At 44.1% G+C, this 72,089-nt stretch overlaps 1 pseudogene; it reads left to right on the forward strand.

Annotated features, from left to right (window-relative positions):
* Nucleotides 1-29,781: 29,781 nt before the first annotated feature.
* Nucleotides 29,782-29,932, forward strand: LOC140548483 (U2 spliceosomal RNA; annotated as a pseudogene).
* Nucleotides 29,933-72,089: the final 42,157 nt, after the last annotated feature.

A 72,089-nucleotide genomic window follows, 5' to 3' on the forward strand; every position in this document is an offset into this window, starting at 1 on the left:
TACTCCGAACAGTACTTGTTTGTCGTCCCAGTAACTGTCCTTGCTCCATTAAAGCTCTCTAAACATCTTCCGGGTCTACCGTGTGCATGTTAGGGGAGGTATTCTGTCAGGTGCCAATCAGGGTCAGATGCTTGCAGGGGTAAAATGTACAGGAGTTTAAGACAATTTATTACTTTCTTCAATGTCAAAGGCTTAAATACACTAAGATTACTAAGCCTTTAAACAATTTGGGACAGCCCAAATGATGATGTCATGTCTTTACCAATTTCAGCCAGCATCTTCACAAGGTCTTTTGCTTTTGTTCTTAGGTTAATATGCACTTTTCAGACCAAAGCACGTTCATCTCTGGGTGAGCGGTATGATGGCTGGACATTCCCCTTGTTTATACTTGCATAGATGAACGATGCACTTTCGGGCATCTGGACATTACACCCAAGGATGAGCCAGACTTGTGCAAGTCCACAATTCTCTTTCTGATATCTTGGCTGATTTCTTTCAATTTTGCCATGATGTCACACAAAGAAGCAGTGTTTTTCATGTTTGCCTTAAAATACATCCACAGGCGTGTCTCTAATTAACTTAAATGTTGCCAATAAACCCATCAGAAGCTTCCAAGAGTGTGTCATTATCCACAGTGAAATGAGTACTGTATCAACATGAGCTGAAAGGCCAGGAAGAAGCAATTACTCCAAAAGAAACAAAGCCAGATTAATGTTTGGAGACATGGCCTGTGGTCCTGTGGAAACTAAAATTAAACTGACCATTGTTACATTTTGAGGAAAAAAGGTATGTAAACTTCTGGTTTAAACTGTATGATCGACATCTAACCACAATGTTAACCAGAACTTAAACTGCACAGCACAGTTGGCTTTCCTGTCAGAACATCTAAACAACGCCATTTATGGTTTTTAAGGTTTTTAGTCCAATCATTCATTCATTATTTAACTTTACTTGTGCCCCTGCCTCGCTACATGCTTCTCCTCTATTTGAACTTGTTTCGGTCAACTGACAAAATGACACTGATGCTGCCATATTAACAATGAACCAAAGCACTCTTTGCTTTGTTGATTACACTTATTACCATTCTTGTTGACTCTACACATTAGCAATTAAGAAGAGCTTTGGCGCTTTTTAAAACCACATCCTCTTAGCAAGAAATTGCAATGCCAATCATGTTAGCGACATGGGTTAGTAAAAACTGGACTCGTCCTAGAGAAGGCATCAAAAGTAATGCTATGAACAAAACGGTAGTCGCTGGATATTGGTAGGAATGTGTCCCTACCATTCCTACCCAATTTTATCCATATACAAAGCACAGGCCGCTGTGAGTTTGCCAGGCAAGTCTAGTCCTCTGAGCCATTAATCCTGATCTGCTCCAGTGGAGATTACAAACAAACCATTGGCGGACGCCAGGGTGAACTCTGATCATCTTTGTGAGGTGCCCATTTAAAAGAATTTTACTGCCTATATCTTGATATGTCTGTGTTCTTCCTTCCTGAAATGGTGCAAGCTTGATCTGGGTGAATCACATCCTTCAGAACTGTTGACATTTGTCTGGATAGGGTTCAGGTTTAAACGGGTTATTGGTCTGTTCAGTCACATTTTTTTGTGATGAAACTATACCTAATCTAAAACGGTGTGGAAGTCTGTCAAACTTTTCAAATGATTTAAAATTGCCTGCTGCCTAATGTCACCCTCAATTCAAATAATCTGTAGGTAAAATGTCCCAAAGGGTCAAATAAAATTCCATGGGAGTTCATCCTCCCTCATGGACTTACCTTTCATAATCCTAGAGAGAGAGAGAGAGATAGGGGGCATTTTATCAAACTAGTTTTGACAGGTCCTCTTGACCAATCAGATCGTGCCACATCAAGCCACGCCCCATGGACGGCCCTCCCTCGACCAATCAAAAGCGTGCATTTTCACCGGAAGTCCCGCCTAGTGTATTTTCCCGCCCTCTGTTATCCATTCTCACATCCCAACGCTGTGCCACGTGTAACTGCATGTGTATATATAAACATTGTATGTAATGGGAAGCCTAGTCGGGGTCAAAAGGTCCTGACCTAGTCCCCAGACCTTCAGTCAGACCCTGATTCAGCAAAATATAGATGTCCCTTTCGACATCTGTTACTCATTTTCTCCCCCCAAAACTGTGCCATATGTATTTGTGTAAACAAGGATCTCATTTCATGTTGTGTATGTGGAGAAAGAGAGAGAGAGAGAGAGAGAGACTTGATCAGAGATTTTTAGACTTTTATTTACGATTCAATCACTTATTACATGCAATGATTCAGTAACATCTTTTAAAAAAGGCGACCAATCAGGTGACCGAGATACATACGATCGAGCAAATCAGAGTATGCAACGTCATAAGTCTCCACCCATTCATTCAACAGGCCCTGTAGGCCGACGGATTTAAAGGATCAGTGTTTGTGCGGTGGTTAGGGTTAGAAGATTGCCATAATAATCATGGCGTCCGATCCTCCCAAAAAGATGAAACTGACTCTGGCTAAAAGACGATTGCGCTTGAAAGACACAGGCACGCGTTTGTCTAAACAGCTGCTATTTCGGGTTCTATTATCATGAAGAAAATGATTTCATGAAATCATTTACAGCGAGCCGGCGTTGAGTTTTGCGGATGCCTCTGAACAGCATACTTTCAAAAAACATTTTGATTGTATGTATACTTATATTAAATTTAGATATTGGGATTGCAAAGAAGAATACGACGAGATTTTTAATCTAACGCGGAAACCTTGCTAATTGCTGCAAACATTCAGTCTGTCTGAAAAATGTCTCACCGTAATTTACATTATCAGATGTTGTGCGATTGAGGAAGAATCTGCTGAAAAAGATTGTCAGATCGTCTTTAAATTGAAAGATTTTCAAAAGATGATTCTCGAATATTTAGCATAAATTGACTGCATTTAAGCAACTGCTTGGTCGAATTGGAAGTTAATTTTGAAAGAGTCTCTTTTTTGGAGAAATCCCTAGCAAAATGGAATACTCTCAAGGTAAGAAAACTGTGTTTTACTACATTTATTAGAAAATAGGTAAAGTATAGCGTTAGAAATGAAGTCAATGCGTGTTTATCTATCTTTTAATACACTTTTGATCGTAAGTAATGTAAGAAATATTCTTATAAGTCTTATGTAGCGCATGCTTCCTGGTGATCTACAAATATATATATATATATATATATATATATATATATATATATATATATATATATATATATTTATTTATTTATTTTTAATTTATTTATTTTATTTTATTTTATTTTTTTAATAATTTATATCTGGCAACAATTTATATAAGTTTAAACGAAACTTTGGATCATCTCTATGACTTCCGATATCTGTCAAGAGCCGTGGAAATATGACTACGGACGGATCAAGTAACAATATCGCATCCGCTTTTTCCACTTTTAAAACCCGTGTGAATCTGCTCAACAGTGATGCTAAGAAGCCTCATTTGTAACAGATGCGAACGAGCTTAACCGAAGATTGCCTCAACCCTGTGAACACAATCCCGATATAGACGTTGTATCATCTCCCGACATTAGGTCAAGAAATCCTGAGGTGTTTTATTTGCTACATTAAACGATACGTGCACGGCTCTGAAACCTTTCCTGTTAGAAGCTGTGAATAATCTTAATCAAAGTTTATCTTTATCTCAGTAACATAACCCAATTACACAGCTATCACGCTCAGTCATTAACTCAGAAAACCAATCAGAAGTTCAACACGACATCTTCAACGAACTAAACCAAAATCTATCAAGATTGCAAAATGAGCTGAACAAACAAGATCCGGTTACCGCAATAAACCCCTTCCTGTTAGAAGCGGTGAATCAACTCAATGAATCTTGGCGCACCCCTGCGATCACAATTCTCATATAGATTCTGTATCATCTCCCGACAATAGCGAAGTGTATGACACAACTCGAGATTTTTTCTCTGATCTGATTGAAGGTCTATCGAGATTAAATGATAAACTGGGAAATTTAAGTCAGGCTTCGCACATTATGTCAAGCAGTTCTGTTCACGATAATAAAACAAGTAACCCAAATCATTTCCCTTTGGATGATTCTATTAACCTTTCGTCCGACAGTGACGATCAAATGGGGTGTGGCATAGATCCGAATATCGTTATCAATCGTCTTGAAAGATTCAATACCACAAAAATTAGAAGGCGGGTAAACTTTGCGTCGTTAGGAAATGTTGACAGTTTTGCAGAGTTTTACAATTATGTACTAGAACTCAAATCAAATGCTCAATGTCGCTAATGAGGAAGTGGGCCTGCATGACGTTGTTCACGTCGAAATTCAAGGTAATACTCTAAATGTTTCATCCCCCATTCAGGTAAGGAACGGGGTTGTAGATTTAGAATCAATTCTAAGGATGATTGAAAATGGTGTTCAGAGTAAATTTGAAATACTTTCCGACGAAACTTTGCAACCATACACACGCCCGTGGTGGAGGACGTAATAAGCTATCTCACTTGTTCAACTCTGACATTGTTCAGAAAAAGATGAAACACCTGTATGTTTTTCAAAACAAATAACCTCTGTTTTGCCTTATGCGTTTCCCGATTATTGAACAAAAATTATTTTGAAATCAAACAATTCGCGAGACAATTGCAACACAATGCGGGATTATCTGTAAATGATGCGGTCAGTCTGGCTGACATAGCATGTTTTAAACAGTCGCTGAACAGCAAGATATCGCATGACACAACCTTGTTCTTGTTCCTACATGAAAATCATTATTACGGAGTGAAAAAAAATTCCTATGTATGCCCTTACTGCTACGCAGGATTTAACGATATGAAACACCATAAATATGATTTCCACTGCAACGTGTGTCTTGACCGTAAAGAATCTGTACAATGTAGAGATTGCCTAAGGATTTGTAGATCGGCATGACGGAATGACGTTCGTATTCTGAGGATGGGGTGTCTGGCATTCAGGAGTGAAATACTAAACAGCACGGGGGTAGACCCCTTCAAGTGTATTACCATCGCGAGAGTTTGTTTGAACATTTTTTTCAGAAACAACTTCCTACCTATAGCTAGCTACCTGCACTAGCTATCCCGCCTTTAGATAATTACATCAACAGACAGAAATCATTTCACACCCGCCCTTTAATGGTTAGAGTACATCTCTGAAAGAGACAAGATTCCCATTCGACACGCCCTTAACTAAGACGAAGTCAATTTCGGAAACTACCATGTAGACAGATGCTTTGAAGACTGTAGCGTGAGAAGTTTTTAGGATGTTTTTATCACGGATGTGATAAATGCTATCCTTCAAACATGACCCATCCTCTGAGTAAGGAATCACATTCCTTTGGAGACAAAAAATTCAGGTATTACGAAGGACCCACAACTTGCATTTAAGAACGATGTGGGAACATGCGTGGAACGAGATGAAAAGATCAAATCAGGATGTGAAACTGTTTCTTGATCGCTTTGACTTTCCCAAACGCTAGAATCCGCGAGACGCTTTGTTCGGTGGTCGGACAAGCGCTTTACACCTTCTCTATGTAGCTCAACCCGATGAGAGAATAGATTACTACAATTTCACATCTCTCTATCCGTATGTGAACAAGACAAAGAGCAATCCGGTGGGACATTCCACCATCATTTTTCGCGATTTTCAGCCGTTGGAAATTACTTTGGTCTTGTCAGAATAAAAATTCTACCTCCTTAGGGGGCCATGGGCTCTCGTCCTTCCCTATCGGGTGAAAAACAAGCTCGTGTTTCTTTTATGTCGAACATGCGCAGACCTGCAACTGCAAAATTGCGACCACGGGGAGAAGGAGAGGGCTCTGACGGGTACCTGGTGTAGCGTGGAGGTGATTAAAGCCCTCGAGAAGGGGTACAAAGTGATGAAGGTGTTTGAAATGTAGCATTTCCCCAATCGAACGAATGAGTTGTTTGCGGACGACATCAAAGTGTTTCTAAAGACAAAACAGGAGAGCTCAGGTTATCCCTCCTGGGTGGTTGATGAGTCTGGTAAAAGGGAATATGTTGAAAAGTATCTGGAGAATAAAGGGGTCAAGATAGACGAATCACGCATCATCTTAAATCCGGCCAAGAGATCTGTGGCTAAACTGGCTTTGTGGGGTAAGATGTCTCAGAGACCCGACAGGTCAAACATCTCCCTAATCAAAGACCCTGGCGAGTTTTTACAATACATGTTCTTAGATATGTATGATGTGAGTCGTTTCTCATTTTTAAACGATGAGGTAGCTATGGTGCAGTGGAGGTACACGGACGATAAGCTAACGTCTTTATCGGTATTTTCACATTTTCAAAAGTAAACCGGGTGACTGGATGCTGCCTCTGGGGGATTACTTGGGTTGTCTCACGAGTGAACTGGACCCGGGCGATCATAACCTACGGTTACAGAACTTTCAAGGGTAAGACTACGATGAAAGTCAAAGGAATTACTTTAAATTATTCTAATACTAAAGTTGTAAACTTGGAATCCTTGACAGAACTGGTTAACGAAAGTGTGAAAACCCCCCATCATGACGATGAAATAATGACCTCCCACAATCAAATTGTCGGAGATAAAAGGCTTTCACTTAGAAAAAAAAACAAAGCTCAGATGAGTCGTGTACAATAAACATGTTCTATTACCGGATTTCACAACCTTACGGGTATTAATAGTTTTTTATTTGTTAATAAATAAATAAAAACAAATAAATAATGGATAATAAAAAATGGTTAGATGCTAGGCTTCAGCTCCCTTTTTCTTGCATCTTGTGTGGTCCCAGCAATAGCGGGATTTTTTTTATCAAAATGTTGCTTGAAAATTGTAAGAATGTTGTGGCAAATTCCCAATCAGATTATTTGGTGCTATACCTGTTGGCAGCCTATGTACGATGATCTGATGAAAAATATAAATGTTCGATTTGTTGAAGGTATACCTGACTCTTTGTGTGACACCATTTCCACCCCACAAAACAAATTTACAGGTGATTGACAATTTAATGGAAACAGCTAGCAAGAAAGAGGAAATAGAAAAAGCCTTCACAAAATATACTCATCATAGAAATCTGAGCGTTATCTAAAATCTTTTTTCAAGGGAGAAGCAGCAGAACCATCAACTTAAACACCAACTACATGGTTCTTTTTAAAAATCCTAGGGACAAGTTACAGATTAGCGTGCTGGCGCGTCAAATGTATCCGGGTAACAGCAAGTACTTTTTAGAAAGTTTCCAGGACGCTACCTCTAGGCCGTACGGATATTTATTTGTAGACTTGAAAGTGTCGATGCCAAAAGGACTTCGTCTCAGGTCAGGACTGTTTTCCCTGGGAGAATCCGGTAGTGTATGTACAGAAATGACTTCCACTCGACTCAATAGAAATTTACACGTGTTAAGGGCTCTATATCAAGCTACGCCTTGAGAAAGGAAGTTTACATTATGTAACGCCCCTGAGGATCTCATACTCGCCATCTGTAAAATAACTCTAAATCTACTTGGGACACATGTCTTTAACGACGCATCAGTATCTGCGATTAAAAAAAGGGAAGAAAAAAAAAAATGATTCAACTTACTGCGCGTGTCCCAACTTTACAGCCGGAGACACAGTTACTTTTTTCACAAACAGGGACGCCGAAAGTAATTTAAGAATGTAATCCCTGACTCCTATCAGACAAAATTAATTTTTACTTCGAACCATTTTAATTTTTAAAATCAACACCATTCAGTATCAGTTTATCCTCAAGAAAATATCAGAGTGAATATGACCGACCAAGTCGGTTTGCTTTCAGAGCTTAAAAAGGCCTCTGTTTGAGTCAGTTATTACGGCCTTGTGGGTCCATTTGTCCGGCAGTGTCTTTGTAAAATAGTTCTGCGGAATATTGCGTTTCCAAAGCAGTTTTGCTAAAATTTAAAATCAATTCCATAATTGCTCTGTAGGGGTACGTATTACTCGACTGAATGATGAGGCAATGTCCCAACATAACGTCTACGCCATTGCGTCTCTCTTTTCTCAAGTAGTTTACAACTCCGACCTTAGAATCGTTAGCTATGTCGGTGCCATTTGCGTTGTAAGTGTTGTTCAAGTCTAGATAGTCTTCACCATTGCCCGCCACGAAAAACTCCAAGGGTCCATTATCCGATACAGCTGAAAGTGGGGGTATTTCGACGTACTTTTCAATGCTCGTTTGGGTGTACGGTTGCATAACAATATCTAATTCCTACTTGCATTCTGACGATAGACTGTGCAGGAAAGCTATGGTTTCAGAAAATGTTCACCTTTCTTTGTTTGATGGAGGAGAATGATGATGAGGCAGAACGCTTGTTTCCCCTTCCTTTTTTACTCTGACTTTACCTTGCATATTTTTATTCTTATGACTCTAGGCACAATGGACACCAAAAGCGTGGTGCTTTTTCTGGTTTCTGCGCTACTAGGTTTATTAAAAAGCGGAGTACCCCACAACAACAACCTTATTTCGGTGCCTAAATCAGCTGAAAGCGGTAAGTTTGTATTTTATTATGGCTGTTGCTGGACTTTTTGAGTGTGAGAAATGTGGCATGTTTAGTCTAGACCCCTTTCCCACCGCTAGTGATAATGATAGTGTTTGTACTAAATGTGAGTTAGTTAGCTCTCTGGTGGAAAAGGTGGACCAGTTAGAGGTGTGCATCAAGGGGTTACTGAAGGATAGAGAGCAAGAGTCACTGGTATCAGCCCCCGTTGCCTCAGGGAGAGCTAGCACCCCCCCCCACTCCGGCGTTAGAGCCCTCACAGCGGGGCGAATGGGTGACGTCTCGGCGGCATAGCCGGAAAGCTAAGGATAATGCTAGCGCAAAGGCCGAAGTTAGCCCACCGGAACACCACGCCCCCCCCCCCCCCCCCCCCCCCGATTCACGCGTCAAACAGGTTTGCCCCGCTCAGCGAAACACCCGCTGAGGAGCCTGTTCAAAGAACTCTGGTAATAGGAGACTATTGTTCGACACGTGAAGATAGCTAGTTCTTTAGGGGCTCCAGCAGTGACTGTTAGCTGTTTACCGGGAGCCAGAGCGCCAGACATTAGCGGCAACCTTAAGCGGCTAGCAAACAGAAGTTACGAAGGATAACATTAAAGAGGTGGTTAAACTGGCCCAGACGATGTCCGATGCCATAATTTGCTCTGGTCCCATCCCAATAAGGTCCTACAGCCGACTCACAGCGCTGAACCGCTGGATGTCCAAGTGGTGTTCTGAAAATCATGTGGGCTTCATAGATAATTGGTTAAAGTTTGAGGGCAAGCCTGTTTTTTTTAGGTAGGGATGGTGTCCACCCCACGCGGGAGGGTGCTGCCTTACTTTCGTGCAGCATAGCTCATAGTCTGCTAGTTAGTCGGCAGAGGAGTGTAAAAGGCTGCTGACAATCCAGAGCCGAGACCAGGCCGCAGACAAACAGGCTAAACCGACCGTCTGCGAGCTGCTTTGAGGCGTCACCCAGGTTTCACTGTATTGAGACTGTGTCTGTGCCCCGAATTAAAGCCAAACAGAGAACATCTAGACCAGCTCGTGTTAATAGTTTAATCAGTGTTAAAATCTCTCATTTCAACGATAACAGCAGCACCTCAGACCTGAAGCTCGGTCTACTTAACATTAGATCACTATCCTCAAAAGCAGTGATCGTAAATGAAATGATATGTGATCAGAAACTAGATGTTTTCTGCCTAACCGAAACCTGGATTAGACCTGATCAATATATAGCTCTAAATGAAGCCACCCCCACAGGCTAGAAATATGTACATAGCCCTAGATTATCAGGCAGAGGAGGTGGAGTATGTATAATCTATCAGAATATACTAGAGATTATTCAAAAACACTGTAACACCTTCACTTCTTTTGAGATTCTCTACATTAATATATCAAATCCGGCCACAAATAAAAATGTTTTCTCACTGATTAATATTTATAGGCCTCCAGGGCCCTACTCTGAATTTTTAAAAGAATTTAGTAATTTTGCTGCAGACGTGGCAGTGTGCAGCAACAAAGTTATAATAGTAGGAGATTTTAATATTCACTTTGAAAAAGCAGACGATCAATTAACAAAGGCATTTGTATCAATTTTAGATTCTGTTGGCATTATACAAAACGTAACTGGACCCACACATTACTGTAATCATACCCTAGATTTAGTCCTGACCCTGGGTGTTAGCATTGATCAGCTAAATATTCTACCTCAAAGCTCAGTAATATCAGACCATTATCTAATCTCCTTTGAGCTACATCTAAGGCAAAATGTTAATTCTTCTACCCAACACTGCCTAAAGCGCACAATAACACCAATGACAGCTGTACAGTTTACTAAAAATCTCCCACCCCTATCGACCTTAGCTTACACTCAGTCAGACCAAACGAAGCTTGTTAAATTAACAAACGATCTAGAGAATACCCTTCGATCAACCTTAGACAAAGTAGCACCGTTCAAAAATAAAATGATGAGGCAAAAAAGGCTCGCACCGTGGTACAGTGATCATACTCGTACCTTAAAACAAACAGTGCGGAAACTAGAGCATAAATGGCGGACGACCAAACTAGAGGTGTTCAACTCTGCGTGGAAGGACAGCCTTAGTCAATATAGAAAGGCACTCATTAAAGCTCGCTCAGTGTATCTGGCCTCGCTGATCGAGAAAAACAAAAACAATCCCAGAATTCTTTTTAGTGAGATCTCTAAACTTACTAAAAGCCAGGCAGATACTCAACCCCAGATCCCAACATCTTTAACCAGTCATGTTTTTATGGACTATTTTAATAACAAAATAGAAAATATTAGACAACAAATCCAACCCTGCTTATTAAATCAAACATGGCCGTCACCTGATGTAGTTGCTTTAGAACATAACTTTTGTATAACAGTACATAACAGTTGTAGAACAAAGGCTGGAAGCCTTCTACCCACTTCCACAGCCTGAACTAGAAAAAATTATATCCTCAGCTAATTGTACAACCTGTACACTTGACCCAATTCCCTCTAAATTGCTAAAAGAAATTCTCCCAATTATAATCGGACCTCTTTTAACAATTGTAAATTCATCCCTTAGCCTTGGGCATGTACCCCAAACCCTTAAAATAGCAGTTATAAAACCTTTAATCAAGAAACCAAATCTTGATCCTAGCGTATTATCTAATTATAGACCCATCTCAAACTTAACATTCGTATCTAAGATATTAGAAAAAGCTGTGGCCCAACAGCTCTGCTTATACCTGAGTAAAAATGACATGTATGAGAAATTCCAGTCTGGATTTAGACTCAATCACAGCACAGAGACAGCCCTAGTGAAGATTACGAATGATTTCCTTCTTGCCTCTGATCAAGGCTACGTATCTTTATTAGTCCTACTAGACCTTAGTGCAGCCTTTGATACAATAGATCATTCTATATTACTAGAAAGATTAGAGAAAATGGTTGGAATCACAGGGACAGCCCTATCATGGTTCCAATCATATCTAACGGGACGCTTCCAATTTGTAAAGATAAAAGATTTATCTTCAAACTACGCAGAAGTAAGATATGGAGTTCCGCAAGGCTCAATTTTAGGACCGCTATTATTTACATTATACATGTTACCACTGGGCTCAGTTATAAGCAGACATTGCGTTGATTTCCATTTCTATGCAGATGACACACAGCTCTATATATCAGCCAAACCTGACGATAAATTTAGATTACAGAAAATGGAGGGCTGTGTAAAGGATATAAAATTCTGGATGTCACATAACTTCCTTCTCCTCAACAGTGACAAAACCGAAGTTCTCCTTTTAGGTCCAAAAGACTCTAGAAATAAACTATCAGACTTAATGTTAGACTTGGCTGATTCTTCCATCATTCCTGGTTTAGCAGCTAAAAATCTTGGCGTCACATTCGACTCACACATTCGAGCAACATATAGCTAATATTAGTAGAACAGCCTTTATGCAGCTTAGGAACATCTCCAAACTAAGAAACTCCTTATCACTACAAGACACAGAAAAGCTAGTACACGCTTTTATTACCTCAAGGCTAGATTATTATAACGCACTACTGTCAGGTTGTTCCAGCAGGAACCTCAATAAACTTCAGCTGGTGCAAAATGCTGCAGCCAGGGTCCTTACTAAAACTAGAAAATTTGACCATATCAGTCCAGTTCTAACAGCACTTCATTGGCTCCCAGTTAAATTCCGTATTGAATACAAAATTCTTCTATTAACATATAAAGCCCTACATGGCCTTGCTCCTGAGTACCTGCAGGATCTTATAGTATATTACGAACCATCAAGACTACTTAGATCTCAGGGTGCTGGCCTCTTACTCATTCCCAAAATTCAGAAAACCTCAGCAGGGGGAAGAGCCTTTTCTTATAAAGCCCCCCAGCTCTGGAATAACCTTCCAGATAATGTTTGTGACTCAGACACAGTCTCAATCTTTAAATCTAAGCTGAAAACTTATATGTTTAGTTTAGCTTTTGGTAATGAATGTTTCTTAGATAAGGGCTGCAGGTCCAGGGGTTCGCGGACCCAGGGAATTGTAGTACACTGAGATGCTGGAGCTGTCGTCTCGCTGCTTACACGTGATCACTCAGGTTTGTTGACGGTGGAGCAAATAGATGCTGGTGTTCTCAGGGTACGCCCGTGTCAGTGTTACCTTCTGGCTCTCTCCTTTTAATTATGCTGTGATAATCAGACCTGCCGGAGTCGTCAGACATACCCAGATGCTGATTCTCAACATTCTCTGCACTCCATAAAATTTCTCTTAGCACTAACTTTTCTCTCTTTACCTTCTTCGAGTAAATGGCCACCCAGCCCGATCTGCAGGAAGATTGCCTGCTGAGGTCCCCTCTACCTGCATCTAACCAGCTGCCACCTACCAGTCCAGCCAGCGGGTCCCCCCCCCCCCCAACCCGCCACCACCCATGGCTCACCCGCCTGCCGCTGCTGCCTGTTTGGTGGCCGTGCTGAAACCTAGATGGACTCGTGCCTGTCTGACACTATTAATATCACCACTATCAACTTTCTGTTGTATCTGCTTTGGTAATTTTTATCATTAATGTTTAAAATAGTCTGGCCAGAGGAGGATGGGTCCCCCTTGTGAGTCTTGGTTCCTCCCAAGGTTTCTTCCTCCAGCTCGGAGGGAGTTTTTCCTTGCCACTGTCGCCATTGGCTTGCTCACGGGGGTCTTTGACCCTTCATGTTATTCCTTCTTTCTTCTCTGTCTCTGTCCTTTATTAAGTACTAATTATGTAAAGCTGCTTTGTGACGACAACAGTTGTAAAAAGTGCTATACAAATAAATTTGACTTGACTTGACTTTTTTCCTTGTTTATGACCGTGTCTGGAGAGCCCGTGCGGAGTCGCGTGCCTATTGTTTACACCAGGGACTGACTGTGCTAACGCGACATCAGAGGGAATACCAAGAGTGTAGCATCATGGTGTTCACAGAGACCTGGCTAACCACACTGATTCCAGACACGCATGCATCTGTGGACGGATTTCACCTCAGTCGGGCGGACAGGACGGGGGAGAGCGGTAAGAGGAAGTGAGGCGGGCTGGCAGTATTTGCGAATGATATATGGTGTAACCCGGGGCACATCACTATTAAGAAACAAATCTGCTGTAAGAACATAGTACGGTCTCATGCTAACGGCTAACAGTTCAATCTCCCGAGGGTATTCTCACACGTTATCATGATAGCTGTGTACACCGCCCCCCCCTCTGCTAATGCGGACTCGGCTTGTGATGTCCTGCACTCAGCTGTGTGCAGGCTGCAAACACAGCACCCGCAGGCCCTCCTTCTTATCTCTGGAGACTTCAACCATGCTTCTCCATCCTCCACTCTGTCCACCTTTTCCCAGTATGTAACCTGCCACACCAGAGACATGAAAACGCTGGACCTGTTTTTTGCCAACACAAAGGAGGCATACAACTCGTCACCTCTCCCTCCCCTTGGAAGATCTGATCACAGTCTGGTTCATCTTCTGCCTGTGTACCAACCTATTGTACATAGGGAACCAGCTGTCACCCGTACAGTGAAGAAATGGTCTTAGGAGTCTGAGGAGGCTCTGAAGAACTGTGTGATCCTAATGGTGAGGACATTGACAACCTCACTCACTGCATTACAGACTATGTCAACTTCTGTGTGGAGAACACCGTGCCCACCAAGACTGTTCTGTGTTTCTCCAACAAGCCATGGATTAATCCAGATATAAAGGCTCTCCTAAAAGAGAAAAAGAGGGCCTTCCGATCTGGTGACAAGGATGAGCTGAAAGCTGTGCAGAGGGAACTGAGAAGGAAGATCAGGGAGGAACAGTTGCTGCAGAACAACGGCGGGAGTTTGGAAAGGCCTTAAAACCATATCTGGCCACACAAAGTCCAACTCCCAGGTGGCGGGGCACCAAAAGTGGGTGAATGATCAAATCTGTTGAAAAATAGATTCAGATCAATCATCTAGCCCTCCCCCTACACAGACACCCCTGCTGTATCCCCACTCAGCAGTACTACCATCATGCTGCCCTCCCCCTTCTTCTCTCACAACTTTTGGCTCACAATCATCATCATCATCATCATCATAGTCGTCCCCTAATGGCTCATCGTCTGGCAGCATCAACCACCCATTCACACATTCCAGCACCCAGCCCCCCTGCTCCAACCTGTCCTTCACAACAACCCAGGTGAGAAATGAGCTGAGGAAGATCAAGCCTAAGAAGCAGATGTTCAACATGAGCCTGAAACTGGGAAGAGTACCACAACTGTGGAAAACATTGTGTGGTACCTGTGCCCAAAACACAGCACCCGAAGGACCTAAATAACTACAGGCCGGTGGCACTGACTTCTCATCTGATTAAGTCACTGGAGAGGCTGGTCCTCAACCACATCTGCCCTCTGGTGAGCCCATCCATGGACCCTCTTCAGTTTGCCTACAAGCCTGGTGTCGGGGTGGATGATGCGGTCATCTATCTTCAACACAGAGCTCTTTCTCACCTGGAGAAGCCCGGCAGCACTGTGAGGATCACCTTCTTTGATTTCCCCAGTGCTTTTAACACCATACAACCAGGGCTCCTAAAGGACAAGCTGGGACATTGTGGAGTGGACAGTCACCTGTCAAACTGGATACTGACTACCTCACCAACCGACCCCAGTATGTGAGGGCACGGGACTGTGTCTCTGACTTGGTGGTCAGCAGCACAGGAGCCCCTCAAGGAACGTTCTTGGCACCGTTCCTCTTTACCCTGCACACTGCTGACTTCATGTACAGCTCACCGACCTGTCACCTCCAGAAGTTCTCTGATGACTCAGCAATCGTCTGCCTCATAACCAATGAGGAGGACAGTGAGTACAGAGAACTGATTCAGGACTTTGTGGACTGGTGTCTGCAGAACCACCTCCAGATAAACGCAGGAAAGACCAAAGAACTGGTGGTGGATTTTCGCAGGTGCACACACCCCCCTCCATCAGTGAACTTCCAGGGTATGAACATCGAGAGTGTGGACTCTTATAAATACCTGGGTGTTCATCTGAACAACAAACTGGACTGGTCAGTCAACAATGCTGCACTCTTCAAGAAAGGCCAGAGCAGACTCTACCTACTGAAGAGATTGAGGTCCTTTGGAGTGCAGGGAGCACTCCTGAGGACTTTCTTCGACACAGTGGTGGCATCTGCCATCTTTTATGGAGTGGTCTGCTGGGGCAGTAGCATCTCGACGGCAGATAAGAAGAGACTGGACAAACTCATAAAGAGGGCCGTCTCTGTCCTGGGGTGCTTCTTAGACCCAGTGCAGGTGGTGGGAGACAGGAGGATGACAGCCAAGCTGGCATCCATGCTGAAGAACAGCTCCCACCCCATGCATGAGACTCTGGCAGCACTGGGCAGCTCCTTTAGTGACAGGCTGCTTCACCCAAAGTGTGTGAAGGAGCGGTATCGCAGGTCCTTCCTTCCTGCTGCCGTCAGACTCCACAACCAGCACTGCTCCCAGCGGACCACATACACACACACTTAAACTACACACACACACACACACACATGTTCAGGGAACAGAGATCCCTCAATGCAAAAATACTATGTGCAATATCCCCCCCATGTGCAATTAAGAGTCATTTGCTGTAAATAATATTGTTCTTGTTTTTTTAATTCTTATTTATATTGTGTATATAGTGTAAATTATTTATCTACATTTTTGTAACTGAGTGTCTTGCTATCCCTTTCTGTTGTGACACTGAGAATTTCCCCTCTGCGGGACTAATAAAGAATGATCTTATCTTATGGGTACAAACGCTTCAAAAGGAATTACTCCTGTTGATGTGGTTAAGAAAAATAATCCATTAATTAAAGTCGTAACAGAGACATCAGAGAAATGGCACAAGTGTTGACCTGACATTGACCAACCATGGCCAGTGGAGGGGACTCTTAATCCAGATGTAATTAAAGTAATGCAGGTGCTCGTGGCCACATACAAGGCTAACCAAAAGAAAAGGTAAGAAGGGGGAACAACGTAAGGAGAAGAGAGATTGAGCTTGGCATTCTCCAGTTGTTTGAGCAAGAAGGACAGAAATTTGTCAAAGCAGCAAGGGATAGAGAGAGGAGTGCAGAAGAAGTGGAGAGACGGGTAAGGGGAATAGAAAAGCAGATGGCAGAAATGAGTGCACCATTTTCACATGTAGACCCAATAAAGAATCCCCCACCATATGAGAAGGAGGTGAAGTTTGAGAAGATCTATCCCCAACTCCCAGTGATCACTCAAGAGGGCGACTATCGCATCAGAGATGATGAAGACCAAACAGTGGAAGCAGGAAAAGCAGAAACAATCGAAGTTCCAAAAGTAAGAAGAAAACAACATGTCTGCAAATTGAAGGTGAAGAGAAGACCAGGAGGACAAAAGCTGGAAATGATGTGGATCAGAGTGCTTGGGAAGAAGCCAGATTAGGATATGATCCAGCAGTCAGGCGGATCCTAGTGAGGGCAAAAAGGAGAGGAGACAAGACAAGAAAAAGTATGAGGACTCAGCTGATGAGAGTTCTGATGAAAGTGAAAACAAACCCAAGAGTCTTTCCACCTCAAGAGGATTCTTTCCGACTACAGCCAGTACAATAATGTAAGAAGACATAGAAGGGGCTATGAGAAATGTAGAGAGGCGAATAGATCAATGCCTTGCTCACGTGGACACTGCTATGAGTTTAGAGAAGCAGAAAGCACTGGAGAAACAACTGAAGGAGCTACAGCTGCAGAGGAGGGAATTGAGGATGGAAGGCTCTCAGAAAGCGGAACAGGGATATTTATTGCGCCCAAGAAAAGTGTCATGTGACAAGATGTGTCCAGTCAGTATCCGAGGACAGACATTAGAGTACAATCCTTGGTAGAATACGGACATGTCCTGGAAAAATTGCCAACGGAGCACATCCTTGGATCGCGAAGTTGGAAGAGATCATGGTGGGAACACAACCTGCTGTAGGAGACATTAAGATACTTCTTGCTAATCTCCTGGGAGTTCCAGCCATGGAAGAAATTCTGCAAAGACTAGTGCCAGAATGCCTGTGGTCTCGATATAGTACTGACATTGGTCTTGTGAAGTCAGCTCAACCAGTGACAGAAGCATTCCTTCAGAAGCAACACATTTCACAGTGTTAGATTTATGTGGGGCTTATTTTAGTGATCCACTGAGTGAAGAAAGTCAAGGGTTATTTAGGTTTACATATAATGGACAGTTCTATGAGTACAAGGGATTGCCACAAGGGTATTCTTCGGCATGGATAGGACTGGCTGGACTGGTAGGTGGCAGCTGGTTAGATGCAGGTAGAGGGGACCTCAGCGGGCAATCTTCCTGCAGATCGGGCTGGGTGGCCATTTACTCGGGGAAGGTAAAGAGAGAGAAGTTAGTTCTAAGAGGAATTTTATGGAGTGCAGAGAATGTTGATCATCAGCATCTGGGTATGTCTGATGACTCCGGCAGGTCTGATTATCACAGCATAATTAAAAGGAGAGAGCCAGAAGGTAACACGGACACGGGCGTACCCTGAGAACACCAGCATCTATCTGCTCCACCGTCAACAAACCTGAGTGATCGCGTGTAAGCAGCGAGACGACAGCTCCAGCATCTCAGAGTACTACAATTCCCTGGGTCCGCGAACCCCTGGACCTGCAGCCCTTATCTAAGAAACATTAATTACCAAAAGCTAAACTAAACATATAAGTTTTCAGTTTAGATTTAAAGATTGAGACTGTGTCTGAGTCCCGAACATTATCTGGAAGGTTATTCCAGAGCTGGGGGGCTTTATAGGAAAAGGCTCTTCCCCCTGCTGAGGTTTTCTGAATTTTGGGCACGAGTAAGAGGCCAGCACCCTGAGATCTAAGTAGTCTTGATGGTTCGTAATATACTATAAGATCCTGCAGGTACTCAGGAGCGAGGCCATGTAGGGCTTTATATGTTAATAAAAGAATTTTGTATTCAATACGGAATTTAACTGGGAGCCAATGAAGTGCTGATAGAACTGGACTGATATGGTCAAATTTTCTAGTTTTAGTAAGGACCCTGGCTGCAGCATTTTGCACCAGCTGAAGTTTATTGAGGTTCCTGCTGGAACAACCTGACAGTAATGCATTACAGTAATCTAGCCTTGAGGTAATAAAAGCATGTACTAGCTTTTCTGCGTCTTGTAGTGATAAGGAGTTTCTTAGTTTGGAGATGTTCCTAAGCTGCATAAAGGCTGTTCTACTAATATTAGCTATATGTTGCTCTAATGATAAATCTGAGTCGAATGTGACGCCAAGATTTTTAGCTGCTAAACCAGGAATGATGGGAGAATCTGCCAAGTCTAACATTAAGTCTGATAGTTTATTTCTAGAGTCTTTTGGACCTAAAAGGAGAACTTCGGTTTTGTCACTGTTAAGGAGAAGGAAGTTATGTGACATCCAGAGTTTTATATCCTTTACACAGCCCTCCATTTTCTGTAATCTAAATTTATCGTCAGGTTTGGCTGATATATAGAGCTGTGTGTCATCTGCATAGAAGTGGAAATTAACGCCATGTCTGCTTATAACTGAGCCCAGTGGTAACATGTATAATGTAAATAATAGTGGTCCTAAAATTGAGCCTTGCGGAACTCCATATCTTACTTCTGCGTAGTTTGAAGATAAATCGTTTATCTTTACAAATTGGAAGCGTCCCGTTAGATATGATTGGAACCATGATAGGGCTGTCCCTGTGATTCCAACCATTTTCTCTAATCTTTCTAGTAATATAGAATGATCTATTGTATCAAAGGCTGCACTAAGGTCTAGTAGGACTAATAAAGATACGTAGCCTTGATCAGAGGCAAGAAGGAGATCATTCGTAATCTTCACTAGGGCTGTCTCTGTGCTGTGATTGAGTCTAAATCCAGACTGGAATTTCTCATACATGTCATTTTTACTCAGGTATTTCAGGTATAAGCAAGAGTTGTTGGGCCACAGCTTTTTCTAATATCTTAGATACGAATGTTAAGTTTGAGATGGGTCTATAATTAGATAATACGCTAGGATCAAGATTTGGTTTTTTGATTAAAGGTTTTATAACTGCTATTTTAAAGGTTTGGGGTACATGCCCAAGGCTAAGGGATGAATTTACAATTGTTAGAAGAGGTCCGATTATAATTGGGAGAATTTCTTTTAGCAATTTAGAGGGAATCGGGTCGAGTGTACATGTTGTACAATTAGCTGAGGATATAATTTTTTCTAGTTCTGGCTGTGGAAGTGGGTAGAAGGCTTCCAGCCTTTGTTCTACAACTAAGTTTTGTTCTAAAGCAACTACATCGGGTGACGACCATGTTTGATTTAATAAGCAGGGTTGGATTTGTTGTCTAATATTTTCTATTTTATTATTAAAATAGTCCATAAAAACATGACTAGTTAAAGATGTTGGGATCTGGGGTTGAGTATCTGCCTGGCTTTTAGTAAGTTTAGAGATCTCATTAAAAAGAACTCTGGGATTGTTTTTGTTTTTCTTGATCAGCGAGGCCAGATACACTGAGCGAGCTTTAATGAGTGCCTTTCTATATTGACTAAGGCTGTCCTTCCACGCAGAGTGGAACACCTCTAGTTTGGTCGTCCGCCATTTACGCTCTAGTTTCCGCACTGTTTGTTTTAAGGTACGAGTTTGATCACTGTACCACGGTGCAAGCCTTTTTTGCCTCATCATTTTTTTTTGAACGGTGCTACTTTGTCTAAGGTTGATCGGAGGGTATTCTCTAGATCGTTTGTTAATTTGACGAGCTCCGTTTGGTCTGACGGAGTGTAAGCTAAGGTCGATAGGGGTGGGAGATTTTTAGTATACTGTACAGCTGTCATTGGTGTTATTGTGCATTTTAGGCAGTGTTGGGGAGAAGAATTTACATTTTGCCTTAGATGTAGCTCAAAGGAGATTAGATAATGATCTGATATCACTGAGCTTTGAGGTAGAATATTTAGCTGATCAATGCTAACACCCAGGGTCAGGACTAAATCTAGGGTATGATTACAGTAATGTGTGGGTCCAGTTACGTTTTGTATAATGCCAACAGAATCTAAAATTGATACAAACGCCTTTGTTAATGGATCGTCTGCTTTTTCAAAGTGAATATTAAAATCTCCTACTATTATAACTTTGTCACTGCACACTGCCAAGTCTGCAGAAAAATTACTGAATTCTTTTAAAAATTCAGAGTAGGGCCCTGGAGGCCTATAAATATTAATCAGTGAGAAAACATTTTTATTTGTGGTCGGATTTGATATATTAATGTAGATAAGCTCAAAAGAAGTGAAGGTGTTACAGTGTTTTTGAATAATCTCTAGTGTATTCTGATAGATTATACATACTCCACCTCCTCTGCCTGATAATCTAGGGCTATGTACATATTTATAGCCTGCGGGGGTGGCTTCATTTAGAGCTATATATTGATCAGGTCTAATCCAGGTTTCGGTGAGGCAGAAAACATCTAGTTTCTGATTACATATAATTTCATTTACGATCACTGCTTTTGAGGATAGTGATCTAATGTTAAGTAGACCGAGCTTTAGGTCTGAGGTGCTGGTGTTATCGTTGAAATGAGAGATTTTAACACTGATTAAATGATTAAAACGAGCTGATCTAGATGTTCTCTGTTTGGCTTTAATTCGGGGCACAGACACAGTCTCAATACAGTGAAACCTGGGTGACGCCTCAAAGCAGCTCGCAGACGGTCGGTTTAGCCGGTCTGTCTGCGGCCTGGTCCCGGCTCTGGATTGTCAGCAGCCTTTTACACTCCTCTGCCGACTAACTAGTAGACTATGCGCTATGCTGCACGAAAGTAAGGCAGCACCCTCCCGCGTGGGGTGGACACCATCCCTACCTAAAAAACCAGGCTTGCCCTCAAACTTTAACCAATTATCTATGAAGCCCAAATGATTTTCGGGACACCACTTGGACATCCAGCGGTTCAGCGCTGTGAGTCGGCTGTAGGACTCAGCGCCGCGCCTCATTGGGATGGGACCAGAGCAAATTACGGCATCGGACATAGTCTGGGCCAGTTTAACCACCTCTTTAATATTATCCTTAGTTATTTCTGACTGCCGCAGACGGATATCATTGGCCCCTACATGAATAACTATCCTTGAATATCTCCTGTTTGCTAGCCGCTTAAGGTTGCCGCTAATGTCCGGCGCTCTGGCTCCCGGTAAACAGCTAACGGTCACTGCTGGAGCCCCTAAAGGACGAGCTATCTTCACGTGTCGAACAATAGAGTCTCCTATTACCAGAGTACTGTGAACAGGCTCCTCAGCGGGTGAAGCAGTTCCTCAGATAGATAAACAGTTGTGGCAAGATCGAGGGGCCACTCAAGACTCTACTGGCCTTTGGAGGAATCATGAGGGGCTGATGGTAGCACCTTGTGGTAGATGCACAATTTGCTTGAAGAACAATGTTCGAAGGGGTGTAATGGTTCCACCTAGTCACATCCCAACTTAGTAGTGAAATTGGGGATTAAACAGCGCTTTGGGGCAGTGGATCATCCTCAAAGTCAGGGAATTTGTGAGAAAATTGTGTTCTGAAAAACCACATGGTGAAAATCTGTCAGCACACAGGTTTGAATTGAGTTGATGCACTTCCATTGGCATTAATGGTGTGTCGTTCAAGTGAGCAGCATGATTTGCACATAATGGGAACACATGGGGAATTTCACTTTACTAGCATTAAATATTATTAAAAGGCATAAATGTGCCACATCCACCAGAACCAGCAAAAGAAAAAAGATCAAAGAAAGTAGGTTTTTTCCAATGACATGAGGTGGTTCACAGTTAAATATGATTTGTTCAATTCTTATGCGTAACATGGGGAGATCAAGGGGAGTACACGTGCACTTACTTTGAGCCAGAGTTCAACTTTATACCGGTACAAAAAATGTGGAGATCGGAGTATGCAACTATAAAATGATAGTTAACAATTTCCTGTGGAGGGGAACAGGAACTATTTCCTGTTGTAACCATTTCAGGGGTAAAAACTGTGCCAAGGCAGGTCATGACTAACACTTTTGGTTGTTTCTGAAGCTAATGTTACAAGTCAGGCTAATACTGTGTTCGCAAATAATACGGAACTTGTAAAAAACACAATGATGGCAATAATGCCTGTTGGTGTTACTTTAGGGAATAGAACTAGTGAGAATAAAACAAGCTCAACTGTTGTGAATGATACAGAGATAGCAAAAGTGACCCATCCATCTAATGACATTGCAGGATGCAGGATTAAGTAAATACAACTCAGAAGTTGTCAATAAACATATAACGCAGTAAGAACAATAGTGATGACAGTGTTGGAGATAGAATGGAAGAGAGTGAAGCAAGTAGAGTTGTAATGATGCAGAAGCCTTCTACCAAGGTGACAAATGTATTACAGGATGTAGACTGGACTCCAGAAGACATGATAGATGAATCAAATCCATATGCCTTCCATTTAGCTTCTCTCTTTTTTAGTGTGTTGCAAATCTCAGACCCTTGGGCAGCCAGGAACTTATGGTTTCAGCAGATTCTTTAAGAACAAGCAAACAAGTAAGTGGTCCATGTGCGGTGAAAGTCCCGACACCAGGCACTTGGCCTTCTATTTTGGAGACAGTCCCTGAACCTTTAAGTACAGAATGTCAGTTTTATGCATCATCATGGCTGTTTTACAAACAGCAGGCAGCAAATGATAAATGGATGGCTACATCAGTGGTTTTGTTTAGACCTGGAGAGAAGTGTAGTTGGATGAGGCATTTACCATATGAAAATATAATTGATCAGCATCAACAAGTGCAGACAGCAGTCCCTGATTCAATGGAAGTAGAGGCAGTAAGAGCTAAAGGTTTTTTTTTTGTTCTAATAATATTCATGGGGGGTCTGGAACATTTATGGGAATATCAGATTGTGACAGCTATGTGATACACCTGAATGATAAACATAAAAATATGGATGGCTTGTTTGAAGTGACTTTCCAGCCACCACATGGCCAGAGTAGAACAGTGATGGGGCAACATGAAACATTGCCAGGTAATGTGACCCTAGTAAATTTTAAAGATCTTTGGTGGGTTTGTGATAAGGCATTTATATTTTTTGCCATTTGGGTGGACAGGATGTTATTATATGAGGTGTATACCATTCAGAAAGGTAAAGCACCCGATGATAGTCGAGGGTTTGAATACTTATCAAATACTCAGAAGAGTCACAGACTGACATTGTTAAAACATGATATGGCTCTTGATTACATTCTGGCTAAGCAAGAGGGGTTATGTGTAGCTCTGAATTTAACAGGGGATGCTTGTTATACTTTAATTCCTGATAATATGACTAATGTTATAGAGGCACTGAAAAAGAGGCATATGTCCCATCCCAAGGAGCAGAATGGTCTGTGAATGCATGGTTGCTGGAGAAATTAGGACCAAAGGGAACATTGTTTGCTCAGTTGTTCGGTGCTGTGCTTTTGTCACTATGTGTGATGTTCTGTTGTTGCACATTGATATTGAATTTTTCTAAGGCTATGATTTTGAGATGGGTTAGAGTTGTAATGCCGGGGGAACAGGTTCAACTGCCATTATTACCCAGGACAGATTCAGAGGATGAGGAGGGAATAGTGTTAGAAAGTGATTTGGTGGATAAATATCCATTCTGAGTATCTTCTCTGATTATTACATCCATATAGAGCATCTTATCTTTATCAGACATTATCACTCCTATGTTACATTATCATATGTTATGTAAAGGGGATTTTAGTATACTACAGTAGGGCTTAAAAGATGATGATTTAATGAGTAGTAATAGTTTGACAGTATAATACTGTTGCGTAATTTGCATTTGATGTTTGGAAGAAAAGATATTGGCTGTTTTCCATCTTTTCCTTCAGACTAGCAGTGGGGAGTACCATTTTGGGGTGACTGGTGTTCAGAGATCCTAAGTGGCAGAAAAGGGGTCAGACGTTGATTGACATTTCAAATCTGGAGCTCTGAAGAACTTTTGAACAAGGACATTGTAAAGGCATCTATCCAGACTTACCATCAAGGAACAATGTTGCTGATGAATTGCAATGTGACACATTTAAACTTGTCATTTATAACTGTACTCTAAATACATTAAATGTAGAAATAGTTTATATGTATAACTTATTGTTATTATATTGTAAACAAGTTGATGTATAAGATGAGGTATTTTATTGTGAGTAAGCACAGTGTGACCTCAGGGGTTTTGTTCTTTTCTTGACACTAGGGATAGGAATGGTAGGCATGGATAGGTGTATTGGAAGGTCTGATGGGTCGACCAGCCTGAAAGTACACATTATTTTTGGTTCAATGGGGTTCCACATGTATTTACTCACACTTGTAGGCTTCCATATAGGCCTTCCATGTAGGCTTCCATATTCAGACCTTAAGATGGCGCCCACCGTGGCAGACGTCTTTGTGTGTTCCTCCAGTAGCCAACGTTATTTATTATTTATTTTGACTTTAGTATTTATTTTAAATGTCAAGTACACATCCGGAACATTTAGTTACAGTAGAGAGGCACTCCTGGAGATTGGTAAAGTTCGACATTAACTTACCTTTAGCCTTTCTGACTTCAGCTTTCTGTCACGCTCGCACTCCACCAGCACCGCGCAAGGCCCCGCAGCACCGGCCTCGAGTGAGTGGCGCAGCCGACGAACAGAGCGGCCAAAGCGGAAGCGGGGCAAGAGAGGTGGGCTACATGCTAGGCTAAAGGCGAGAGCTACGCAGCCACCGCTACCTAGCCTGTTGCTAGCTAATGTTCGCTCCCTCGAAAACAAGCTGGATGAGCTGAGAACCAGAGTAACAACTCAGCGTGAGATCAGAGAGTGTTGTGCTCTGATCTTCACAGAAACCTGGCTTTCTGGCAACATGCCAGAATCAGCGATCCAGCTAGACACGCACTCCGTTCACCGCGGCGACCGCACGGCAGCGTCGGGGAAGAACAAAGGCGGCGGTGTCTGTGTTTACGTAAACAACGCGTGGTGTTCAGACGTAAAGACAGTTGAAAAACATTGTCTAGCGGACTTAGAACTGCTGATGGTGAAGTGCAGACCCCACTATTTGCTGAGAGAGTTCAATGCTGTGTTTATAATGGCTATTTACATTCCGCCACGCGCAAACTCAGCTGCTGCGCTGGGGCTGCTGCATGACGTCATCAGTAAACAAGAAACCGCTAACCCGGACTCCGTGTTTATTGTTGCCGGCGACTTCAACCATTGCAACCTGAGGACTGTCCTCCCCAAGTATTATCAGCACGTGAGCTTTCCGACGAGGGAGAACAACTTACTTGACCAAGTCTACAGCAATGTGAGGGGGGGCTACAGAGCGGTGCCTCGGCCACACTTCGGACAGTCCGACCACATCTCCGTGTTCCTCTACCCAGCATACAGACAGCTCCTCAAGCGGTCACTTCCAGTGAGTAAAACTGTTAAAGTGTGGAATGAAGAAACTGATTCAGTGCTTCAGGACTGCTTTGACAGTACAAACTGGGATGTGTTTAGAACCGCTGCTGTGAGAGAGGATGGTTCTGTTGATCTAGAGGACTATGCTTCTGGGGTAACTAGCTACATCAGCAGCTGCATTGAAAACATTGTCCCTTCAAAGCGCTGCATAAAGTACCCCAACCAAAAACCATGGATAAATGGTGAAGTTCGGTCCATGCTACGTGCTCGCCAGACTGCATTTCTCTCTGGCAACGCTGATGACTACAAAAGGTCGAGATACGACCTGCGTAGAGACAGTACAGGCTGAAGCTGGAGGGCTACTACACCACAGCAGACTCCCGGAGCATGTGGCGGGGACTGCAGCACATCACTAATCATCAACAAACAAGCAGGGCGCTCACAACCAGCCACTCTGCACTACCTGATGAGCTGAATGAGTTCTATGCTTGCTTTGATGTCCTCAACCTTGGCCAACTGAAGGACATTGCGGCCAAGGAGAGCATACAGAACTCATCACTCATTGTAACACCAGTGGATGTGCGCAGGAACCTGATGAGAATAAACCCACGCAGAGCAGCAGGCCCAGACAACATCCCCGGGCGTGCGCTCAAGGTTTGTTCATCAGAACTGGCTGATGTGTTTGTAGACATATTCAATCTGTCACTCATAAGCTTTTGTGCCATCCTGTTTCAAGACCACCACCATCGTGCCTCTCCCAAAGAAAAGTAATGTGAGCTGCCTAAATGACTATCGCCCTGTTGCACTCACTTCAATCGTGATGAAGTGCTTCGAGAGGATAGTCATGACTCACATCCAGAAGACCATTCCCAACACTATAGACCCTCTACAGTTCGCGTACCGTCGGAACCGGTCCACAGATGACGCAGTCAACGCTGCTCTTCACAAAGCCCTCACACACCTGGAGGGCAAGGACACATATGTCAGAATGCTCTTTATTGATTACAGTTCAGCATTCAACACGGTCATCCCACACAGACTTTCAGAAAAGCTCCTCACCCTCGGACTGACACCAGCCCTCTGCAACTGGGTGCTGAATTTTGTAACAGACAGACCCCAGTCAGTCAGAGTGGGCAGCCGCACATCCAGCACAAAAACAGTAAGCACAGGGGTCCCTCAAGGCTGTGTGCTGAGCCCCCTTCTGTACACGCTCTTCACATACGACTGTGTGGCCTCCCAGAACAACACCAGCATCATCAAATTTGCTGATGATACTACAGTCATTGGACTGATCACTGGTGGGGAAGAAACAGCGTACAGGAAGGAGGTGGCTGAGCTGGTGGCCTGGTGTCATGACAACAATCTTTCCTTGAATGCAGACAAGACCAAGGAAATGATTGTCGATCCAAGGAGGAAGCGAGAGCTGCACACACCCCTGTACATAGGGGAAACTGAGGTGGAGAGAGTGAAAACCTTCAAATTCCTTGGCATCCACATCAGTGAGGATCTCAGCTGGTCCCACAACACTCAGATCATCATCAGGAAGTCCCAGCAGAGACTGTACTTTCTGAGAAGGCTGAGAAAATTTGGCATGCCAGCCAAAATTCTCAGCACCTTCTACAGGAGTATGATTGAGAGTGTTCTTACCAGCTCCATCATCGTCTGGTATGGAAACTCTACTGCCCAGGACAGAAAGGCTCTCCAGCGTGTGATCAAAACCGCACAGTCCATCTCAGGAGCAGCCTTCCCCTCACTGCAGAACATCTACCATAACAGAGTCACCAGGAGAGCCCACAACATAATCAGGGACAGTACACACCCCCAGCACACACTCTTCACACTTTTACCTTCAGGCAGACGCTACAGGAGTGTGAAGTCCAGGACCACAAGACTCACAAACAACCGAACAAACATATGTTGTTTAGATTGGACATACTTTTGGGTGTACATGAAAGAGATGTTAAGGGGTCCAGATGTGTCTGCAGCACATAGACCATGTAAGTAATGTTGGCATAAGTAAAAGTGTTCCTTATGGATGAAATGCAAACATCCTGCATATGGGAACAGTCCAACAGCATATTACGTATAGTAGGGTATAAAAACAAGGCATTCCAAGGTATGTCAGAGAGAGAGAGAGAGAGAGAGAGACAGACAGAAGAGGGGCACCTAGAATTGGCAGACTCTCTCCACACTGTACTTTTGATTGGAATAAAATGTTTCATTGTTACAACTGAAAGTCTGTGGTCACGAGTCTCCTTTCAAACAAAGTCCTCCTCCAGACAAGACGAACCATGACACAGGCAAAGACTCCTCTGAATATCTTTACCGCAGGGCAATTTCTCATCACATCCAAAAGTTCTCCGCTATCCATGTTTACTTATCCATGATATCTTCTTTCACTCCATTGTCGTAATCAGTTACAGTTTTATCCTTGATCTCTTGCAGAGATGTCTTGAAGTAACGTTCATCGCGTAATTCACACACGATCGTTTCAGCAATGGCTTGGATTTTTTCCAAAGTTGACATGTTCGAGACTCTGCACAAATTTAGAGCCCTGGCTAAAGTGTGGAGAAATTACCAGCTGCAGAGTTCACAGCGCTCTGGCTCACCCTCAACTGGCTCTTGACCTCTCCGCAGCTTTTGACACAGCGGACCACAAGATCCTCCTGTCTATCCTTGCCGGCCTTGGAATTACCGGCTCTGCATGGTGATGGTAACATGGCAGGGGGACACGTCCGCTCCTTGCAGTTTCTCCACTGGCATTCCACAAGGCTCAGTTCTTGGTCCTCTCCTTTTCTCACTCTACACTAGCTCTCTCGGTAAAGTGATATCCTCTCATGGATTCTCTTACCACGGTCACACTGATGACACTCAACTCATGCCTTCTTCCCCACTGTCCGACCCACAGGTTTCTGCCCGCATCTCAGCATGCCTCGCTGATGTCTCTTCTTGGATGGCGGCTCACAATAAACGATCTTGCCATCACCTTTGAGAACTGACTGGTCACTCCTTCAACAGAAGCTCGAAGCCTTGGTGTAGTCATGGATGATCAGTTATCATTCTCAAGTCATGTTGCAGATTTCTCCTGTACAACATCTGGAGAATTTGACCCTTCCTCTCTAGAGAGGCCACCCAGGTGCTTGTTCAGTCTCTCGTCACCTCCAGACTTGACTACTGCAACTCTCTTCTGGCTGGTCTCCCTCTGCGCACCATCAGACCCCTGCAACTCATCCAAAATGCAGTGGCACGGGTCGTCTTCAATGTCCCTAAATTCAGCCATGTCACTCCACTGCTGGCAATGGTCAAAAGCCGATCCGCACCTAGAGCCCTTCGAGCTTCAAGTACTGCTTGGCTCAACCCACCATCCCTCAAAATCCGCGGAAGACAAGCGTCCAGACTTTTTTCTGTCCTGGCACCGAAGTGGTGGAACGAGCTTCCCCTGGGTGTCCGAACGGCAGAGTCGCTCGCTGTCTTCAAACGCAGACTGAAGACCTACCTCTTCAGAGAATACTTGGACAAATAGAGTACTATGGTCACTTTAGCGTCTTGTGTTTAGTAAAGTCTACGCTTAAAAGATATCTTTGAATTTAGTCTATTCTAACTAGCTGAGGTTTTCTTGAGTAAATAACAAAGCACTTTGTAAGTTGCTCTGGATAAGAGCGTCTGCTAAATGCCATAAATGTAAATGTAAATGCATTAAGGCCGCCCTGTGGACCTCGTGGGGAAACAAATGACTTTGCCCCTGCACGCCCCATCTGCAATGGTTTCATCATTGCATCATCTTTTAACGGACTTTTGTAGAAAAGTATTGTGCGTGTATTGGTTTTACGAGTTATTAAAGAGGAAATACGATTGTAAAAGAAAAGTTTTTAAACATGTTTTGAAATTAATGAAATTGAAATGAATGACAACTTTTTTCTAAAGAAAAAAAATGTTAATCAGTTTACTATCTGATATGTCCTCTATATGAGGACTATTTATTAAATTTATTTTTTGAACAAGGAGCGAGGAAGAGGAGCTTGCTCCTTCCGCTCTACGCATCTCTAGGAGTAAACACCCAACAGAGAAACAACAGAGAACAGTCAGCTCTTGATGGGCCTAACTCTAATCACCTTTAGAATTTCAGCTGGACGTCTGATCAGCGTTCCCACAGCTACTTTCTTCAAATCAAGCTTGCAACGGGTGGTCACGACCTGAACAAGAGTAAATTAAACAAATTTTCTTTACTTGCAACTGTGAACTTTTCCTGGAACAGAAGCTAGAACGAAAAGCATTCCCAGAAGCAGTACCTGGACGGCACGTCAAGAATCTTCATTCTTCAAGGAATGGTGAAAATTCCTTCACATCAGCTGAGGCCGACAACCACTAAATATTTGAGAAAATATCTGTCATGTGAGACTAAACTTTAACATCTGTGCATAGTTTAGTGAACAAATCCTTTATCTTAAAGTTTAATGCATTTTTAATGTATTTTTCTTTTTTGAAGAATCACTAGCTGTTAGACCCTGTGAGCGCAGCGACTTCTTTGCACGCAGCCTCTCTTTCCGAACACTTGAAATACAGCCACATTAGTACATAGTTTAAAGCTAAACACAGCAGCAGCTTCACTTTGTTCTAGCTGAGAGCAGGACAAAGACCGACTGACCTCATTAACATATAGTGGCGACCGCCATGTTTAAACATTTAAAATCCGTGCCTTTCTTTCTTTGTTCATGGAAATTGGGCGCATACTCTCTCTCTCTTTCTCTCAATTGTTTAGCGCACACGTTCTCTCATCTCACGGTCTCTCGCACACACTCCTAGCTAACCATCTAGCTCTGAGACATTGTAAAAATACTGACTGATGGTGTTGTGTTTAGAGTAGTTTGTGTTCATACTACGCAGAAGAAAGATATGGAGTTCGGCAAGGCTCAATTTTAGGACCGCTACTATTTACATTATACAGGTTACCACTGGGCTCAGTTATAAGCAGACATGGTGTTAAATTCCATTTTTATGCAGATGACAGCTCTATATATCAGCCAAACCTGATAAATTTAATTTACAGAAAATGGAGGACTGTGTAAAGGATATAAAACTACTTCTCAACAGTGACAAAACCAAGGTTCTCCTTTTAGGTCCAAAAGACACTAGAAATAAACTATCTGACTTAATGTTAGACTTGGCTGATGCTTCCATTATTCCTGGTAAAAATCTTGGCGTCATATTCGACTCAGATTTATCATTTGAGCAGCATATAGCAAATATTAGTAGGACAACCTTTATGCAGTTTAGGAACATTGCCAAACTAAGAAACTCCTTATCTCTACAGGATGCAGAAAAGCTAGTGCACACTTGTTACCTCAAGGCTAAATTTCTGTAATGTACTTTTATCAGGTTGTTCCAGCAGGAACCTCAATAAACGTCATCTGGTTCAAAATGCTGCAGCCAGGGTCCTTACTAAAACTAGAAAATTTGACCATATCAGTCCAGTTCTATCAGCACTTAATTGGCTCCCAGTTAAATTTTGTATGGAATACAAAATTCATCTATTAACATATAAAGCCCTACATGGCCTCGCTTCTGAGTACCTGCGAGATCTTATTACATATTACGAACCATCAAGACTACTTAGATCTCTAGATACTTAGGGTGCTGGACTCTTACTTGTTCCCAAAATTCAGAAAACCTCGGGGGGGTTCCAACTCTGGAATAACCTTCCAGATAATGTTTGGGACTCAGACACAGTCTCAATCTTTAAATCTAAGCTGAAAACATGTTTAGTTTAGCTTTTGGTAATTGTTTTAGATAAAGGTTGCAGATCCAGAGGTTCATGGACCCAGGGAATTGTAGTACACAGAGATGTTGTCTCACTGCTTACACGTGATCACTCAGGTTTGTTGACGGTGGAGCAGATAGATGCTGGCGTTTTTTTAGGGTGCTCCCATGTCTGTGTTACCTTCTGGCTCTCTCCTTTTAATTAGGCTATTATAGTCAGACCTGCCGGAGTCGTCGGACACATTCTGATACTGCCCAACATTCTCTGCTCTCCATAAAATTCCTCTCAGAACTAACTCCTTTTTACCTTCTCCAAGTAAATGGCCACCCGACCTGCTGGAAGATTGCTCGCTGAGGTACCCTCTACCTGCCACCTACTGGTCCAACCAGCAGGCCCCCCACCCACCACCACCCATAGCAGACCAGCGGTTCACCCGCCTACCACTGCTACCTATTTAATGACCATGTTAAAACCTAAAAAAAAGGGACTCGTAACTATCTGCTACTATTAATACCACCATTATTAACTATCTGTTGTACCTGGTTTGGTAATTTTCATCATTAATGTTTAAGTAGTTCTGACCAGAGGAGGATGGGTCCACCCTTGTGAGTCTTGGTTCCTCCCAAGGTTTCTTCCTCCAGCTTTGGGGGACTTTTTCCTTGCCACTGTCGCCGTTGGCTTGCTCACTGGGGGTCTTAGAGACAAAGAAGAAAGAAAATAACTTAAGACATGAAGGATCAGTCTTTTATTAATCACCATTTATGTAAAGCTGCTTTGTGACAATAGTTGTAAAAAGTGCTATACAAAAAAATCTGACTTGACATGACTACTAGAACCTGCCCCTCGCTTGAAACAGTTAGATGCCTTAGCCAAGGACCTTGAACAGTTTGACCTCTCAAGAGCAGGCTACAATATTGAAGACTACCTCAGGGAAGTTGAGTGTAGCCTCTCAGACTTGCCCAATGCAACTCAGCAAAAGAAGATTAAGCTAATTTGGAAAATAACCTCTAGGTCTGTCCCTGCATTCATAGAATCACAACCATTCAGTTCGAGACAGTTACTCTCAGCTATGCAAAGCGCTAGTTAAAGATTTTTCCCTTTTTACTGATGAAACCGTGGCAACAATCTCAGCTATCAAAGTCAAACATGAACATACTGAACATCCTAGACATTATTTGAACCGTTTAAAGAAAGCATTTTTCCAGGGCAGAAATGGATCTGGTCTTAAAGACCAAGCTTTTAAATCACTCTTTTTGCACAATCTTCATCCTTCTGTGCAAACCCACTTTACACTCTTGGCATGCCAAGGTAAGCTTTCCATGTGTGAGCTCAAAAAGGACCAAGCAAATGGTTTGGGAAACTGTGGTACACCCAAGCAAGCCTGAAGAAAACTTGGACGTTTTTAAACTCCACATGCTTTCCCAAAACTGGAGAAATCTGACACTTTCCCTTCAGAGTTCCCTCTTGAGGACATCCCTCACCACGCCTCATGTCACAGAGACAGAGCAAGGAAATGGAAAGAACGGCAGAACAAGTCGAAGGAGGGTAGCTATCGATACAGCCAGAGTGATGACCAGTACCTCCAGTCAAACAGAAGGCAAAAACCCAGGCACAGTCCTGAGTCTGAACAGAGTTCCCTTTCGGATATTGCCGCAGACAAAGGCATAATCACATCTTTCACCTTAGTCAAGCGACTAGCCCGATCAGGGGGGGGGGGGGGGGGGGGTGTAGAACTAACAAACCTATGCACATTGTTAGATACATGTTGTACATCAGGCCATAGGCATGTAGCCAATTTTCCTTTACTCTCTTTTAAAAGGAAGATTTTCCTGAGCGTTATCTTTCAAACACATTTCCCAATGTGCAAGAGATAATTTCAAAAAGGGGGTAAACCTGCAGTTACCTTCCAAACTTCATAACCATTTAATTTCCTTTGTACACATGAAAGTTCTACATCAAAAAGATGTTGTTTTTTTTTCTCCAAGTTTGAAAGACCGATTTGTGCCTTTGGTCGCTTGCTAGAGCTTGTGCGGGTGGGTGTGGTTAATGGGCGATTTATTTTATTCATTTACTTTTTCTCCCCCCCCCCTTTTTTTTTCCTCTTTTGTTTTCCTTGCAAAGTAGTCACCGTCTAGTGGCTAGTTACTAACCAAGGGGTGGTCCCACACTGGGTGCCCTGTTCCGGTTATCGCTTCTCTTCCCTTTTGGCAAAGACAGCGGTTGACTCTCTTGCATTTTGAGATCTTGGCCTTTGTGACCCTGGTCCTCCACGCCAGAGAGGAGATTGTACGGATCCCTGGTGTTTGGTGTAGAAGTCTTAGACAGTAGACACTGTCTGGCTCTGGGACTCATTTATCAAGTGTTTAGGTAAGTACATACTTCTCATTTGATGTTAAGTGTTTTTATCTATTTATTTGTATTTATTGTTTTATTGGCCACCAGGTGCCTCCAAGCATGTCTGCTATTCATGCCGGCATGAAGAGGCACCATAGCGTGCGCCTTTTATTTAGAAAAGTTGAGGGGAAGCTCCTGGGGATGTCTAGCCTGGACTTTTCAAGTAAGCCAATTCAAAAGACCCTCAACTGCTCGTTGACTCTGCCCAGAAATAAAGGCTTTGATGTTAGCTTCTGCTCTGCTTCCCTGCTAAAGGATTTTTGGACTCCGCTTGAAACTGTTAAGGACCAGTTCTCCATGTTCAAGGTGGAGAAACTTTCAGACAATTCCCACAAGGTGGTGATGGTTAGAATGTTTAATGAAACCGTGACTGGAGAGGACATTGTTACATGGCTGGCGAGATTTTGCACCATGAAAAGCCCACCTGTCAAGGTTTTGGACGAGGATGGCATTAGGAACTGTTCATGGAGAGTTTCCATTAAACAATGCAAAGACCCGAGCAGTTACCTAGGCCTGAGGCATGATAGTTAGGGGTGAAAACCAGGGCTACATCTATTATCAAGGAAAGTACTTCCTCCCTGATCACGGTGCCTGAGGGGAGCGTAGGCTCCAGTGGGAGTGGGTCTGATGGCTCGCTCCCTAATGCTTAAGTGGGGAAGAGACCTATGGGGTCTCCTCTGCCTGAACTGGCAGAGAAGAAACAGAGGGCAACACAGGATCCAGGCAGTTCCTCCTCGGAGGGTCTGGATCGTCTGTGGCCCGATGGCCCCGGTGTCTTTTCTGCACTTCCAGCTAAAGACATCCACACCCAGGACCCTACAAGAGCATCGCTCTGGAGGCTGGAGACACCAGCCAACCTCCTAACCCCAGAACAGTGGGGGTAAAAGAGGAGCAGGTGTCACAAGAAATCATGTAATTTTAAAATGCCCATTTAAAATTTTATAAATGTAGTCTGTTTTTATTTTCATAGTCTTTTAATTCCTACCTTTCTTAAAATCTACACTGCTCATGGCGCTCACTATTTCAACTAGCTATGGTGCAGTGGAGGTACACAAACAATAGATTTCTTAAACCAGGTAAAGCTAACGTCTTTATCTGTATTTTCACTACGCCCCGGTCATTGATATGTTAGGAGTGTGGAAGCCTCCACTAGAGCAGAGTGTGTCTTGTACCTTTTAAAAGATATAAAGTCTGATGTGTTTTTACTGCAAGAGTGTGCTTTACTGTTCCTGAAGAATTCTTGAGGGTTCATTAATTAATACCAGAGTTTGTTGATGCAAAAATGTTATTGCCCCCCCCCCCAAACACTGTCTAAAGCATGCAATAACCCCAATGATATGTAAAGTGACCTCGGTCACCTCTTGCAATGTGTTGTTTATCTATGTTGCACCAGGGTCTGTCCATCCTGTTATTTTCTGTCTCTAATCCCCCTTGTCAGGGTGCGATTGCACTCTGCCACAGATAAGCAGAAGTGGACGTAAGAAGAGTATGTGACTGGAGAGCAGAACATTCTCCAGTCAGCTCATGCCTTAGAATGACCTTGATAAACAGGAACCAGACAGGGTCAGTTGGGTCAAATTCTTGGGCAGGTACTCATGCAAGCAACTGCTGAATGTATATCTTGACCTGATCAATATATAGCACTAAATAAAGCCACCCCCACATGTTATACATATGTACATAGCCCTAGATTATCAGGCAGAGGAGGTGGAGTGTGCATAATCTACCAGAATACACTAGATATTCAAAAACACTAACATCTTCACTTCTTTTGAGATTATTCACATTATCAAATCCAGCCACAAATTAAAAAAATGCATTTACACTAATTAATATTTATAGGCCTCCCGGGCCCTATTCTGAAATTTCTAAAGAATTGTGATTTTGCTGCAGGACTTGGCAGTTATAATAATAGAAGACTTTAATATTTATTACTGTAATCATACCCTAGATTTAGTCCTGACCCTGGGTGTTAGCATTGATCATTTAAATATTCTGCCTCAACACCCAGTAATATCAGGCCCTCTTTGGAGCTACATCTTAGGCAAAAATGTTATTGCCCCCCTGCCCCCCCCCCCCAACACTGTCTAAAGCATGCAATAACCCCAATGACCGCTGTACAGTTTACTGAAAACCTCCCTCCCCTATCGACCTTTGCTTACACTCAGTCAGACCAAACAGAGCTAGTTAAATTAACAAAAGATCTAGAAAATACCCTTCGATCAACCTTAGACAAAGTAGCACCGTTTAAACGTAAAATGGCAAGGCAAAAAAGGCCTGCACCGTGGTACAGTGATCAAACTCTTACCTTAAAACAAACAGTGCGGAAACTAGAGCGTAAATGGCTGACGACCAAACTAGGTGTTCCATTCTGCGTGGAAGGACAGCCTTAGTCAACATTCAAAGGCACTCAAAGTTTGCTCAGTGAAAAGAGCGGTAGGACTAGGAAAAGGTGCTTCGACCCTCTGCTTCCTAGCATCCTGCTTGCGAATGTTCAATCACTGAAGAACAAAATAGAAGAGCTAAACACACGGATCAAGTTTCAGTGCAACATTGAGATCTGCAGCATGTTAGCACTCACAGATGTGGGCTTCTCCATCTACCAGCAGGACAGAACGCTGGACTCTGGTAAGGGCAGAGGCGGTGAGGTGTGCGTGAGATGGTGAACTCTCGATGGTGATCAGATATAGCGGTTATAGCCAGTCACTGCTCTCCAGATATTGAACTCAAAGTTCAATCACATTTTCTACCCAGAGAATTCACCCAGAGGCTGTTTTTATTGTTGTTGGGGATTTTAACAGGGCAAACCTGAAAATGGTTTTGTCCAAATATTACCAGCACATTAACTTCCCCATCCGAGGAGAAGAGATTCTTGATCACTGCTACTCTGCACTTAAAGGAGTTACAAACCCCTCCCCCGCGCTGCCTTCGACAAAGCTGATCACACCTCCATTTTTCTCCTGCCTGCATGCAGACAAAGACTTAAACAAACCAAGCCAGTCCTCAGCTCAGCGGAGTGAGGAGGCCATCTTCACACTTCAGGACTGCTTTGAAACCATAGACTGGCAGATGTTCCGTGATGCAGCTGGCACTGACATCAATGACTCAGTCACAAGCTACATCAGTAAATGCACTGATGACATTGTTCCAAAGATTTCCCAACCAGAATCCCTGGATAAACACTGAGGTCCAAGCCAAACTAAGAGCTCGGACCACAGCCTACATTGGTGACCTGGAGAGTTACAAGAAAGCCAGATATGACCTTGGCTGGCCAAAAGGAACTATAGGGACAGAGTGGAGTCTAACCGTGGGTCTGATCTCAGACTCATGTGGAATGGTCTCCGTGCAATCACTGACTACAAAGGTGGTGGAATCTGTGATATGGGGTTGCCCTCCTCAAAGCACATTATGCTCGTTTTAAGGCAAACACCTCCCCAGCAACAAAACCCCCAGTAGATCAGGAGAGCTGTGCTCCATCCATTTCTGTATCTGAGGTAGTTAGATCCTTCAAGGCAGTTAACCCACGCAAAACACCTGGTCCTGATGGCGTTCACAGTCGGGTGCTCAGAGCATGTGCCATCCAGCTGACTGAGGTTTTCATGGACATCTTTAACCTCTCCCTAAGACGGTCAGTGATTCCCACATGCTTCAAGAGAACCACAACTGTTCCAGTTCCCAAGACACCGGCTATCACCTGCTTGAATGACTGCTTGCACTGACAACAGCTATGAAGTGCTTTAAGTGGCTGGTCAAAACCCACATCTGTTCCTCGCTTCCAGCCACCATGGACCCTCACCAATTTGTATACCGTTCCAACAGATTCACAGATGACGCTATTGCACTGACCGTGCACTCTACCCTCACACACTTGGACAGAAGGAACACCCATGTGAGAATGCTGTTCATAGATTACAGCTCAGCATTCAACACCATCATCCCAGCTAAACTCATCCCCAAGCTCACAGATTTGGTTTGAAATCATCTGTGCAACTGGGTCCTGGACTTCCTAACAGGTAGACCCCACATGTTGAGAGTAGGAAACAGCTTCTCGTCCACACTGACTGAGCACAGGGGCTCCTCCTAGCTGTGTCCTCAGCCCCCTCTTGAATTCCCTGTATACACATGACCGTGTAGCCAGGCACACATCCAACATCTTTGCTGAGGACACCACCATCCTAGGCCTCATCACAGATGGAGACGAGACTGCCTACAGAGACGAGGTCAGTGCCCTGTCAGAGTGGTGCTACCACAACAACCTCAGTCTTAACATCAGCAAAACTAAGGAGATTGGACTACAGAAAGCTGCAAAGGGGTGGTCACTTTCCCTTATACATCAATGGAGCTGAAGTGGAGAGGGTAAACAGTGTTAGGTTTCTCAGGGAAAACCTCCACACCAACAAAGCAGTGAGGTCTGCCCAGCAGCGCCTTTTCTTCTTGAGAAGGCTTAAGAAGTTTGGTCTGCCTCCTGACATCCTCACCAACTTCTACAGATGCACCATAAAGAGCATCCTCATGGCCTACATCACTGTCTGGTATGGCAGCTGTACTGCTTACAACACAAGGCCCTGAAGAGAGTGGTGAGGACAGGAGTCAATCATAGGCAGCAAACTTCCATATATTAATAGGATGTTTACTGGACATCTGTTGGTGTCTAGAGAATGCTCAGAATGGCAAGCCTTTCAGTTGTTGGCTGGCCATGGTGCGTGGGCATGCCACAACACCAAGGTAATGGCTAGTAGTTGGATGGAGGTCCGCCTCCTAGGGTTGTCTTGGGGGCCTAGCCCTTGATGTCAGTGTTCCACCTCTAAGGAATACTGAAGCTCCCCTTTAACATCAGCGAATTTCTTTTTGCTGCTACCCTGTGAAGATTGGTTCACTTTTATCTCTACTTTAGCTTCTGCTTTGGCCTCGGGAGCAGGGAATAAAGGTTTATGATTGAGTAATTAAAGCGTTAGTTCACGTTAACCGGGGCAATTCTGAGAGATATTACAGGGCACCTTTACTGTGAGCATGGTGGCTCACCAATGCTACGTAATGCAGTTAACCGCAAGACGACGCAGTTGCTGCATACAAAACATACATAGAAACATGTATAGAGGACAAACCACAGCTCAAATACCAGTGCTTGATTGAGCTTGATATAGCTCAATATTCAAACACTGATTGTGAATAATTAAACAAGTTATTGATTCACTGATTTGAAATAAGGATTCGATCCTCATTGATTAAGGGGCACCACCTGGATAAGTACAGGACTATCATTAAATTTGTAAATTTGTGAAATTCAGAAATCAGTGTGCTTGCTTTTTTACTTGGTCACCTTTAGCTTGTAAGGTAAGCTTGTTTTTAAATATACTAACTAGATTCTGCTAACACTCTTGTCTTAAGGTTAACATAGAAGCTTGGTGCTCACTAGTTGATTGAGGTGTTGATTCAGGTGTGGTTTCAGGCCAGCTAGAAGTGTGAATTACAGAGGAGGAGCCAAGTGCCTCCAATCTTGAGAAATTAGGTGTGGAGGTTTGTTAGACGTTATGACTCCTTACTAGAATATTAGATGCAAAACCTTTACTTAACTCTATTCTGTTGTACTTGAAAATGTGCTTTGCAATTCCTGTCCACACTTCTGACATCAGCCGGAGGTGCAGACACCGATGCAGACGCCGGTAACCTCATTTACCCACCTTGTTCTAATACCAATGTGATGGTGACCGCTTTACTTCTCTCTCCTCTGTGGCGCTTCACCCCACTCTCTTTTTCTAATCTTGACATTTCCTCTTTTAAATACCATGCTGTTACTGTCTCTTCTCCCACTAGACTTCACATCGTTGTTCTCCATCGTCCTCCTGGTCCTTTGGGCTATTTTGTTGATGAACTGCATGTTCTCTTGAGTGGACTCCCTCTTGACGCCCCACTTATTCTACTCGGCGACTTCAACCTTCCATCAGAGAAACTCCAGTCATCATGCCTTCTCCCATTCCTATCCTCTTTTGATCTCACGTTCAACCAGTCTGCACCAACACACAGAGCAGGGAACACTCTTGACCTGATCTTCAGCAGACCTGTCCCTGCTCTGGATGTGGCTGTGACTCCTTTAGCTTCTCTGATCACCATTTTCTCTCCTTCTCACTCCCCCTCTCTGCTCCTTCAACCACCACTTCTGCAAGCTCTTCCACTCTTCACCACAATCTTCGCTCCGTTTCCCCCTCAGCTCTTATGGCAATGGTTTGCATCATACCTGCAGGGACGCTCATACCAGGTAACATGGCAGGGCGACACATCCGCTCCTTGTAGTCTCTTCACTGGCGTTCCACAAGGCTCGGTTCTTGGTCCCCTTTTCTCACTCTACACTCACTCTCTTGGTAAAGTGATCTCCTCTCATGGATTCTCTTACCACTGTTACGCCAATGACACTCAACTCATGCTCTCTTTCCCACCGTCTGACACACAGGTTTCCGCCGACGTCTCTTCTTGGATGGCAGCTCACCACCTCAAACTCAACCCCAGCAAGACGGAGCTGCTGTACATCCCGGGAACTGCTGGACCAAAAAACGATCTTGCCATCACCTTTGAGAACTCACTGGTCACTCCTTCTACATAAGCTCGAAGCCTTGGTGTAGTCATGGATGATCAGTTATCGTTCTCAAATCATGTTGCAAACGTAACTCTGTCCTGCAGATTTCTCCTGTACAACATCCGGAGAATTCGACCCTTCCTCTCTAGAGAGGCCACCCAGGTGCTTGTTCAGTCTCTCGTCATTTCAAGACTTGACTACGGCAACTCTCTTCTGGTTAGTCTTCCTCTGCGCACCATCAGGCCCCTGCAACTCATCCAGAATGCAGCGGCACGGGTCGTCTTCAATGTTCCTAAATTCAGCCATGTCACTCCACTGCTGCGTTCTCTTCACTGGCTTCCTGTAGCTGCCCACATCAGATTCAAAACCCTGACGCTGGCCTACAAAGCCAAGAACGGACCAGCCCCTCCATACTTGATGGCAATGGTCAAAAGCCGATCCACTCCTAGAGCCCTTCGAGTTTCAAGTACGGCTTGGCTCGACCCACCATCCCTCAAAATCCGCGGAAGACAAGCGTCCAGGCTTTTTTCTGTCCTGGCACCAAACTGGTGGAACGAGCTTCCCCTGGGTGTCCGAATGGCCGAGTCGCTTGCCGTCTTCAAATGCAGACTGAAGACCCACCTCTTCAGAGAGTACTTGGACAATTAGAGTACTGTGGTCAACTTATTGTCTTGTGTTTAGTAATGTCTAAGCTTAGAGGTATGCTTTGAATTGTTGGTCTATTCTAACTAGCTAAAGTTATTCTTGGTAAAACTTTTACCTTTGGTATGGAGGGGAGATTGCTGCCCAGATAGGAGATACCTGTAATTTTAGATTGGAGGCCTTAAAATATTACGTTCTTTGTTCAACTCACCTTCATTTTTCGGACTTTCGGCGCAGCGCGAGTGGTCGCACTTTACAGCAGCTCCGTCTCTTGAGACGCCATTTTCTCACCTATATTAGGTTTATTTACTTTTTCTTAGTTTCTTCTTATGCGTATCCTCTGCTAACACCTAACACTACACCCTAGTGTTAGTTTTAGTTTGTTCAGGTGCGTAGTTTTTTTTAATTATAAGAACTTTCGGAATGGAGAACAATAGAGGCGGAGCGGTCAGCGTTACATACACGCGGGAGCTCCGCAAGTCCCCATTCCCGAGGAGATACGGAGACCGTATGAGACCGGTGCAGAGCTGGAGTAAAAACATCATCCCCTCCGCCATCACGGGGAACGTGAGGTCTATCGCTAACCAGATAGACGAGCTGAGCGTGCTGATCAGGACCCAGCGGGAGTATGGCGAGTGCAGTGTGCTATGCTTCTTGGAGTCATGGCTAAACACGGACATTCCGGACGCTAACGTTAGCATCCCTGGCTTTCAGACAGTGAGTGCGGACAAAAACTCAGAGCTAAGCGGTAAGAAGGGCAGAGGGGTTGTGCGGTTTGTGAACAACAGAAGGTGTAACCCGGGACATATCACCGTGAAGGAATAGCACTGTTGCCCGAATGTTGAACTGTTAGCCGTCGGCTTACGCCCATACTATCTGCCGAGGGAACTGACAGTCGCCATTTTTGTTTTGGTCTACATCGTACCGGCAGCCAACGCGGAAGCGGCGTGTGACGTCATACACTCGGCCATCGCAAAACTCCAGACTCAGCACCCGAACGCCTTCATTGTCATTTCTGGGGATTTTAATCATGTTGCACTCTCAACCACGCTGCCAAAGTTCCACCAGTATGTTGACTGTGCTACAAGGGAGAACAGAGTACTAGATCTTCTTTATGCAAATGTTAAGGATGCATACAGGTCCTCTGCCCTACCTCCACTTGGGAGATCAGATCACAACCTGAGAGGACGCCTACAGGAGAAAACTGGAGGGTAGGCTCCAGCAAAACAATTCGAAGGAGGTGTGGACTGGGATGAGGCAGATCACTGGCTTCAAAAGGAAGCAGCAGACTGTTTGGGGCAGTTTGGACAAAGCCAACGAGCTGAATGTGTTCTTTAACAGATTCAGCATGACACCCTCCCCCTCCACTAGCAGCGGCGGCGTCTCCCCCACCCATTCACCATCACCACGGCCACTCCTTGCTCACTCACATCTACCCCCCCCCTCACCCCACAAACACTGTCTGAGGAATCATAGCAATCACCCACCCACTTAGAAGTGACAACTGGCCAGGTGAAGAGACGCCTAGAGAAGCTAGGTTAGAGAAGCTGAAACTGGGAAAAGCTTCAGGACCTGATGGGATCAGCACAAGGGTACTGAAGATCTGTGCTACCCAGCTATGTGGAATCCTACAGCACCCCTTCAACCTGAGCCTTAAACAGGAGGTGGTGCCAGTGCTGTGGAAAACATCATGCCTGGTTTCTGTTCCAAAGAAGTCTACCACCTCCTCCTTGAACAATCATAGACCTGTGGCCCTCACATCACACGTCATGAAGGTCCTGGAAAGGATTATGTTGACACACCTCAGTCCTCAGGTCAGCCCTTTCCTGGAACCCCTCCAGTTCGCTTACCAGCAGCAGGTCGGAGTGGATGATGCGGTCATCTATTTACTGCAGAAGGTGCACGCCCATCTGGACCACAACTCCTCCTCAGTGAGAAGCACTTTCTTTGATTTCTCAAGCGCATCCAACCTCTGATGCGGGGGGGGGGAAGATGGACAGAATGCAGGTTGACAGGTCCACTGTTGCCTGGGTCATGGACTACCTGTCTGACAGACCCAAAGATGTGCAGCTGGGATCGGTACAGGAGATCGTTTCTCCCAACAGCAATCTCATTGTACAACGCCTCATCACTGTGCCGGGATATTATTGAGTGTACTGTGTATAGCTGCTTCGCATTATTCTGTTCATCACTATGTACTGCCACACAGCTCTGTCATGTGCACTGCCACTTAAAAACTCTATTGTTTATCACTTATACTGTACTGATACCCCAGGATGCCTTACATCACTACAATATATAAATGTAGTTACTGTACTGTTACATTACACAATTCATTCTGCATATTACGTTACATTAATGTAATTACTGCACTGCAATCACTTTTTCTAGTACTTCTATTCATCTATCCATCCATCAACAATTGATCCATTTCTTATGGTACCTATTATTCTCCACTTAGTTCTTTTCCTGCTTTTTCTTCAACTGGTGATACATATCCACACAAAAAAAACAAATAAACAAAAAACAAACAAAAAAACAAACACATTAGATATTGAAGTGAGGAAATTAAGGAACTAATAAAAACTAACCACTTTTGGAGGTGTACACAATTACACTGAAATATGCCCCTTGGTATCTTTAGGTGTCTGTAGGCATGTTCGTGCCTTGTGTGAGCCAAAGGTGGTTACCGCTTAAGCGGTAGACCGCTTGAGACCGCTAACGCTTGTGGGAAATCCTTACTCCAGACCCGGTCCTTGGAGGAATCACTGTCTCCGTGTTTGGTTTGTTCTTTCTGCTTTCTATCACTTTCTAGCGCTTTTCCTCGTAACTGCTTTTAGATTGTGTTTACAGTCCACAGGTTTATCAAAAAGACAAAACAAAAAGCGTACCCCACAACAACCTTATTTCGGTGCCTAAATCAGCTGAAAGCGGTAAGTTTGTATTTTATTATGGCTGTTGCTGGGCTTTTTGAGTGTGAGAAGTGTGGCATGTTTAGTCTAGACCCTTTTCCCACCGCTAGTGATAATGATAGTGTTTGCACTAAATGTGAGTTAGTTAGCTCTCTGGTGGAAAAGGTGGACCAGTTAGAGGTGTGCATCATGGGGTTACTGAAGGATAGAGAGCAAGAGTCACTGGTAGCAGCCCCCGTTGCCTCAGGGAGAGCTAGCACCCCCCCCACTCCGGCGTTAGAGCCCTCACAGCGGGGCGAATGGGTGACGTCACTAGCATTAGCTAAGGCTAATGCTAGTGCAAAGGCCGAAGTTAGCCCACCGGAACACCACGCGCTCCCCCCCCCCCGATTCGTGTGTGTTATGGAAAATTATTTTATAACCACATTATAATTTTATGTTGATTCATAATAGACTCATTTAAAATCCACTCATTCATTGTAATCATGCTTAGCCTTGTGATAGTGTGTGCTAACTATAATCATGTGTTGGCCTTGCAACTGCCTGTAAGGCATATGTTAAATTGCTCTTCTCTTTCCATGAAACACTGTTGTTTGTCCTAGCATAGATTACAGCTGCATTGGGAGTGAACCTGACGTATTTACAGCCTCTCTCGACCTGCTAGTAACCTCTCGACCCAGACAATGTGTCCTCTCAGACGCCAGCACTCTGATCTATGGGTCACAGCGACCTGAACAATGTATGTCTTCAGACGTCAGTGTGGCACGCACACCCTCTCTTCCTCCTCTTTTCTCAACTCCCTAATCTATACTATAAATATGTATGTTAACTGTTTTTACCTCAGTCTGCACTGTGGTTTCGAACTGCTAACAGACTCAATAAAACTTTGCTACTCAATGCATATTCTTGTCTGCCTTATCGATTCTTGACAGAATTCCACGACAAACTTGGCGTCACGAACAGGATGAGCACGGCCTTGCGGCGGAGGTAGAGCAGCTGTGCGCACACCAGGGACGCCCTCCGGAGAAACGAACCGGACCCAAACGAGGAAGACCCACAGAACAAGGGCAAGTACCGTGGGGGTGAGCGTGACTGATCATCCCTCCGCCTGCAGGTCCTGCCTCATCCAAACGAACCAGTGGTGACCTGTCAGAACCTGAATTGGATCATTCAGTGAGTATAACAATATACTCCAAATTCCCTGGAGTTTTTGCCTTGGTCGGCCACCACCTTAGTGTATATTTCACGATGTACTGTGAAATAGGCGCAGTAGACTGCTGCGGTTTAGTCCTCTATTATTAGACGAATGGGTTTTAAATCCGCTATCTTTAGACGTATCGATAGTGATTAGTGACCCGGGTCCAGGTGGTGGTGACGTAGTGAGAAATTGAGGCAAGGAAATTGACAGTAAAACTTTTTGGGACTAAATTGCAGAAGGTACAGTGCATTGAGAGAGCAAGATGGGATTCCCTCAAAGTAAGCAAAATCCTTTTGAATATGACCCAAAGGAGCACTCGGCTCCTTTATTTTTCCAAATGCGGAAGGATTATGGGGAAGAGGTCACAAAATTTGTGCCTTATTGGATTAAATATTTTGGGTTTCCAAATACTGGATCATTAAGTGTTAAATACTTACAGAAACTTAGGATTAGATTGGGGAAGGAACCTATCCTAACTGATAAAGAAGCATTAGAATATTGGTCAAAGCACAACGGGGAAATGTTGGCTGTGTTAGATTTCTGGGTTGAAGAGGCAGAAAGATGGCAGAGACAGGCTGGGGAGGGAAAAAGGGGAACTAATGGTGTCGCTTAGTGTGTGTCCATCACAGCCGATCCTGACCTTGATGCCGCACCGCCAGTACCCCGCCAGCAGGCCGCAGCGCCTCCGCAGCCACAACAACCCCAGCAGGCACCAGAACAACAGCAAGCACCACCAGCCCAGCAAGGGGACCAGCCGAGAGACCAAGGCCAGCCGGCTGCGGATACACTCCCCACGTTTCCTCCCCCATACGCGCCTGACACCACCCCCACCGGATTGCAGACCGTGCTGAACGAGCAACTACGAGAGTTCGAGAGACGAGCAGTGCAATTTGATAAGACAAGAAGCAGCGGCCCGGGAGAATAACAACGCTTCAGGAGGACTGTATGCTCCGCTGACCCGCGAACTCCGCCAGCTGGAGCAAGGCTTGACTCAGCAAGAGCGAGAACAGGTGGAATCAGTCTCGGGACAGACTCCAGTGAGTGGAAACACCCGTTCTCAGCAAAAGCAGAAAGCGATCAAGCAAGAACCGGAGCCCGCGATGCCTGCGATTCCCGTTCCACAAGAAGAACACTGGCCTCCTCCACCTCCACCACCACCACCAGCCGGATACGGGCCCACCCCTCCTCTTTGGCCTACTCCTGGCGCCCCACCAGCCGGGCAGTATCCCATGGTGGAAGTTGCTGGGACCGAGGGAGTACTGATGGTTCACAGACACTGGACCGAATCTGACGTCATCGAAGCGGCCTCCAGTCTCCCTTATCCGGCAAATGTGGGAGGGGAGCGCTTCAGCAGAGTTCTTCTGGACTTTGCGAGATCCTGCCAACCCACAGCTACGGAACTAAAGCGATTGTTGATGCGAAAACTGGGGTCGCACTTATGCAAGATCGATCGGGGCTGGCCAGAGGCCGATCTGCGTCTGAGATCTACAGAGTGGCACCCAGCGGAAGGACAGCCAGATCCGAACCGAGCATACAGAACCATGATTACGGACCTGCAGGAACGCCTTCGAACTGCTTTCCCTCCAACAATTAACACCGCACGGATTGCAGCCTGCACGCAGTGAGATGGAGAACTGGTCCAGGACTACCTGGTACGCCTAACCCAAGTGCACAACGATTTTAGTGGGTTAGAGCAGCCAGAACGACGTGCAGAAGGAACGGAAGGCGTCAGCGCATGGGAATCACATTTGAGAAACAGCTTCTTATTGGGGCTGCGACCAGATATAGTGGACGCGGTCCGCACATTCTGCGTGGCCTACGGTAAACATCCCCTGTCTGTCATCGAAGATCATGCACGGCACCACGAAGCAAGACTGGCCCAACAGGGGAGAAGGAAAGAGCAGAAGCAAAACAACACCATGAACCAGGCAATGTTGACGATGGTCCAACAAACAACCCTGCAAAGAGGCAAAGGACGTGGACAAGGTGAAACCAGGCAAGCAAACGGAGGGGAACAACCCAGAGCGGGATAATCGCTGTTACAGGTGCGGACAAGGACATTTTACGCGAGGATGCAGGGTGAAAAAAGGGAAATGACCCCAGCTGACGCTAGAGGAGGCGGGTGAAAACTGACGGACTGCGGAGGGGCGGGACGGCGAGGACACAGACGGAGACGCACCAGGCAGGGAAGTAAAAAGTCCATACTATTCGTTAGCTCAGCAACTCAGCAGAAACCCCACTGCTTTGCCACAAATTGAAATTGTAATAAATGGAAAGAAATTGAAGTTTTTGGTAGATAGTGGGGCAGCCCACTCAGTAATACAAAGAGAACAGATTGTGTGTCCACTTCAACCTGACAAAACTGTAACTATTATAGGTGTAGGGGGAAATACGGTAATAGAAAGGGTGTCCACTCCCCTCCAATGCAAGGTAGAACCTTATGAGTTTGAACATTGTTTCATTGTTTCACCTGTCTGCCCAGTCAACCTCATGGCACGAGATTTGATGTGCAAATTGAATTGCACACTCTAGAGCACCCCAAAGGGGCTCTCTATTTCTTTTGGGGAACCTCAGATGGTTCAGTATGACCCAGGTACACCGGGGTATGCCTATGAGTGGCAGTGTTTGAGCAGCACAGGAGAAACAATGAAACACTTCCTCAGAGAGGCGAAAAGCACAGTCTTAACCCATTTGCTTTGGAAAAAGCCAGATGTTTTATTTTGTATGGCCCATGTTTCTGATGGACCTGATTTTGACTATGAAACTGAGTTTTCTAAAGTAGACAGAGAAATGTTGAATGTGTGTGCACTCGTGTGGAGCGATCGGTGGGCTGCTGCCCTGGTTCAGTTGTGTGAAGTACAGAGTGAGTTGTTTGTGTCGGATTCGACTCCTCACATTGCGTTGGGGAGGTCGGAGGACACTATGCAGTGGGAGGAGGTGGGGCCATGGGCTGCATGGCTCAGTCGACTGTCGGACTGGCAACCCACCGGAAACCCTAGAGTTTTCTTTAGCCCCACTGCTAATGCGTGGAAAACAGAGCATGCTTGCGAGCTGCTGGTGAACCGAACTGTAGAGCTGCTCACACAGAATGAGCTCTTCACCGGTGTTGCGCTCACTCCAACCGAGGAGGAGGAGCTGTCATCTGTGCCTCCCACTCTCTGGGAGTGTGGGAAACATGATGTGGGGTTGGTTAAGAACTGCGAACCAGTCCGTATTGTGCCAAAATCAGATTACAGGCCAAAACATCAGTATCCTTTAAAAAAGGAGGCTTTGGAGGGCATTAGGCCAGTGTTTCAGTCTTTGAAAGAAACTGGAGTAATTATTCCATGCCCCTCCTCTCCTGTGCGAACTCCAATTTTCCCAGTCAAGAAACCAGGCAGAGATGAGTGGAGATTTGTGCAGGATTTACAAGCGGTAAATGCAGCTGTACATCCACGAGCACCGGAAGTACCCAACCCACACACCATCCTCTCTCAGATACCAAGCGATCATGGGTGGTTTTCAGTAGTTGACCTGGCAAATACTTTTTTCAGCATATCTGTCCACCCAGACAGCCAATTTTGGTTTGCATTTTCATTCGAAGGTCAGACTAATACCTTTACAAGGCTTTGTCAAGAGTACTGTGAATCACCCACCATTTACAACTCAGCCTTGCATCAAAGTTTGAGTTCCTTGATCCTACCTGAGCAGGTGACTCTGGTGCAGTACGTTGACGACCTTCTCATTAGCGCCCCCACGCGGAAATTGTGTCAAGCAGGCACCCTGGCACTCCTCACTCATTTAGCCAGTGAGGGGCACAAGGCCAGCAAAAACAAATTGCAATATTGCAAACAGGAAGTTACATTCCTGGGTCACATACTTTCCCGAGGCACTCAGGCACTGTCAGCAAATCGCACACAGGCCATAGTCTCTCCCCCCAAACCCAAAACAAAGAGGCAGCTGCTCTCCTTCTTGGGAATGTGCTCATACTGCAGAACATTTATCCTTTCTTATGCAGAAAAAGAGGCCCCTTTGAGAGACATCATTCCCAATAAGGGAAGCAGCAGCTCAGTCTTAAAGTGGACTCCAGAAGCAGAGCAAGCTTTTAATGAGTTAAAAAAGGCCTTACAAACAATGCCTGCTCTGGGAATCCCTGATCCAACAAAACCATTCACTCAAATGGTAGATGCTAAGGACAAATACATGACATCTGTGCTCACTCAAACACATTGTGATAAACAACGCCCAGTGGCGTATTTCTCAGGCAAGTTAGACACTGTAGCACAGGGTTTACCAATGTGTCTCAGAGCAGTAGCTGCAGCAGAAAAGGCAATTACAGCATCCAGGGACATTGTTGCTTATGCTCCACTGACAGTGATGGTCCCACACGCGGTTCACCGCATCCTGCAGGACCAGAAGGTGTCCCACCTATCTGCACAAAGGTGGTTGAGGCATCACACCACACTCTTAGACATGCCAAACATCACTGTAAAGCGATGCTCCACTCTCAACCCAGCCACCCTCCTCCCAACAGCTGAGGACGGGGAACCTCATGACTGCCAGGCAGTCCTACAACATACATGTAGTCCCCGCATTGACCTCAAAGAGGAACCATTACAGAATGCGGAAATGGAGCTTTTTGTGGATGGCTCTGCTCGCAGAGACAACACAGGTACTAACAGAGTAGCGTATGCTGTGGTCTCAGAAACAGAAGTGCTCAAAACACAGCCACTGCCCCCATCATACTCTGCTCAAGCTGCAGAACTTGTAGCTCTGACTGAAGCATGCAAATTAGCTGAAGGCAAAAAAAAAGTAAATTTTTTTTGCGACAGCAGGTACTCTTGGGGCATTCTGCATGATTTCTGGAATATTTGGAAGCACAGGAACTTCCTAACCAGCTCAGGGAGCAAAATCAAATACCATGCATTAGTCAAGGATCTTCTGGAAGCTGTTATGCTACCAGCTGAGGTTGCAGTAATGAAATGTGCTGCTCATACAGCAGCCCAAGATCCTGTCAGCAAAGGTAACGCATTTGCAGATGCAGTTGCCAAACACACAGCCACTACAGCCGCCGTACAAGCTTCACAGCTATCTGACACCACACAGCCTGCAAGCATTACTGAAATTCAGTCCATGGCTACTGCAACAGAAATTAAGCAATGGGGAAAAGCCGGATGCAGCAAACTAAATTCTGTTTGGAAACACACACAAACAAATTGCCCCTGCTTGCCTAGAGCATACATGAGGGGCCTAGTTGAAATTATACATGGGCGTAGACACATGTCCAAAGGGGGAATAGTTGATAGCATAACAAAACATTGGTATGCACCAGGCATCACTACACTCACCCAATTTATTTGTTCAAAATGTCTAGTGTGTGCACATAACACAACTTGTGGCCAGGGACTCACAAGAGCCCCACCTGCTGGTCACCCCGCCCAGCAACTGAACCATGCCAGCACTGGCAAATTGATTTTGTAGAACTGACAGTGGCTGAAGGGAAGAAATACTTGCTAACTTTAGTTTGTATGTTTAGTAAATGGACTGAATCTTTTGCAACAGGTAAACAAGACGGAGCAGCAGTCACAAAGGTGTTCCTGAGAGAAATCATCCCAAGGTGGGGGCTGCCAAGCAGAGTTTCGAGTGACAATGGGACTCCATTCGTGCACACGGGTGAGAGAAAATATGGTCTTTTCTAACATTACTTTCATGTGGTTTCAACTTGTTATCAAATGGTTATCTTAATCCTTTGTCTCATCTTTTGTTACCCTTCGTCTGCCGGCCTAAAGTGGTCACTCTCTCTCTTTGTATACCATAACCCCCCCCTCAACTTCACCCACCTCCTACCCCTCTTTAAAGTGATAACTATCACCCCCTATTGTTGATACTCCAAGTGACCTACCCTTCATCCCCCTCCTACCCCTCCTTAAACTCCTCTTCATCAACCTTTCTCCTCCCACAATTTCCAATGTATATAAGGCCCTCTCAAAATACCCCTAATCAGACTGGGTTGACCGTGACCGATCGAGTTGTACATCTCTGTGTGTACCAATAAACTCATCAACACTGAAGATCCAGTCTCCTGACTCCTGAATCTGTCTCCTGGACGCCGGATTTCTAACACGGGTCTCATTAATCTAACCAAGTACCTAGGCAGGGACCTGCCTCAGGCATTGGACTTGCCAAGATGGGACGCAAACACCTAATCTACACATCCAGCGGGCGAGATTACCTGTGGAAACATGCATTTGACAACCCCCTGCATCAAATGGTCACAGCACATGTGGATGAGTCACAGGTGCTAAACTGCCGCATCATAAAAGTACCCAGCCATCTTTACAGCTATACAGATTACCGGAAATATCTCTATGACCCCATTGCCCAAGCAGAGATCAAGAGTGGGGCCAACATCACACTAATAACACTACCAGAAGATGGCAATCAGCTGGGTATAAATGTGACTGGAAGATGGAAGAAACTCTCCCCAGCGGCAACTACCAATGCTGCATTGAACGAGCAGAGGCTGATTATTGTGCTCCTCTCTCCCTCATCGCTCTTCCCCCTGTACCAACCGATGAACAACTGCTGAAGGAAAGACTGCTAAATGCACAGGACGCAGAGGAGGAGGAAGTAGTGGCAGAGGACTGGGAGCCAGGTTTCCAGGGCCGTAGCATGACTGAACAAGAAAGGTTAGCAATCCAGTGTCACCACAACACCGCCTGCATGTCTGCGGTACTACACGCCAGGTCCGCTGAACAGCCACACTGCCTGGTGTGTCAGTTCCATGGGTCGTCATGCCACTTCGCCAAACTGACCTGGTCTATCACAACGTCACTCCCTCCATGTGCAATGTGATCAGCCAATCGACAACTTGCTCACCCCCAGATCATCACAACCCGCCGAAAATTGTGCTTCACGTCTCATCAAGCAAGGGGGAAACCTGCGCTTGCACTTTAACTGGGACTCGTAGTGTCGGATGGTCACGATGTGACAGATACATCACTGTGACAGGGGGAGGCGCCAAATGCAAGGGGAACACCACCAAATACGACTGCACAATGACTAAACCTCAGGGCATCAAAAATTTGTTTTGGATCTGTGGGGATAAGGCCTATGGACAGCTCCCCAGGAACTGGACCAGCTGCTGCTATGCTGGGGCTGTTCTTCCCAGGTCCACGGTTTTCAGCCTACACAACGCCGAACAACCTCAAGCTTCTCACAGAAGGATGACGAGGTCACTTCAACAGACACACTACGGCCAGTACCGCCTGATGGAGCCATTCACCACACTCACAGGTACCATCGGATGGTCGCTTTTACCTGGGATCGGAACAGCAGCGACTCTAATGAAGATCAATGGACTGGCATACAAACTCATGGTAACAGTGAATGACACCGCTGGTGCTGTAGGAGCTCTGAGACAAGAACAGGCCATACGAGCGGCCGTGGTACAGCATCGTATGGTGTTGGATTTACTCACAGCACACCAAGGGGGGGGAGGGTCTGTAAAATGATAAATACTTCATGCTGTTTTTATCTTCCCGATTTCAGTACAAACATCACAGACTACATGAGCCACATGCGTAAAGCAGTAATTCCTCCGGACACTATGCAAGGGGGATGGTGGGATTGGTTGTCGGCCCTATTAGGGCATGAGGTACTGATTGTGGTCGCTGGTAGCTCCAATTGTAATGTTGATATTGACCATTTTGATTCTAGGGCCATGTTTTTTCTCCTTGGTGGGACGTTGTGTCTCAAAATCTATACAAGTACAAGCTGCAGCCCTTTTCTTAGAGACCTCTACTTCTGAGAATGATAGCCAATTTGAGGGCCTTAGAGAAATGTTTCGTAAATCACATTTAAATGATTTATTAAGAATAAAAGGGGGAAGTGTTATGGAAAATATTATTATAACCACATTATAATTTTATGTTGATTCATAATAGACTCATTCATTGTAATCATGCTTAGCCTTGTGATAGTGTGTGCTAACTATAATCATGTGTTGGCCTTGCAACTGCCTGTAAGGCATATGTTAAATTGCTCTTCTCTTTCCATGAAACACTGTTGTTTGTCCTAGCATAGATTACAGCTGCATTGGGAGTGCACCTGACGTATTTACAGCCTCTCTCAACCTGCTAGTAACCTCTTGACCCGGACAATGTGTCCTCTCAGGCGCCAGCACTCTGATCTATGGGTCACAGCGACCTGAACAATGTATGTCTTCAGAAGTCAGTGTGGCACGCACACCCTCTCCTCCTCCTCTTTTCTCAACTCCCTAATCTATACTATAAATATGTATGTTAACTGTTTTTACCTCAGTCTGCACTGTGGTTTCAAACTGCTAACAGACTCAATTAGTGGGGCAGTGGTGGCTCAGCGGTTAGAGCGCCGGGATATCGATAACAGGGTTGTGGGTTCGATTCCCGGGCTCGGCAAGCTGCCACTGTTGGGCCCTTGAGCAAGGCCCTTTACCCTCTCTGCTGCCCGGGCGCTGGAGTTGGCTGCCCACCGCTCTGGGTGTGTGTGTGTACTCACTGCCCCTAACACGTGTGTGTGTGTGAGTGTGTTCACTACCAGATGGGTTAAATGCGGAGGACACATTTCGCTGTACAGTCCACACTGTACAGTGACGAATACATGCACCTTTATCCTTTTATCCTTTAATAAAACTTTGCTACTCAATGCATATTCTTGTCTGCCTGATCGATTCTTGACAGAATTCCACGACACGCGTCAAACAGGTTTGCCCCGCTCAGCGAAACACCCGCTGAAGAGCCTGTTCAAAGAATTCTGGTAATAGGAGACTCTGTTGTTCGACACGTGAAGATAGCTAGTCCTTTAGGGGCTCCAGCAGTGACTGTTAGCTGTTTACCGGGAGCCAGAGCGCCGGACATTAGCGGCAACCTTAAGCGGCTAGCAAACAGGAGATATTCGAGGATAGTGATTCATGTAGGGGCCAATGATATTCGTCTGCGGCAGTCAGAAGTTACAAAGGATAATATTAAAGAGGTGGTTAAAGTGGCCCAGACGATGTCCGATGCCGTAATTTGCTCTGGTCCCATCCCAATGAGGCGCGGCGCTGAGTCCTACAGCCGACTCTCAGCGCTGAACCGCTGGATGTCCAAGTGGTGTTCCGAAAATCATGTGGGCTTCATAGATAATTGGTTAAAGTTTGAGGGCAAGCCTGGTTTTTTTAGGTAGGGATGGTGTCCACTCCACGCGGGAGGGTGCTGCCTTACTTTCGTGCAGCATAGCGCATAGTCTGCTAGTTAGTCGGCAGAGGAGTGTAAAAGACTGCTGACAATCCAGAGCTGGGACCAGGCCGCAGACAGACCGGCTAAACCGACCGTCTGCGAGCTGCTTTGAGGAGTCACCCAGGTTTCACTGTATTGAGACTGTGTCTGTGCCCCGAATTAAAGCCAAACCGAGAACATCTAGATCAGCTCGTTTTAATAATTTAATCAGTGTTAAAATCTCTCATTTCAACGATAACAGCAGCATCTCAGACCTAAAGCTCGGTCTACTTAACATTAGATCACTATCCTCAAAAGCAGTGATCGTAAATGAAATGATATGTGATCAGAAACTAGATGTTTTCTGCCTAACCGAAACCTGGATTAGACCTGATCAATATATAGCACTAAATGAAGCCACCCCCACAGGCTAGAAATATGTACATAGCCCTAGATTATCAGGCAGAGGAGGTGGAGTATGTATAATCTATCAGAATACACTAGAGATTATTCAAAAACACTGCAACACCTTCACTTCTTTTGAGCTTATCTACATTAATATATCAAATCCAGCCACAAATAAAAATGTTTTCTCACTGATTAATATTTATAGGCCTCCAGGGCCCTAATCTGAATTTTTAAAAGAATTTAGTAATTTTGCTGCAGACTTGGCAGTGTGCAGCAACAAAGTTATAATAGTAGGAGATTTTAATATTCACTTTGAAAAAGCAGACGATCCATTAACAAAGGCGTTTGTATCAATTTTAGATTCTGTTGGCAAAAACGTAACAAAACGTAACTGGACCCACACATTACTGTAATCATACCCTATATTTAGTCCTGACCGTGGGTGTTAGCATTGATCAGCTAAATATTCTACCTCAAAGCTCAGTAATATCAGACCATTATCTAATCTTCTTTGAGCTACATCTAAGGCAAAATGTTAATTCTTCTCCCAAACACTGTTAAAGCGCACAATAACACCAATGACAGCTGTTTACAGCTGTTTACAGTTTACTAAAAATCTCCCACCCCTATCGACCTTAGCTTACACTCCGTCAGACCAAACGGAGCTAGTTACCCTTCGATCAACCTTAGACAAAGTAGCACCGTTCAAAAATAAAATGATGAGGCAAAAAAGGCTCGCACCGTGGTACAGTGGTCAAACTCGTACCTTAAAACAAACAGTGCGGAAACTAGAGTGTAAATGGCGGACGACCAAACTAGAGGTGTTCCGCTCTGCGTGGAAGGACAGCCTTAGTCAATATAGAAAGGCACTCATTAAAGCTCGCTCAGCGTATCTGGCCTCGCTGATCGAGAAAACAAAAACAATCCCAGAATTCTTTTTAATGAGATCTCTAAACTTACTAAAAGCCAGGCAGATACTAAACCCCAGATTCCAACATCTTTAACCAGTCATGTTTTTATGGACTATTTTAATAATAAAATGGAAAATATTAGACAACAAATCCAACCCTGCTTATTAAATCAAACATGGCCGTCACCTGATGTAGTTGCTTTAGAACATAACTTAGTTGTAGAACAAAGGCTGGAAGTCTTCTACCCACTTCCACAGCCTGAACTAGAATAAATTATATCCTCAGCTAATTGTACAACATGTACACTCGACCCGATTCCCTCTAAATTGCTAAAAGAAATTATAATCCAAATTATAATCGGACCTCTTTTAACAATTGTAAATTCATCCCTTAGCCTTGGGCATGTACCCCAAACCCTTAAAATAGCAGTTATAAAACCTTTAATCAAGAAACCAAATCTTGATCCTAGCATATTATCTAATTATAGACCCATCTCAAACTTAACATTCGTATCTAAGATATTAGAAAAAGCTGTGGCCCAACAGCTCTGCTTATATCTGAGTAAAAATGACATGTATGAGAAATTCCAGTCTGGATTTAGACTCAATCACAGCACAGAGACAGCCCTAGTGAAGATTACGAATGATCTCCTTCTTGCCTCTGATCAAGGCTACGTATCTTTATTAGTCCTACTAGACCTTAGTGCAGCCTTTGATACAATAAATCATACTATATTACTAGAAAGATTAGAGAAAATGGTTGGAATCACAGGGACAGCCCTATCATGGTAACAATCATATCTAACGGGACGCTTTCAATTTGTAAAGATAAAAGATTTATCTTCAAACTACGCAGAAGTAAGATATGGAGTTCCGCAAGGCTCAATTTTAGGACCGCTATTATTTACATTATACATGTTACCACTTGGCTCAGTTATAAGCAGACATGGCGTTAATTTCCATTTCTATGCAGATGACACACAGCTCTATATATCAGCCAAACCTGACGATAAATTTAGATTACAGAAAATGGAGGACTGTGTAAAGGATATAAAATTCTGGACGTCACATAACTTCCTCCTCCTCAACAGTGACAAAACCGAAGTTCTCCTTTTAGGTCCAAAATACGCTAGAAATAAACTATCAGACTTATTGTTAGACTTGGCTGATTCTTGCATCATTCTTGGTTTAGCAGCTAAAAATCTTGGCGTCACATTAGACTCAGATTTAACATTTGAGCAACATTTGAGCAACATATAGCTAATATTAGTAGAACAGCCTTTATGCAGCTTAGGAACATCTCCAAACTAAGAAACTCCTTATCACAACAAGACACAGAAAAGCTAGTACATGCTTTTATTACCTCAGGGCTAGATTATTGTAACGCACTACTGTTAGGTTGTTCCAGCAGGAACCTCAATAAACTTCAGCTGGTGCAAAATGCTGCAGCCAGGGTCTTTACTAAAACTAGAAAATTTTACCATATCAGTCCAGTTCTATCAGCACTTCATTGGCTCCCAGTTAAATTCCGTATCGAATACAAAATTCTTCTATTAACATATAAGGCCCTACATGGCCTTGCTCCTGAGTACCTGCAGGATCTTAAGTATATTACGAACCATCAAGACTACTTAGATCTCAGGGTGCTGGCCTCTTACTCGTTCCCAAAATTCAGAAAACCTCAGCAGGGGGAAGAGCCTTTTCTTATAAAGCCCCCCAGCTCTGGAATAACCTTCCAGATAATGTTCGGGACTCAGACACAGTCTCAATCTTTAAATCTAAGCTGAAAACTTATATGTTTAGTTAATGTTTCTTAGATAAGGGCTGCAGGTCCAGGGGTTCGCGGACCCAGGGAATTGTAGTACACTGAGATGCTGGAGCGGTCGTCTCGCTGCTTACACGCGATCACTCAGGTTTGTTGACGGTGGAGCAGATAGATGCTGGTGTTCTCAGAGTACGCCCGTGTCAGTGTTACCTTCTGGCCCTCTCCTTTTAATTATGCTGTGATAATCACACCTGCCGGAGTAGTCACACATACCCAGATGCTGATTCTCAACATTCTCTGCACTCCATAAAATTCCTCTTAGAACTAACTTTTCTTCGAGTAAATGGCCACCCAGCTCGACCTGCTGGAAGATTGCCCGCTGAGGTCCCCTCTACCTGTGTCTAACCAGCTGCCACCTACCAGTCCATCCAGCGGGTCCCCCCCCCCCCCAACCCGCCACCACCCATGGCTCAACCCCCTGCCACTGCTGCCTGTTTGGTGGCCGTGCTGAAACCTAGATGGACTCGTGCCTGTCTGACACTATTAATATCACCACTATCAACTTTGTTGTATCTGCTTTGGTCATTTTTAAAATTAATGTTTAAATAGTCTGGCCAGAGGAGGTTAGGTCCCCCTTGTGAGTCTTGGTTCCTCCCAAGGTTTCTTCCTCCAGCTCTGAGGGAGTTTTTCCTTGCCACTGTCGCCGTTGGCTTGCTCACGGGGGTCTTTGACCCTTCATGTTATTCCTTCTTTCTTCTCTGTCTCTGCCCTTTATTAAGTACTAATTATGTAAAGCTGCTTTGTGACGACAACAGTTGTAAAAAGCGCTATACTAATAAATTTGACTTGACTTGACTTTTGGGGTAATGTTCAACAAATAACCAAAAGTACCATAGCTAATAACTGGCTATTTATGGCATCCCTAACCATAACCAAGGTAGGAGTCACGGAACGGAACATACAGAGCCCATAAGAATGATAGCCACATCCTTGTGTCTGTTGTACAGAGAATACAACACAGTTTGTATTATGAACCACACAGTGCCTGCAGGGAAGGAATAGATGGCGTAAAGTTCCTGTAGGGTAGGAACCAATGCAAGAAGTTATCATGCAAGTTTATGGGTCTTTATCTGCATGCCATTTTGGTGAGACCATTCCTTCCTGGTGTGTGGCAGCTGGTCTTCTAACGAGTCAGGCCAGGTGAGTGGACCGCCATTTACTCAGAAGGTAAAGAGACAGATCTAGTTCTGAATGGATTTATGGAGAGCAGAAAATGTTAAGCAGTATGGGATTGACGCCAGCAGGTTTGAATATAATAGCCTAATTAAAAGCAAGCGGGTAGAAGAGCCCTGAAAACACTGGCGTCCATCTCCTCCACTGTTCACAAACCTGACTGATTGCGTGCAAGTGGCAGGATGACCGCTCCAACATCTCAGCATAATAGAATTTCTTGTGTCCATGACCCCATGAATCTGCAATCGGTCTAAATTTAATTAGCATAATTAGTAAAAGACAGAAAAAAAAATTAATAACGCAAGACAACATGAAGTATTAAAGACCCACAGTGAGCAAGCCAACGGCAACAGTGGCAAGGAACAAATCCCTCAGAGCTAGAGGAAGAAACCTTGGGAAGAACAAAGACTCACAAGAGGGAACCATCCTCCTCTGGTCAGAACCATTTATAAATTATTGATAAAAGCTACCAAACCATTCTTATGGAAAATTATAACATTATAATTGTATGTTGATTCATAATAGACTCATTTTAAATCCACTCATTCATTGTAATCATGCGTTAGCCTTGTGATAATGTGTGCTAACTGTAATCATGTGTTGGCCTTGTAACTGCCTGTACGGCATATGTTAAATCGTTCTTCTCCTTCCATGAAACGCCATCGTTTTTCCTAGTATAGATTACAGCTGCATTGGGAGTGCGCCTGACGTATTTACAGCCTATCTTGACCTGTTGGTAACCTCTCAACCCGGACAAAGTGTCCCCTCAGGCGCCAGCCCTCTGATCTATGGGTCACAGCAACCTGAACAATGCATCTCTTCAGATGTCTGTGTGACACACACAACCTTTCCCCCTCCCTTTTCTCAACTTCCTAATCTATACTATAAATATGCATGTTGAATGCTTTTGACTCAGTCTGCACTGTGGTTTCGAACTGCTAACAGACTCAATAAAACTTTGCTACTCAATGCATATTCTTGTCTGCCTTATTGCTTTTTGACAGAATTCGCAGAATGGTCAGAAGCTCAGCTGAAGTGATCACCAACTCCCAACTAGACCCCCTGCAGTTCGCGTATTGGGCCAACAGGTCTGTTGACGATGCATAGGACTTCACCACATCCTCCAGCACCTCGACCGTCCAAGTATGTATGCAAGAGTTCTGTTCTTGGACTTCAGCTCCGCTTTCAAAACAAATCATCCCCGGACATCTACACACCAAACTGAAACACCTCAGTGTGCCAGCCTCCACCTGCCAGTGGATCACAAATTTCCTCACTGGCAGAGAGCAGCAGGTGAGGCTGGGAAAGATCACCTCAGGAACCAGGACCTCCACAAGGCTTTGATCTCTCCCCACTGCTCTTCTCACTCTACACAAATGTGTACCTCCACGGACCCCCGAGTTAAAATCCTGAAGTTTGCAGATGATTTGACAGTCATCAGTATTATCCGGGACAGTGGGGAGTCTGCCTACAGACGGGTTGTAGAGCAGGTGGTTCTCTGGAGCAAATCACAACAACCTGGAGCTGAACACAGCCAAGACAGTGGAGATGAGAGTGGACTTCAGGAGAAGTCCTCCAACCCTTCCAGCACTCACCATCCTCAACAGTACTGTAACGGCTGTGAATTCCTACAAGAAGAGATTGTGTTCCTGGGCACAATAATCTCCAAGGACTTGAAATGGGACTGCAACATCAGCTCCATCATCAAGAGAGCTCAGCAGAGGTTGTACTTCTTGTGTCAGCTGAGGAAGTTCAACCTGCCCAAAGAGCTGATTGTGCAGTTCTACACCGCCACCATAGAATCTGTCCCCACCACACCCATCACAGTGTGGGGCAGCTCAGCCACCAAACATGACACCCACAGACTGCAGCGCATCATTAGGTCTGCAGAGAGAACCATCGGTGTTTAGTTACCCTCCCTACCAGACCTGCACACGTCCAGAACCAGGAACATGTAGAGAACATAGTCCGTGATCCATCACACCCTGGACATCACCTGTCATCAGATTCTGAAGTAGAACTTGGTATACAGGGTGGGCCATTTATATGGATACACCTAAATAAAATGGGAATGGTTGGTGATATTAACTTCCTGTTTGTGGCACATTAGTATATGGGAGACAGAAAACTTGTCAAGATGGGTGGTGACCATGGCGGCCATTTTGAAGTTGGCCATTTTGGATCCAACTTTATTATTTTCAATGGGAAGAGGGTCATGTGACACAGGGGCAGTGGTGGCTCAGCGGTTAGAGCACCGGGCTATCAATAACAGGGTTGTGGGTTTGATACCCAGGCTTGGCAAGCTGCCACTCTGGGTGTGTGATATTTTATGACACGTGTAACAGATGATTAATGCCTTAAGTCAATACAAGATTGGTGCTTGGTGAGACTGCGGCTGTGGTGGGACTCGAACTCCCAACCCTGGAAATAGGAGCGCACTGCATTTCCACTGCACCACCACAGCTGTGAGAGAAAGTAGTATTACAACTGTTAAAAAGCTATATGGAAAAAGGACAGGAAAACAAACAAAGGAAACACCAGAAGTGATGTGTACTCAAACAAAAGACAAGCTAAGCCTTTTTCAACTCAAACTTTTTTCCTAGTTTTCCCTTTTCATCACAGATTACAACAAACTTCTTTTAACATGCTTTTCTTCACTGTTCACACCTTTTTCTAACCACTGTTACCGTTCGCCCCTCTACAAAGGTGTGATAGAGAATTGCGCTTGGCTGGGTGTATTTATACCGTGTCACACAGGTGGGTCTGGTCAGCATTGATTACTGCTTGGGCTTCTGGGGCTTGGAGTTCTTTGCTCCAGCTCCACCAGCTTTCCTACTGTGCTGGCCAGGCCCCCTGCTGAAAGCTGACGGTACACGCTGCCTGCTTACAATACAAACCTGTACAAGGTTCGCGGTTAATCCACAAAAAGCTGCAGGTCCTGACAATTTACCAGGGTGTGTACTTAGGGTATGTGCTGACTGACACACATCCTCACAGATAACTATAACACTTACTCCAATTATGCTAAAGTGCTTGAAGGTTTGATCAAAAAACACATCACATCTGGACTCCCTGCAACAATTGACCCACTCCAGTTTGTATACCGTCCCAACCATTCTACGGATAATGTCATATCAAGCAGTGCTTCACCTGAGTTTAGCACATCTGGAAAACAAGAACAGTTATGTGTAGATGCTCTTTTTGGACTTCAGTTCTGCCTTCAAAAACTCAAGCTGTATGGCCCACAAGCCTGAGGAACCCAATAAAAACACAATAACACAATAAGACCACTTAAGCACTAGTGTAAAAGGTGAGAGTTTTAGTTTTAGTTAATCACAGTGTGGAAAAATAGAAATGTCTACGTTTCACACCCCCCCCACACACACACACACAAAAAGAGTATGCTTTGGCACACTAAATTCTTGTGTAATGGGGCTGCTTCCCTGCAAAGCCTTTGAACAAATGGTGATAGTATGAGTAGATGCTTATAAAACTCATACCTCAGTGGCTGTAGTACGATGGGGACAATTCAGCTCTTTTTCTGTTATCTTACAGTCTGGCTGGATGTATGTGTGTCCATGTGTGTCAGCTGAAGTTTACACTGAACGTTTTACATTGAAGACACCTGCATGGACACTTTACATCAAAGGACTGGTTGAGGACCAAAAAGTCAACATCAGCTAAAGATTGTAAAAAAAAAAAGATTGATACAAGAGGGACTTCCTAAGGTTGTAAACCATTGTCTTGGCAAGAAAAGATTTCTTATTGCAGGATTTAGGACATTTTATTATAGTTTTTTATTGCACAGTGAAAGGGGAGGCCTGTAGGGCTTCTAATTTGTCCTGAAATGTTTGTGTTTTAGATTAATGCAAAAGTGTAAAGAATGGTTTATAGTAGAACTGCAGCAATATCTGTAAATCTCAGTCAGTGTTTAACCATTTAGACTTGGAAACCCATTTCTCAGACCACTAAAGACCCCAATATTCCTACCGCACAAGATTAACTCATCAATATTTAAAACCGTTAGCTAGCTATGCATAGATGCCTTTCAGAACATTTAGTATAACTGTGGAAAAAACTTCAGATCCAGATTAGGCAATGCAGACTGCAACAAATGTAATTGGTCTGCTTGGTAGATTTTTTATTGTTTTTCAATGAGGTCACTCACAAGTTTACATTTTTACATTACACATGTTTACAATATTTGGCAGCATTGTCTTGGGTCAAATGTTTTGGGTATTTTTCCACAAGCTTCTCACAATACTTTGGTAGAATTCTGGCCCATTCCTCCTGACAGAACTGGTGTAACTGAGTCAGGTTTGTAGGCCGCCTTGCTCGCACTTTCAGTTAACCTATCAATGCTTCCAAAAGCCATGGTCTCATCATCTGGGATTTTCCAAATTGTTTAAACCTCATAAACCTCATATCTCTCAATATTCTGGCATTTAGTAAATAGAATAATCCTAACTGACTTAAAACTGGAAAGGTTTAGTCTGATTTAAGATCATACAGTGAGGAAAAAAAGATTGTGTCTTGTTATACACTGTATGTAAATGTCTGGTTTCAAATGTACATGGCAACTGTCGGGCATCAGGGTACGAAATCAGGAGCACTAAATGCACCCTTTGGCATGACTGACCAAGCCAAAACATGTGTCTGTGAATTCATATTACTATTGTAAATGTTTAATTTAGGCAATATAAAGCCAGTAGGGAGACCTGCAGTAATGTTATATGGCAAACAATGTGCACAGGTGTCTATGATGACTGAACATGCCACCGTATGCGCATGTTTAACCTACTGTTGAATTTATACAATTATTTAAAATATTTAAGTTAGACAATTCAAAGTAAATGCACCACCATCCTCCCACCACCAGAGGGTGGCTGTGCTCAAAACCCAGCGACAATCAGCCTGATTGATTTCAGCTGGGTACTCTCTTTTAAAAGGACTTTGTTTTGCTTGTGCTTTGCCTTTAGAAACCATATTGTGCCAGTAACCAGTTTGTTTGTTGTTTTTTTTCCTTTTCTGTTGGTCTTTCAGAGAGCTGCTTCATAGGGAGCCAGTACCCTAGAGGCCTCAGTTTCAGTTTCAGCTAATTTGAGTTATTTGAGAGATCATAAAAAAAGAAAGTAGTACTGTTTTTGTTAGATCCTCACACCTTTGCTGAGTTTTTTTTCTGATGAGACCACATGAAGGCCAGCTGGTAGCTTGCCAGCCTGTTTGTCCTTTTATTTTATTCATGAGTTGTTGCTGTCCTTTTGTTTTAGTTTTCTCACCCTTTTGTGGTGTAAAAAAGTGGCTAGTATACCTTCACCCCCAAGAAGTTACTAAAGTACACAGTATTCACTTTGTATTGCCTAAATAAAAATGTAAAATATTCATATAAATAGTCACACAAGCACATAGCTTGACTTGGTCTATTGTCCAAGAGGACCCTTCATGTGAGGCTTATGTCTTCCTGTTAAAGCATCCTGACCTTAAGTTTAAAACCTTCTCTCATAGTTTTACACTTTTTTCATTACATAATTCTTCATAAAACATTTCCTGCCTCCCTTCTTTTATCTTTGTTACCCCCTCCACCCTAGATAAAAAGACTGGCAGACTTTATGACTATCTCTTTTTAAAAGGGACAAGACACACTCTGCTCTAGTGGAGGCTCTCTCACTAATGGCTTGGTAAAAGATTAAATATATATCCTTTATCTTGTGACGCCTGCTCTTCTTTAACCCCCTTTGTTTAGAGGTTGGCCGGTGTCTCCAGACTCCAGGCCTACAGAGCGATGCTTATGTGGTGCCTTGGGCATGGATGTCTTTAGCTGGAAGATGATCCAGGCTTTGCAAAGAGGAGCCGCCTGAAACCCTAGGGGCAGCTTCCTTCCCCTTCTCCTCCTAGCCATGTGTCCTGCCAGCCATTTTACTTGCTTTAAGCTTGTTGGCAAAAGATTTAGGGCAGTCTCTGTAGAGATGGTTGGATTCACCACAGAAATATAAAGTATGTCCAATTTCTGTGCACTTCCTACACACAATTCTTTTGGCCCACTTCAGCCAAGTTCCCAAATGTCATCCTCTTAAAGCACCTTTCATAGGTGGGCTTTTAACCATGCCAGCCACATTACTACGTCCTCTTACATTACTTTCTTATTGAAAATTCTGACAACCACACTCCTGGGACTTGTCAGACAGTTTCTCAACTTAAAACATGGAAAACTGATCTTTTTAAAAGTAAGCAGAGCAGAAGCTAACTTCAAAACCTTTGTTACAAGGCAGAGTCAGAAATCAGTTAGTCTTTTGGTGTGACACCGAGGGTTTTTGAAATTTTATTTTAATTTAAATATAAATAAGCTTTCTGGAGATTACTAAACTAGACATCCCTAGAAGCCGACCCTCAGCTTCTTTGAATTAAATCTGCACACACTATGGTGCCTCTGCATGCAGCATGCACAGCAGACAAAATACACCAACTATTTATAAGCAATTGTCATCCTATCCATTTATTCTAATTCTGGACCATTAAGGGACCAGGAGCCATGCCACACTTCAAAGAAAGCATGGCCCTCTTCATTTCGTCAAGTGACCTCTCTCCTTCCAAAACCTTGCTGTCCTCTGGTGGGCGATCCCTGGTCGCACCCAGGAAGTTCGCAGTAAGATCCTCTGCTGGAGTCCTTGCCTAAAAGAGGAATGCATATAGCATGCCATTCTTTGGGGTTATAAGATGAGCTCCCTCATTTAGCAAGCAAAACATTCCTTATCTCTGCTTTCCTAGCTGAGCACAAGACAGGCACGTTAAAACTCTATCAACCTTTCTACACTGTGTTGTCTCCTCCTCTAAAAGGGTTGGCACAAACATATCTAAATACAAACTCTATGCAAACCGGAATACGCACTGCAACCACTCGTCCACACCAAAATGAAGAAAAAGGTACTCCAAAACCAGGTTAATGCTTGAAGCAGAAGGAGCAAGCTTCTCCTCCAGCTTACTGTTCAAAAATCAATTTAATGTATAGTGCTCAGATATTAAACTTTAAAATATTTGCTCGTATTCCTTTGCATGCATATAAACTTGAGTGACCTCCCATTCTTAATATATAGGCTTAATATGATATTGGGCTACCCTTTGCAGCTATAACAGCTTCAACTCTGCTGGGAAAGCTTTCCACAAGGTGTGTGTGTTTGACGAGAAGGCCTAGTTCACAGTCTCCGCTCTAATTCATCCCAAAGGTGTTTTATCAGGTTGAGGTCAGGACTTATCCATGTCTTTATGGATCTTGCTTGGTGCACCAGTGTGCAGTCATGTTGGAAGAGGAAGGGACAGTTCCTGCAGTTGAGAGCATGAAATTGACCAAAATCTCTTTATATGCTGAAGGGGAGATCTCTTGATCTTGACAGATGATAATTCTGGCCGCAGACATGACTATAGCAGGACCAATTACTCTGTATTAACAGCTGCCTCGCAGACCTCAAGAGCAGAGAACGAGGTCTCTGTCCTGGGTGGTCTAGCCACCTGCAGCCGCCACTTGTTAATCCGACCCCAGAAACATAAGGCATGTTCAACCATCTCTTTGCTTCCACAGCTCACCAGGCAGTGGGGCATATGAGACATGCTGTGCCAGTACAGAGAATGCCTGACCAGGGCACCAAGCCAATATAGGTCCTTGTTTGTCCCAGCCAGGCTGCAAGGTTATCCACTCCACGTCAGGTGCTTAAAATATCCTGATCAGACCCTTCTGGCAGTTCCAGGGACGATCTGTCCTATTCCATGGAATTATTTTCTCGCAAACAGTCTTAAGTGGAATGCAGGGCTATCCCCTGCCCCCTTTCTTATTTCCGTTTGTGTGTGCGCGTGCGCTACCTGCTTACACCCCTCCCACCCCCCCACCTCATGCCATCATGCACGATAGAATGAGGTGATCACAATTACAGAGGAGGGTCAATGTAGCATCAGTTGGCGGGCAGTCTCTTTTAAAAATATATTCTATGCAGGAGGCTCGGGCACAGTCACCATTGAACCAGGTGAAGCCCTCCTCCTCTGGATGCATTTTTTTAAAGCAGTTGACTAATTTAAAATCTTTAACTAAACCCTGCAATAAAACTGATGTTTTGTCTAATTCAAAATCCTCCCCTACTCTTTTCCTGTCTTTCCTTGATAAAACACAATTAAAGTCCCCTCCCACCACTAAAGGTACCCTCCCCAGCATGTGGGGCGGCAGGTCTTAAAGTTTATACCGGTCGTTTTTGTCGTTAAAACCATACACGTTAATAATGTTAAAATCCCTTCCTAAAAAAGTCAGATTTGCTAAAAGAGCCCATCCATCTCTCACCACAGTGCTGCCCTTCACCAAGATGTGAGGGTTTTTTTATTAAAATTGCAACACCGTCAGCTCTATTGTAGTGTGAACCGCTCCAGAGTGAGGGACCGGCAGCCCAGCGCTGCTACCAATCTCTGTACGTCTTCAGGAACGGTAGTGCACACTCTTGTAGTAAAAACACATCAGACTTTATCTTTTAAAAGGGACAAGATATTCTCTGCTCTAGTGGAGGCTCTCACACTCCTAACCTGTTTTAAAAGACAGGTAAGAAATTAAAAGACCATGAAAATAAAAACAAAGACTACATTAATAAAAAATTTAAAAGGCATTTTAAAATCACATGATTTCTTATGACATCTGCTCCTCTTTTACCCCCACTGTTCTGGGGTTTGGAGGTTGGCCGGTGTCTCCAGCCTCCAGGCCAGAGCAAAGCTCTCGAAGGGTCCTGATCGTAGATGTCTCCTTGTTTCTTCTCTACCAGTTCAGGCAGAGGAGAACCCGCAGGCCATCGGTGAGCTATCAGGCCCACTCCCACTGGAGGCCACACTCCCCTCCGGCACCGTGATCTGCTGCTGCACAACCTTTTCCTTTTCTAACTGGGAGAGGGGTGGCCTCCAGTTCCTGCTGTGACTCTGCTTGGACATTAGCCCCGCCCTCTTTCTTGGCCAATCCCTGGTGCTGGCTAGGGATATAAATCTCCGGCCAAAACCCCAGGGACCGCCCCCTTTCCTGCTCTTTTTCCTCTTGGCCATGCTGCCTGGTGGCCATTTTGCTTGCTTTCAGTTTGTTGGCAAAAGATTTTGGGCAATCTTTGTAAAGATGATTTTAGATTCTCCACAAAGATTGCACCATCTGCCATTGGGACATTCCTCAAAAATGTGCCCAATTTCTCAACACTTCCCACAAACGATTTCTTGGCATGCTTCAACTAGATGCCCAAACTTGCAGCAGAGTTTCATCATCCCTTGATGATAAATGTAGCCCTGGTTTTCACCCAAAATGATCATAGACTGTATTTGTCTCAGGCCTAGGTAACTGCTCGGGTCTTCCCATTGTTTAATGGGAACTCTCCACCAGCAGTTCCAAATGCCATCCACCTTGACAGGTGGGCTTTTGATGGTGCAAAATCTAGCCAGCCATGTCACAATGTCCTCTCCAGTCACGGTTTCATTAAAAATTCTGACCATCACCACCTTGTGGAAATTGTCCAAGTTTCTCCACCCTGAACATGGAGAACTGGTCCTTAACAGTTTCTAGCCTAGTCCAAAAATCTTTTAACAGGGAAGCCGAGCAGAAGCTAAAGCCAAAACCTTTGTTTCCAGGCAGAGTCAACAGGCAGTTCAGATCGGTGGGTTTAAAACCGTGAGTTTTCTGGACAAGCTTCCTGGAAAAGTCCAACCTAGACATCCCCAGGAGCTTTCCATTTTCCTCTCAAAATAGAAGGCACATGCTATGGTGCCTCCGCATGCCGGCACGAACAGTCAACATGCCTGGAGGCATCTGGTGGCCAATAAAACTCTTAAAACAATAAATACAAATAAACAGATAAACACTAAAAACAGCAAATGAGAGAGAGATTTCATGTGTACAAAAGAAATTAAATGGTTATGAAGTTTGGAAGGCAACGGCAGGTTCACCCCCCCTTTTTAAAATGATCTCTTGCACATTGGGAAATGTGTTTGGAAGACGATGCTCAGGAACATCTTCCTTTTAAAAGTAAGAGACTAAAGGAAAATTAGTTACATGCCCATGGCCTGATGTACAACATGCACCTAACAATGTGCATAGGTTTGTTAGTTCTACCTCCCCCCTCAATCGGGCTGGAGAGCTATTAACTGATTCTCGGCCATTTGACGAAGGTGAAAGAAGTGAGATTATGCCTTTGTCTGCCACGCTATCCCAAAGGGAACTCCGTTCAGGCTCAGGATCGTGCCTGGGCTTTTGCCTTCTGTTTGACTGGAGGTACTGGTCATCACTCTGGCTGTGTCGATAGCTACCCGCCTTCGACTTGTTCTGCTGTTCTTTCCACTTCCTTGCTCTGTCTCTGTGACTTGAGGGGTGGTGAGGGATGTCCTCAAAAGGAAACTCTGAAAGGGAAGTGTCAGACTTCAGTGTTCTTCAGGCTTGCTTGGGCGTACCACGGTTTCCCAAATCGTCTGCGTGGTCCTTTTGTTCTCACACATGGAAATCTTACCTTGGCACGTGGGTTTGCACAGAAGGATGAAGATTGTGCAAAGAGTGATTTAAAAGCTTGGTCTTCTGTAAGGCCAGATCCATTTCTGCCATGGAAAAATGCTTTCTTTAAACGGTTACAGTAATCTCTAGGGTGTTGAGTACATTCATGTTTGACTTTGATGGCTGAGATTGTTTCTACGGTTTCATCAGTAAAAAGAAAAAACCCTTTAACCAGCGCTTTGTGTAGCTGAGTAACTGTCTCAAACTGACAATGGTTGTGATTCTATGAATGCAGGGACAGACCTAGAGGTTGTTTTCCACATTAGCTTAATCTTCTCTCGCTGATGAGGGGAAAAGAAAGAGGGTGAGTTTTGCATTTCTCCCCATGTTGAAGAGAGGATGCAGAACCTAGAGTGGAATAAGTGGGGTCTTCGGACTCAAAGCAAGAGCATGCAGAGGAGGCATCTACTCTTAAACTTGTTCTCTGTAGAGACTGCAGCATCAGCTTCCGAAGCTGAAGAGTCATTGGGATACTGTGATGAAGAGCTGGTGACACATAACCTGGCAGTAAGACTGAAGGACGGAGCATGGTCCTTAAAGAGCTGTGCCACAGAGGTAACATAATCCCTAGGATGCTGAGGGTTTAGACTTTCCTCAGTTGCTAGGCTAGAATGGTTTGGAGTAACCAGAGTTCTGTTACTAATGTCTGGGCAGTTTCTGATAAGCCTGCATTATGTTCACTTTCAATGAGCACCTCATTCAGTGTGTCCATAGTTAGTTTAAGGTTGTGTCTGAGGCTTTCAACCTCAGAGCTAAGCTTAGTTGTGGTTTGGCTAAGAAGTTGGTTCTCATTAAGCAATGTTTCTAGTTCTGAACTAGCTTGATGCTGAAAATGTAAGAACATTTTGTACAGCTGTTTCCTGAACAGTAGGAGTTTCCTTGGAGGAGTCCTGTAGAAGTTTTCCTAGCTGCACAACAAAAGCTATAAAATCTTTTTTAGGGAAAGGCAATTGTTGGCCATAATTGTATTAACTAAGTTGTAGGTAAACCTATTACCTTATCTAAACAAAATCATAGGGGGCTTCACCTGGCAGATTGCTACTGTGTGTAGTATCAATGTCAGGTAGATAAAAGAAAGTCAGGTTAGCCTAACCTGAAAAGGTACTGGTTTGAACAGTACTGTACACAATGGCTACTGTGAGTAGCCGATTAGATCTACACTAAATGTGGCAGAGTTAAAGGACAGCTACTTAAATCTTAACTTTTACAGTTTTAAGTGTTTTAAGTCTCTGGGACTGTACAGTAACAATTTACTTGCAGGGCAAGACATTGCAAATAGCAAAGCTGTATAATTTACACTGTTAATTATGACAGTCCAATAACAGCACTTAGTTTTTATAATTAAGAAATGAATATAAATCTACTTTGATAGATAAATACATGTGATTTAGATGCAGTATAATTTGGAACTACCACCAAATGCAAATGCTCAAATCCAGGAATTAGCTTCTTGCCCTATAGCAAAAAGCAGCCTCTTTAGCGCTGCCGTAAACTGATGGCTAGACCTCCCCTGCTGGCAGGCTTTGGCATTGCAGGGGACCGGTTATGGCCCACAGGTCCCTTACCACACTGTACTCCCAGATCACATGCCGCACGGTCTAAGGAACGCCACACCCATACCGCATTTCACCCGATAGGGAAGGATGGGAGCCCATAACCCCCTAGGAGGCAGAATTTTTATTCTGACGAGACCAAAGTAATTTTCCAACGGCTGAAAATCACGAAAGATGGTGGGATGTCCTACCGGATAGCTCTTTGTCTTGTTCACGTACGGATAGAGAGATGTGAAATTGTAGTAATCTATTCTCTCACCTGGTTGAGCTACGTAGTGAAGGTGTAAAGCATTTGTTCGACCGCCAAACAAAGAACTCGAAAGCTTTTCTCACGCTACACTCTAAGATAAGTACTCTAACCATGGGGTTAGGTGGTGGGTGTCAAACGATTTCTGCCTGTTGATGTAATTATCTAAAGGCAGGATAACTAGTGTGTTTTCAGGCAGGAAGCTGGTTCTGAAAATTGTCAAACAAACGCTTGTGATGGTAATACACTTACAATTTTGCAGTTGCTGCAGAGTGGCAGTTTAAAACGCGCTACATCAGCCAGACTGACCGCATCATTTACATATAATCCTGCATTGTGTTGCAATTGTGTTGCAAGTAGTTTGATTTCAAAATCACTTTTGTCAGGGTTCAATAATCAGTAAAAATGCATAAGGCAAAACACAGGTTATCAGAAAAAGGTGAAACACCTGTGTTTTTCAAAACAGATTTGAACAAGTGTGATGGCTTATTACGTCCTCCACCCTGAGGAGCGTATACGATTCGAATCACCAGCTGCAAAGTTTCGTCGGAAAGTATTTCAAATTGACTCGATTAAACTCCAATTGATTCGAAATCCACAACCCCTTTTGACGTGACGCGGGCCCACATCCTCATTAGCGACATTGAGCATTTGATTTATGAGTTCTAGTACATAATTGTAAAACTCTGCTAAAATCTGTCAGCATTTATTAACAAAGTTTATGCAAAGTTTATCCGCCTTCTAATTTCTGTGGTATTGAATCTTTCAAAACGATTGATAACGATATTCGGATCTACACCATATCCCATTTGATCTTCATTGTCTGGTGAAAGGTTAATAGAATCTTCCAAAGGGAAACGTTTTGG

Source organism: Salminus brasiliensis, chromosome 25 (assembly GCF_030463535.1).
Source record: "Salminus brasiliensis chromosome 25, fSalBra1.hap2, whole genome shotgun sequence".
NCBI classification, from domain to species: Eukaryota; Metazoa; Chordata; class Actinopteri; order Characiformes; family Bryconidae; genus Salminus; species Salminus brasiliensis.